The sequence below is a fragment of the Mirounga leonina genome, unplaced genomic scaffold (genome assembly GCF_011800145.1).
Source record: "Mirounga leonina isolate KUSES-001 unplaced genomic scaffold, KU_Mleo_1.0 Mir_98, whole genome shotgun sequence".
NCBI classification, from domain to species: Eukaryota; Metazoa; Chordata; class Mammalia; order Carnivora; family Phocidae; genus Mirounga; species Mirounga leonina.
The window spans coordinates 4206920-4279008 of NW_023270921.1; the positions used below are offsets into that span (position 1 = coordinate 4206920).

Here is a 72089-nt window from a genome sequence, read left to right on the forward strand (position 1 = left end):
TCCCTTAAGAATTTCTACTTTGAGGGTGCCTGGGTGGCTCAGTCGTTGAGCGTCTGCCTTCGGCTCAGGTCATGATCCCAGGGTCCTGGGATCGAGTCCCACATCGGGCTCCCTGCTCGGCGGGAAGCCTGCTTCTCCCTCTCCCATTCCCCCTGCCTGTGTTCCTGCTCTCGCTATGTCTCTCTCTGTCAAATAAATAAATAAAATCTTTAAAAAAAAAAAAAAAAAAGAATTTCTACTTTGAGTATATGTTTTATAATGAACATAGTGCATTAATCCTATGCTATTTATACAGTTTAAAATTGCATGCTCAAAGATACTGCAATCAAAAAGTGCAAAATCCAAAGATTTTGGATTTGCTGCTTTGAAGAATAGAGTCAGAAGGCTACAGAGCAATTGGGGATAGACAGGGACTAGCATTTGCTGTGAAAGGCACAAGGAGGTCCCAGTACCAGGAAGCTGGACGGCTCGAAAACATGCCCACACCTGAGAGCAGATGAGCCCACCTTTGTTCGATTGTATTGCCCATGGTCTCCCATGCTGTAGAGCATGCGCAGAGGCAAGTCCTGCCCTGGTCCAGTTCATGTTCCACTGTCCACTCTTCCCCCCCAGGGACATTTGGGCTGCGGCCTATGCTTTAGGCCAAATCAGGGGATCTTTAAGTAACCTTACTCTCTGACGGCATGTCCTGAACCACACTGCACGCTGGTAGAAGTAAAGATTTTTCAGTGCGTTGTTTTAATTCAGTAGTAATAGGAGTATCTTACATTGATATAAATTTTTATCTCATTCGCATCCAGTTTCTTCCATCTTAAAAAAGGAAAAAGATTAAATCAGGCAAATTGAAGTTTTTACTAATACAATTTTTTTTTAGCATTGTGTCAGTTCATGTAAATGTTTTCCTAATCTGCCCATCACAAGGCTGAATGAACCCATCCTGTTCTTGGATTTGATGCTGTCAAGCTGTGAAACTGAATGCTACTCTCTTATTTTATAGGCACCGAAGAGTTTGTCTTTGCCTATGTCTTGTAAAGCGTAAGCACCTTCCAACAGGAACAGAAGGGTTCTTTTGTTTTTGCCTCTATAGAATGGGTTAATATATAGGAAACTACTTTTCTGGAAGCTGTAAGGCATGAGGAGACCAAAAATGTGAGGCAAAGAAATAAATATTCTAGCCTCATGTTTTAACAGAAAATGCTTACCTGTGGCAGCAAAGTCAGTTGAGAAGCCTGCCTTTAATATGCATACAAGAGTTCTTGTTCATTGGATGAATCTTTTGAATAACTTAATGATTTAACAAAGTCATGAACGGACTCGAAGCAGCGGTCTTATTTTTTTAATTGAACAATCATAAACTTTGCCTTTTAAAACATATCCTGACAGCTTATTCAGCTTACATTCAAAGACCCTCCCCCACACACATTCACAACTCTGTTGGCAAACTTTGAGAATAAAATATAGGTAAATAGTGAAATAATTCTTAAATAATCTTCGCTCCAAATAAAATACTTCTGCAAATATTTCCTAACAAAATCTAGTACAACAGTCCTGTTTGTGCTAAGGTCCTCCCAAGTGTACTCATAATTCCACTTATCAACCAACTTTAAAGGAAAGAAAAATAAGAAAATGAACAATATTTTAAAGTTGACGTTTCCTACTGAAAATTGACTCTTTTCCAAACCTCCTAAAAAAGTATTTTCTACTTTAAATCTGAAACTCATCTAAGTCACTGCACTTACTTTTAAATAAATTTCTTCTGTTGCTCATTTTCTGACACTTTATAAATCCGTAATGACTAATTTTTTTCTAGTTTTTTCTTATGCTTATTATTATTAATATTGCTATAATTATTAATAATAAATTTACCATGCCTCAGGTGTTTGGAAACCTTATAGAGTTACACTTTTATTCTACCCATTTTAACAAACAGTATTTTGTTCATCTTCTCAAGGTGATAAGTATGGGTATGGAGGATGACTGATACTAACATAATTGTTTACAAAATTATATAAATATTTACCTTCACACCTCCTCCAAGTGGACAAAATACTTCCTAGCTCTCTCAGTCTGGGGTGGCATTCTTTAAAACCATTTATGAGAGTGTACGTTTGCCCTCTGTCCCAGAATCATCCTTCAGATAAGGTAACCTGGGCATGACGAGTAGCAGCCCTTTGAAACCTGCCTCGGTTCAAGGCCGCTACTCAACCTCCCACAAGCTTGAAACATCCCACTTCCTTCAGGGATTGTTTTGTTTTGACTTTTCCCAAGTAAATAAAAAGCACAACTAAATTCTATTGATGCTACCACAAGGAAGACCTAAACGTCATACTTCCCCACCCTGCCCCCACCTTCTCTCACTCCTAACTCTCCCTCCATCCTGTATCCCAACGTCAATGTACATCCGAGTCACGGACGTGTGGACTCACTCTGGTCTTCAGCTTTGGCTAGTTCTCTCTTTGGCTGATCTGCATCCACATTAAGATTATCTAAATTGCTTTTTCAGTTCTTCAGTATTACTATAAACACATATTTAACAAATCTATATGCATTCAAATACTTAACAAATATCTAAGAGTGTTCAGTCATATGCATTTTATGGATTGTTAGTAGCCTACTTGTTTTTTTCCGGACCCACACACTTGGCCTCCCAATATCACATGTCCATATGCTATAATCTAGACAGTTCCTAAAATGTTGGCTGTGTGTTGAATGATCATTAAAATAAGAGTCTTCTCTCAGAAATCCCACCCAGGATCAGCGAGGATTTAACCATTTCATTACAGGAGAGCGGGCATTCTCTTTTACAAGTTCTTCTCTCACAGAATTGCCGTCTCCAGATGCCATGTCATGCTCTGAAATTAGAAGGAATACAAATCATGTCCAGATGTTTATAACTCTAAGATGAAGAACAGTTTTATCTTACTTTTATATGACAAGGGATGTACAATAAAATCTTTAATAGATTCAAAGAGTCTGTGCTCACTGTATTCACCCATTCTCTGTCGATCGGCACCTCCCATCCACGTCAGCACCCCCTGAATGATTTCTCTTCATATACCTATCATCACTGGACATTATCTTATACATGCATTTGTCTTTGTGTGTGTGTGTGTGTGTGTATGTGTTTATTATCTCACTCCACCACTAGAATATCAGCTCCAAAAAGGCAGGGGCTTTGTTTTGTTCACTGCTACTACAGTACCTGGAACATAGCAGGTGACTAATAAATACTTATGGAATAAGCAAATGTAAAAATAGATCTCTAAGTAAGATTTTCATACTATCTGGTATGGAAGAGGAATTAGCTTATTGTGTGGCTCCAGAAAGCAGATGGCAGATCAAAGGACAGAACTTTTATAAGGATAGCTCTTATTCTGCATAAAAGTTTATAATATTTAGAATTTTCCAAAGTGAAATTTGTCTGCTTCTAAGAGCAGTGAGGTATGTTTGCGTCAACAGTGCATGTCCTAATATGGAATGCTGTATGGTTAGTGCAGCCTGGCGGATGAATGTGCGCAAAGTAATCAAATAGTCCAGATCTTACTGTCCCCACCCCCCTTAAAAAAAGTCACTTGCAAATTCCCAGGCCTAGAAAATTGGAAATCTCACAATAACAACAACAACAACAACAACAACAAAGGGAAACAGGAAGACAGGAAGCCCACTTGCCAAGAATATAGTAGCCAATAGGAAGAAAACTAAAGAAGATAAGCTCGTGTAATCAAGGTATGGAAGGGACCTCAAGAAGTCCCTGTGCGGATGAACCTTGGAATCACTAACAAAGGCTTTGTAAATAGATGTGAAATCCATTGCAGGACTGAGCCCCAAGCCCCCTCCTATAACAGTAGCACATGCGCCCTGGCAAGTCCAGCAGAGACAGGGCACCACTGAGCAGAGGAGTTCCTGCACAGCCTCTCAGAGGCCTTTAGGACATTCTGCTCTCCAGCCTGAACCGGACTAAGGTTTACCAACATTACACTAGTAATCATCTTTTGCTCCCCTTTAGTTAATGAAAGCAAACACCTTAGGTCAGAAAATGCTTTCCCCATCAATTTCTACTAAGAATCTTGATACCTAATTTGGGTATAGAAATATTTTTTTTGTGTAACCCCTAATGTAACTTCCAGCCAGCAAAATATCTGTGTCCAAGGCATCTATATAGTAGTCAAGATATCTGCAAAATCTGCATGCAAATGACAGAGGGTGACAGGCTCAAGGGAAAGAGACGGCACAAAAGTCCAGTGAAGAAGAGGACGTGTGGCTGGGTATGCAGTGGGAGGGATGGGCGTTCCCTTCCTGAGGATTATTCCAAAGGAGCTCTTATGGCCTCCCGAACGTTCATCCCAAACACCAGATTCACAAGGGATTCAATTCTCTCTCGGTGGGAAAGGCTTATGTGCAACCATAAACGAATGAAGAGGAATACAAAAGTGGCTCTTCAAGGTGCTCTGTAGCCCGCAGTTTTAAGAAAGCAAAATAAGACAAAAGAAGATGCAAGTGTTTGAGACAGCTACCTGTACTAAGACAATAGGTTTCAAACTTGTACTGAAGTAATCAAAACATTCCAAAAATGTGTAGGTCTCAGAAAGTAGATTGATGGTTACCAGGGGCTGCGGGGTGGGTTATGAAGAATGGGGGCAACTGCTTAATGGATAGTAGGGTTTTATTTTGAGCCGGTGAGAATGTTCTAGAACTGGACTGAAATGGCAGCTATGCAGCTTTGTTAATGTACTAACTACCACTGCGCTGTTCACTTCAAAATGGCTAATTTTATGTTATGTAAATTTCACCTCACTACGAATTTTTTTTTTTAGGACTTAAAACTCAATCTGTTTCCATGTCGCTTTTCAAGGACTATAGGACAAGTCAAAAGTACTTAAAATATTAATGATGATCTCAATTTCCAGATCAAATATTCACAAAGATATTTACCTAATAGCTTTAAAAGGGGGGGAGGTTCATTTTAAATTACTGTTTAAGGGCATAGCCACACTTCAACATAAAAATTCACTTAAAAGTACAGTATTTCCTCTTCCTCTTAAAGTACTTAATTGTATCCATGTGTAAGAAGGAGGTAAAGCTGGGTAATAAGTACATTTGCCAAATATTTCAAATCTTAGTTAACTCGAAGAGCAAAAACCCAGAAACACAAACTAAATAAAATGGACTTGGATTGTCAACTATTTATATCTAAGGTGGGGGGACTGGACAGTTTGTTGATATTAGCGGTTTCTATGGCTACATGTTGTTTTAAATGAGCTACTTTCAATTTAGTGAAGCTTTACTATACTGGTCATTTATTCCACAAGATAACCAAATATGTCCATAACACTCTCTTATATGTTGTATTTCTCACATTTTAACAACCTGGATACGAAATACACATGCGTGAACAAGCATCATGTGACTATTACTACAGTTTCATTCAAAGGCTTAGAGATAATTCCCAAATTTCAATCACAGTTACTATCTCTTATCCTCTCCAAAATCCATAAAAATGCATGTTTGGAAATATTCCATTTAAGTACTCCCATTTTGTTAAAAAAAAAGAAGAAGAAATGTTCTATATTTTCTATCTTGGCTCTTAAGCCTTATCCGATAAATTTCTGAGTGTATTTTTTCTACATGAACTTGAGAGAGAAGTAGCTTAGTCTAGTATGTGTATAAAACAGATCACTGAAGAATTTGAAGAACTTTGTATATCTTGGTTATTTTCTTATTACAGGTGTTTTGGTAATCAATCATATTTATTCTCCATAAAACTGGGTGAACTTTATGGAAAAATGTATAATCTCCCAAATTATTACTGAGATCTTAAAAAAAAAAAAAAGCAACAGCAACCCAAACTCAACCACCACCCCTTTCCCCTGAGTAAAATAAAGAACAAAATCACTCGAACCAATGCTTTATTCTTGTTCATCTATATCTCTTAAGTTATTCAAATTGAAAATGAGGTTATTTTTCCAGTGTTTACACTGAAATCAATTCTTACCTGTGTGAGAAACAAATCTCCTGTTGGAAGACTTGGCTACTGAATATTGGAAGAAGGGAAATTTCAGACACTTGCCAGTCACTCTGTCACATATGCCCGACTGACAGGTGCAGGTCTCCCGGCATTCCATCCCGAAGGTGCCGTAGGGGCAGTCTGAGGACAAAGGGAAGGTTTAGAGAGGGAGCCGCTCCTTGGGCACAAGCCCCCGGTCTCACAGCCCCTGTGCACAAAGCCTCCAGATTCTGAACAAGCCTCACGAATCTTGACTGTCAGATAAAAATCCAGTTCTTAAAAAACCCCAAGCTTTGGAAGTTGAAACTTTCAGTCACACATGTGAAATCGCACAGTAAGACCAGATCCTGGACACCTCCGCTGTCGTGGCCTGCCGTGAAGTTAGTTGAAGGCAGCTACACATAACCAACATCTTTGACCAGCCTTAATTCTGTTCCCTTTCTGCTTAGATACCAATAGACAGGTAGGTTCTCATAGTTTCCTTAGACGGCTCCTGTGACAGCTCAGTGAGGTGGGCAATTGAACAGACACATGCATCAGCTTCTCAAAGAGCTTAAAGGATGTGATGCTGCCTTTGAATCCACTGTGTTCACAAACAATGTACTATTTTAAATGTATAGGAAAGGGCTTCATCCACACTAGCCAGGGGCTGAGAAGGGTGTCATGCCTGCTCTCCATGAAGTGATCCATCCTCAGTCCGCTCCAGCTCTGATCAACTACCTTCGCTATTGAAATGGCAGCACAATTTACCTAACTCCCCGGATGTCAGGAGGATTTACTAGTAAGACCTTCTGCAAATCTGACATGCAACATGCTAAGAAGAACAAGAGAGCTGAGAATTTACCTGTATACCTCCGCAAATCTGGAAGCGTTTAGAGCTTCAGTGTGTTCATGCTTAGACTAAAACATGCAATACTGAGAAGAGGACAAACCCATTTATTACAAATGCAAGGTCTTTATGACATAAACAGCATCTCCATTGATGACCCAGTCTTTTTTTTTTTTTTTTTGATGACCCAGTCTTTACCAACCAAGCAAATAGATGCAGAATATTTATTCTCTTGGCATGAGAATATTCTCATAAGTGTACAATCACACATGGGGAAAGAAACAAGCAGTGAAGCAGCTGAGCCCTTGGCAATCTAATATTCCACAGAATGATCAAGGTAGATGTTAATGAAATTTATTTTTTGGAAGAGATTTAGGATTCTTCTTACCATTACTCTTCAGATTACAGAGGCATCTGGTTTTATTTTTTGTAATTGTTTTTAAAGATTTTATTTATTTATTTGACAGAGAGAGACACAGCGAGAGAGGGAACACAAGCAGGGGGAGTGGGAGAGAGAGAAGCAGGCTTCCCGTGGAGCAGGGAGCCCGACGACGGGAGCTTGATCCCAGGACCCTGGGACCATGACCTGAGCCGAAGGCAGACGCCTAACGACTGAGCCACCCAGGCGCCCCAGAGCCTGGTTTTAAACATTAGCCTCTCGCTGGGAAAGACCGTCCTTAAAAAGGATCCTAAAAAGCCTCTTGCAGAAAAGCGCACAGGATTGGGATTTGACTGTGTGTCTAGTGATACTGAAAACTAAAACTTGAGCCAAGTTCTTAGTTACACTTCTACTGCAACCCCCAGTGTATTGAATAGCGCTGGGTGGATAGCAGGTGTTCCGTAAATACGTGTTGGCTGGCTGTTAACTCGGCAGCGTAATGCCAAACATCTGAATATTTAGAAAACATCTGGATGTGCAGCTAAAGTATACAGTTTTCCTATGAGTGCTCTGTGAAAAAGCTGAAGGAGGGAGTTTGCCTACAGCAAAATTCAATGTCTCTGTGTAGAGATGGTGAGGTTCACACAGGGTCACTATTTCCAGCAGAGAGAAAAATGTTCGAAGCTAGACTCGCTTGTAATATGAAGCGTGCCAAAAAGAACAATTTTAAATACATTTTAAAAATCTATCCCATTAACAGCTACCTCAGTCATTCAGTAGAATGTTGAACTGCTAAAGATCCCAGATGCCTTGGAATGTTTCTTTACCCATATATGACAGTGCATTTACAATCACATTTACAGAGGCGATTTTTATGCCAAGAGAAAAAGCAATCCACTGCGTATACTTGCTATATCATAAGTATGATTGTATTAACCACTTCCTCCCTAATTTCCTTATGTGAAATCCTGTAATTTACAGAAAATATAGATCCTAGTCAGCTTAAATGTTTGTGAATGTTCACCAAAAAAAGGTTCCTCAATATTCTACCTTTCATTGGTTATAAACAAAAATAAACTGAGCAAAAAATAAGATTCTCCTAATAGTCCAAGCATTTATTTCCTAATCTTTAGTATATGTTGTAGATTAAAAGGTAAATTAATTTATAAAATATTTGTCTAAAAGGTAGGTGAATTAATGAGGCTGTCTCAGTGGTGGCTGATTATCATTCCTAAAAGCATACAACTGTATTAAATACATAGAAGATAAGAATGAAATAAGAAAGAAAATATAAGAAATAAATTTCCCAGTCCCTTTAATCATTCTAAAAGCTTCTTTTTATTACAAAACTGATGAATGGGGCTAGAGCATATGTGTTTCATCTTGATAATAGCTTTTAATGATGAGATCATGAGGTATCCATTTATAGAGTATCTTTAAATCACCTTTCTTTTGATTCTAAACATTTTAAACTACAGTCACTAAGTCTGAAATAAATTCTACAACTGTGCAACTACATTGTTTAGCTATGATTTCAAACTACTGACATTTTTCTTTAAGTCTGTAAACTCTCATTCTTTACAGACTTCCAATTTTTATTTTTCTTTAGTGTTATTCTTACTTGTCTTACTGCTATTTTTCTAGTTGACCAAACACCTTTATAAAGTGGAATGGGGTTTGTTTTATACTTCAAGGTACCCTCTTTCAAGAATGTGAGTCATTCTGTTAGATGGTTTAAGCCCACCCTATTTCACAAAGTGCATTAGTGTTCATCAGAAATATTTGATCTTGAGAGATGCCCTCCAACCCGTGGACCCTTTCAAGATCAAAGAATCACTAAGCCCGGGGCTAGACACCCCTAGAGGTTATCTAGTGCAGACCGCTGTAATCACTGTGTTGTAGAAGAGAGAGCACCTAAACCATCCAAACAGATTACCTGTCAAGTTCCTAAAGTTTTCCAGAAAGGGAGGTCCCACAATTTTTCATTGCAACTTTTTTCTTAAATCTCCTACACATAAGGAGTGAAATGCAGTACTGCTTTCTGTGCTTTCCTGCACACTGGCTTCAGCTGCTGTTTTGCAGAGTTCTCCTTCTCTCTCCCTCTCCCGGTGACAACACCTGTGCGGGGCCTTGTCCCTAAGCCACCTGCATTTTCCCTCTTGTCCTTCGCAGCAAAGCCTCCGCACCTCCCACGCTGGCTAAAAGCCCTCAGTGTGCTTCCACCCCCACCCCCTCGGGTGGGGGGGGGGGAGAAGCAAGGGGTCACCCTTTACCTTTGCAGATACCGAACTCGTCACCAAAGTCATCCTCCTCACTGTAAAACTGACACCTGAGCCCCGGGCCGCACTTGACGCCGTCCATGGCCGACACGGTGCGGTAGCAGGTCTCGCCCAGCCCCGCGGCGCACACCCGGCAGCAGCCGCAGTCGTCCAGCACTGTCCGCTTGCAGCGCAGGCTGCTTTTGCACTGGGCGCTGTCGCAGCGCTCGGGGCAGTCCACCGCATACTTGGCGCTCCAGGCGACCGCCAGGTGCGCAGGGACCAGGAGCGTGGCCAGCAGCAAGAGGCTCTTCATGTTTCCCCGAGGGCTCTGGCTCGGCTTCCCGCGGGCGGCGTGGTCTTTGCTGGCGGGAAGCAGCTGTCCAAAGTGGTAGCTGAGCCTCTGCCTACACGTTTATGAGTTTTATACACTGGGTTGCCCGCATGCTTCCCCGTCATCAATTTCCTCAACCCAGCAGCAGCGCTGTCCTCTTGCCAGGCTCTCTTGTTTTAGTTTATGAAATCCAGGATGAAGGCTGGATTAACACGCCGCTGCCATCCAGGAATTGAAAAGCCCAAGCTGATGTCATCTGTTATGTTTAGATGGTTGTTTTGCATGAGCACTGAGAAACTCGCTCACATCCGTCTCAAGGGCTCAAGGACGTCTGTGAAGGGGGAATAAAGAAGGTTGCATACCCTCCTTCAGGACAGGAATTGGTCTGACACAGGCATATCACTTGGGCTGTGGCTTTGTCTCAGAGCCTCTGTAGTGGGGAGGAAAATGATATCCACGTGAATCATCAGGACGAAAGAAGCTCCTTTAAACAAAATAAATAAACATTTGGTATTTCCCCTCAATAAATAGCTATGAGATCATTTGGAAGAAGAAAGGGTTATATTGTGCCTTTTCAATACTTAGAAGAAAGAAAATATTTTGAAAGGGATTTTTTAAGGACCCCTCTCTTCCTTCCTCCCACCCCTCCCCTCAAATGTTATCTCTAAAACAATTCATAGCACATGTATCTAAGTTTATCGTGGATGGAGCTGTATTTCTAGATAGACGTGGAACTGAGAATTTTCTTTAAAATCAATACGAAAGCCACAAAAGAGGTAAGAAGCTGCTGGCACTGTTTCTGGGTTACTCAGTTCTGGAAAAACTTATCAGTTGGACTTCTTCTGATCCAAAACTCCCTGGGGAGAGGGCTCATCCATCACCGGGTCTGCCTGTCCAATGACTGAGCCCATTCGGAGCTCTTCCCCTCACTCCTGGCATCTATCAGAGCCCTCACTAAAAACCGCCAAACAAGGCAGCCAGCCCAAGGAAACAAGTGAGCCAGCAGGGAAATCGGAACATGGCCCAGAGAGGCAAGTCACAGGGAAGGGAAAACATTACCCATCGGGAAAAGGGTCTTCAAGCTATGGAGGGTCATGGGGCCTAGGTCCCACTGGGGAAGACAGAGCAGTCCTCTTACAGTATCAGCTGGACCAGCGCCTCACAGAGCAAGGATCATGGGGCAGAAAGAACAAGGTGAAAGAGGAGAGAGCAGAGCTCCTACACCAGCTGCGTGTAGGGTCCCCAGTCCCACCCCTGACTTATCAAATCAAAATCAACGTAAACCCACTGTCATCTAGCAACTACTCAAGCAATGAAGTTGATGGATAACTCTTGGTCTGTCACAAATGAGCTATGGACAAGCCACAGGACTTCTCTCAGCCTCAACGTCCTCTTCTGAGAATTGACAGTGTTAGGCTAGTTGATCTCTGAAATTCTTACCCCCACTAGAAGATGAGGCTGAGGCCTTTGGCGGGACTTGATGAGCCTTCAAAAACGCAATTTTAGGAAGATGGAAGGAACAGAATCTGGAATGCAGGGAATCGAGGGGGCAGGAAATGAAGGCAAGAGTCTTAGCTTCCAATTTACCCAATTTTCCATGCAATCCAATTCAAAATAGTCTATCTGCATCTCCCCAGAAGCAAACACATGCTTAGCAAATGCACGCTCTGATTTATTGTTTTCAGTAGGGGGTATCATCCGTTGAGTGCACATTATGTGCCAATCACCATTCGGAAACATTTCACATGCATTAATTCACTTGCTCTTCACCACAATCTCACAAAGTAGGTACTATTATCATGCCTATTTTATGAATGAGGAAACTGAGTCAGAACGAGTTTAAATAATTAGCTCAGGTCCCCATAATGTCAGGGATGGAACTTGAGCCAAGTCAGTCTAATGTCAAAACCACACACTCTGTTGCCTATTACAACACAGCAGTGTTTCCATGGCTAATGGTTCTGATGGCTTACTTTACAATTTAGGTTGACCTTGGAAAAGGCTACTGAACACCACTTTCTGAGGAAGGAGTGGTTAACTGGAATAATGGTTAACAGTAATACCTAACTATTATAGAAATCTCACTGTGTGCCAGACACCATGCAGAGCACTTTATATGGATTACCTTATGCAACTTTCCAAACAGCCTCAAAAGGTAGGTACTATTCTTATCCCCACTGTAGAGGTGAGAAATCTGAGGACTTGAAGGGTTAAGTAACTTGTCCAAGGACACAAAGTTAGCAGATGGGGAAGCCAGGACTCAAGTCCTGAAACAGATTGTTCCTGGAGACTGGAATAAGGATTGCAAAATCAAACATATACAGGTACCAATCTGGTGGCCCAGGTGGGTAAAGTGATAAGATAAACCAGATGCAGGTGGGAATGAATGGAGCTATTCACCTTAGAACACGTGCCTCCACTAAGGGAAGTGGCCCTCCTTAGGAGTGGCTGGCTACCGCTTGGAGGAATATGAGCCCAGTGGGCCCAATCTTCTATTTTTTTTTTTTTTAAGAGAAGGTGGAATCCAGACTTTCAAATGTAATACCCAAATTTTTAAATGTTGGCCAGTATTTCATTCAAATTATAAACCATTATATGCACCCTTATTTCATATGGGCAGGATCCAGTCTGTACAACACGTTGGTCTTGCTATAAATTTTGGATTCTGTCAGTGCTGGATTCGAATTGCTACTCCACGACTTCCTACCTAAGAGGCTCAGAAACTTATGTGGTGCCTGGGTGGCCCAGTCGTTAAGCGTCTGCCTTCGGCTCAGGTCATGTTCCCAGGGTCCTGGGATCGAGCCCCGCATCAGACTCCCTGCTCAGCGGGAAGCCTGCTTCTCCCTCTCCCACTCCCCCTGCTTGTGTTCCCTCTCTCGCTGTGTCTCTCTCTGTCAAATAAATAAATAAAATCTTAAAAAAAAAAAAAGAAACTTAGTTTAACATCTCTAAACCTCCATTTTGTCATTGTGTACAGTGGGATTAACGCCCTCTTCATAAGGCCATTGTGAGGATTGATAAGAAGGGATGGAAAGTGTCTCTCATAGTATGCATTCACTAAATGATGGCTATTCTGCATTTTTAAAAGATTGTCATCATAAGGTTGGCAGTGAATAAAGAGAAATAATAAAAGCATAAGAACCTTCTGATCTTTTATAGGAGTTTAAGGAAGAAACAATAAAGGCCTTGCAGATCAATATCATAAGTGGTGAGGCAAGAAGGAGAAGAGGAGCTCATGGACAACCATCGTCTACATTTCTAAAAATCGATAATACTTTTAGTAAAGGACAAGTAAATGGAGAGAAGATGTAATTTGAGGGTACCAAATCCACCATAATAGTAAGCCAAAACACATGCCCAGAGGAGTGGAGGAAATATGCTCAACAGAGGTCATAAGTGGTGGAACTCTCTCAACATGTAGTTCCCAACGACTCATTTTTGGGGAACGTTCCATTCCTTCCAAGACCCAGCAAAAACTCTTTGTCCCAGCACGATCCCTATGGGATTTATATCTATTTATTTCTATCTTTCCCAACCAGGAATCCAGCTCAACCACTCTTATGAGGGAAGTTAGCAATGGCCACACAGGGTTAGGAAATCGGAACATGAGGAAACAAAAAATCTACAGCTGGAATCTGCAACAAAAGAAATTAAGGTGAAAGCAAAGCGGTTGGTGATGAGGGCATGAGGCCCACCTTGGTTGGCTTTCCTTTGTCCTGCGGCTGGCAAATCTCTAACCTCGCTCTGCCTGTGTATCAGGTGTCAAACCAAGGAGTAAGAAAGGCCAAAGGGAAGCACATAAGCTTTTCACAACTCTGAAAACACCAGTTCAAGTTATAGTGGGTCAAACCATATCATCTTGGGATCCAAAGCATGTGGCTTTCTGCAATGGGAGCCGGAGAAACAATAAAACTGAATAACTATTCAACCCAGTACACCTTTTTCATTTAAATTGCCATCGTGACTTTTTTCCCTTAAACTTGGTATTATACCGAGAAGGAAAATAAGCCTAGGTAATGTGCTCTGGCAATTTGTGTTTAATTTTGCACATTCTGATTGCTTGTAACCAAATACCCAGCATTTTCTTCTGGATAGGCAAAGTGGGAAAGGCTCTGAAAGGATTCCAAACCCTCATGGTCAAGTCAAATTGTCCCATGTTTACTGTGCCTTCCTTCCAAACCTCTTTACCAGATAGGTTTGTGGTTTTTTTTTAGTTTTAATTGTTATTTTTTAAAAAGTAATCTCTATATCCAACATGAGGCTCGAACTCACAACCCTGAGATCAAGCATCCCATGCTCTACTGACTGAGCCAGCCAGGTACCCCCAGATAGGTTTAATTTAAATTGAATTATGAAGGCAGCCTTGAAGGCAAACATTTCCAAGGGGCAAGTGGAGAAATTTAGATGCATGAGACTGTGTTTAGTTCAGTTTTTGTTTTGGGTACCACCTGAAGTCTTTCTGCTTTGACACCAGCTGATGGCAATTTTGCATGTGCCTAGGGAAAGGTCTAGCACATAACAAGAGCTCAGTACTTAGTAAACATGTAAACGTGACCAAGTTGTCTCCCAGAATCATTTTCAGAGCGTAGTAAGTTAAAATGTGCACCAATGTGTTTCCCAGGGGAAGCGAAGTGAGGCCCTGGTTCTTGAACAGACTGAACTGAGCTGCGAACTGAGTGCTTCTTTTGGGGAATGAGGTAGAGGTTTCCAGAGAGAGCAGAAGCAGCTGGGGATGGAATGGGGTCTGAGCAGAGTCCCATCATGTCAGCTCTTGCACAACTGACCAACTTTGTCCCCTTGACCTTCCAGCCTTGGGTCTGGCAGCACCACACCCACCCCAAGAAGAAGTTCGTAGGAGCTCCTCATTGCCGATGGACCCTGATGAAACATCTGCCAAACTGACTTTTAAAGTAGGGACAGGTCAGCTGTCACAGGCTCTGGGGACTCCTCCCAGAGCCTCCTGCCCTGGGAACAACTTGCAGGAATTCTAGAAACAGCACTGCCGCTACAAAGCTCTGTCATCCTAGGCAAGTCACATGATGCACACCTTAGGCCCCTCTTCTCTCCTCTCTACCTCAGTAATGAGTTAAGAAGACCAAAAGGGTCATCGTCACTATTATTATCAAGAATCTAAATTTCTAAAGATTTGCTTCATTCTTTAAAAATAATCTTAGGTCTTGGAGCAAATATTATCCCCAAAGAAATATCTTTCCAGTTCTCTAAGTTTTCATTTCTAATAAAGACAACTTTAATAGTAAACAGGGATTGGATGTTACAGGCAATTTTTAAAAACTACATCTGCTCAGGGGTGCCTGGCTGGCTCAGTTGGTAGAGCATGCAACTCTTGGTCTCAGGGTCATGAGTTCAAGCCTCACGTTGGGCGCAGAGCTTACTTAAAAATAAAAAAAAAAATAAAAAAAAACCCAAACTACACCTGCCCAGAAAAGTAAAGTGAAGTGCACATGTTCTTGCCAGCATGGGGCTCTCTGATGTATCTTAATCAGCAGGTCGAGGCTCCAGGCAGCTGGGAGGCAGTCGCAGTTGCTTATAGCAAATAGCTCTGTAAGAATAGTGAGTGTGGGCCAGTTTAAGAAGATAAAAACAGGACACCCACCATGTCTGCTGAAAACCTGGATCTCCGGGCACCCCTCAGAGAGCTTTACCACCATATCTGGCGCTCTGGATCCCGTGGAGTCCTCTGAGGAAGCAGGCATGGACCCGGTTGTTTTTTAACCTTGACCAAATCTAGAAACTTCACCTTTGCATTCACTTTTGCAGGAATTTTTTAAGAGAGAAAGTTTAGACATGGGAACATGTGAGGAGCTCTTACTACCTATCTGCCCACTTCTCTCCACCCCCGATTCTGGCGGGTCTTAATGTGGAGTCAGGCATGTTTTTCTAACAGCTAGCTCTTTCTCAAATCAGGGCTCTGAATCTATGAATTCATCTGCAAGAGATTCTAGTCATAGCGTGTCCTTACACCTCCAAATATAAAGCCACATCCAGAAGCACCGGGTGCCGCCCTGATACAAGACCAAAGACAGTATGAGTGGCAAAAATAGCACCACTTAGAACCAGAAGACCCGAGTTTGAGTCTCAGTTCCACCATTGGTCCTGTGTGAGACACCAGCCAGCTTTCCTGAGTAATGTGAAGTCATTCGTCTCAGTAAAATCTAAAGGATTTACTGTCCCTGTCTCAAAGAGACATTGGGAAGATCACAGGGTAAGGTAGGTGTGAAAACAGGCTGTCCACTCTAAACTACCACACAAGCGTAAAACGGTAAGACTTGCTCTAGAAGACAAATTATATACCATGAAAGGAAATGAGCCTGTGGCGATCTAATCTCAGGTCTCACCTGTTCCTCCATTCCCCTCACCTTCTGCAAGATGGCATAACTTTTTCTTTCACTTCATTCACAGAATGAGGGCCAGGCATCCACATTCCCCTAAGGAAGACCCCACTTCCTCTCCCTTACAGCCTTCTTTGCCCCAACCTGGTATGTCATGACCAGAAGCTCATAAATTGTTCTTGTGGGCCAAAAGAGGCTTTTGTTTTGTTTTGTTCTGCGTTTTTTTTTTTTTTTTTTTTTTTTTAATCACCAGTTTCCTAAATGACTAAAGAATTAGTTAGGCGTTGGAAGTCATTTAGACGTTAGAACTATTGACATAAGAGAACTTAGGTTTAAAAAGTCACATTAGAAGTTATTGTTAAGACATTTGGAACTTCCATTAGGAATATTGGAAAGGCTGGGGTTTCTGATTAATACACGAATCATAGGAAATGATTCTGCTGCTTTGCTTCTCTAGTAACATGGCACTTCCTTGGCCTAACCTTAAGCTGACCCCTTTTATGGTGTAATAAAATATTAATCAGGACCACCCTCACCAGACTCATCATCAGAGTTTGTCTAGTGATGAAGAAGCCTTAGTCTTTACATGATACGTGGGTTGAATAAAATAACTGAACGTTTTAAAAAAAAAGTTCAAGGTAAGCACCAGAAGAAGATAAACAAGAAGTGTAACTTCCAAACCCCGTATTTATAATTTTATAAAGAATGGGCAGTTTCTGACTCACTTTCTAATCTGGCGTCAAAATATCTTGCCTCTTTTCTTCCTGGGATCCTCCCAGTGAAGGACCACATTATGACTTTCTTTTTTTTTTTTTTAGTGCCTTGCTTTCTTTTGGCTGCCACAAAGTCACAAAGTCTCCAAGCCTACAGTCTGAGAGCTTAATGCATACCAAGGGTGTCTCGGACAGGGCTCAGGGCAGCGTGCATCAAAGCACACTTGCCCTGGGGCGCCTGGGTGGTTCAGTCAGTGAGGTGGAGGGCTCTTGATTTCAGCTCAGGTCATGATCTCAGGGTCATGAGATCAAGCCCTGAGTCGGGCTTTGTCCTGTGTGTGAGCCTGCTTAAGATTCCCTCCCTCGGGGCGCCTGGGTGGCTCAGATGGTTAAGCGCCTGCCTTCGGCTCAGGTCATGATCCCAGGGTCCTGGATCAAGTCCCACATCGGGCTCCCTGCTCCGCGGGAAGCCTGCTTCTCCCTCTGCCTCTGCCTCTCTCTCTCTCTCTCTGATTCTCATGAATAAATAAATAAAACATTAAAAAAAAAAAAAGATTCCCTCCCTCTCCCTCCATCACCCCCATCCCCTGCATGTGCATGCTCTCTCTCTCTCTCTCTCTCTCTCAAAAAAAAAAGCAGAGTTGCCCAGACCACCTGTGTCAGTGTCCTGATGTCAAAATGACACAACCATGGATTCCAGTTTGGTGGGTTGGGGATGGACGAAGGAATCAACATTTTTTACAAGACACTTGATTCTGACACACTCAAAAATTTGAGAAACCTCCAGACTACTGATTTCTCCCAGTCACATGTTGGCAGAATTAGTACTTATCTTTACTCTGGAGATTTCAGATAGACAAAGCCTATCTTTGAGGGGTTGCCCTAGAATTTTTAACTATAGGATACACTTCAAAGGTTTTTTAGCATACTTCCCTGATTCTAAGATATGCATCGTCACATGGTAACGAGTTGGAATTTGGCCATCGTGATGGAAGTCATTGCTTACACGTACACACCAAAACTTGCAGGATGACGTGCCAGTTACTTGGAAGAGAATCTCAGACAGTAGTGGGGTTAGTTTTTAAAACATGCTGCATTACTGATGATCTTAATGGCCCAGGGCCTGTACTCTGTGAAAAAGATGTGATATTGACATGTGATTCAGAAGGACCAGATATGAATTTGAAGTCATTTAAAACTATTTTAACTAATTTATTGAATTTATATTTTTCTTCCTATGAATGTTCAAAAGTTCTAAATGATAGAAATCTACGTCCACATAAACCTAAAAGAGTGCTTTCAATAAGTCAAACACTAAACTTCAATAATAAAAATTTCTTTAAAGTATAAATAAAATTCAAGACCTATAGAAGCTTTATGCCAGAGTTTAATTTGAAGAATTTTTTTCACTTCATGGCATATATTATACTGATAACATCTTAGATTCAATGAAATACAATTGTTGTCCAAATAGACCTCCTTTTATTTTTGTTGACCCACCATCAACAGTTTGCTTAGCAAATGTTTTTACCAACCTTTAATCCATTACAACTTTATGTGATGGAATCAAAGACCTGATAAACATCATCCTAACTTGGTCAAACTAGAGGTATTTTAGGGTAAGATATATGTGCCATCAATATGTGTGTGTGTGTGTGTACATATATGTCTATATTTACACATTTGTATATATATGTGCCCATATATGAGATATATGTGACCACTTTCAGTTCCAAAGTGCACACCCACACACCCACGTGCACACACACCCAGCTTACATTTCTAACAGCAGATCATGAGCCCATGTATACACCACCACTTCCAGACAACATGCTGAGCCTGGCTCCTTTATAAATATATCTAGGAAGTACTCATTGAATGAAACACCAAACAGTGTCTCCAAGAATGAAAGGAATCCAACATAATTTTGGTTTTCTGTATTCAAAGAGTTCTCAAGATGGCAAATCACAATTTTAACCTTTATGTGGTCTAGTTCACAAGGCTGCTTTATAAGGGATCAGCACTTATTATAATAGATAATTTGATGAGCACTGACCCGTGCTAACTTTTTAGTATTAATGCCTTCATTATGAACTTAAAATAATGGAACTTCAAATAAGGCCATGAATGATCACCTTCCAAGCACCCCACATCCAAACAAGAGTTTATACTGAAAACAAGATTTGTAGGGTATCTGATCATCCCAGAGAATAGTTGGCAGGCACTTTGGAAGGGACTTGTGAGGAAGCCACTTAGCAAAGCTGTTTGAAAAGGAGATAACAAGTATGGCACGCTTGCTGCGATAACCTCTTCCTAACTGGCTGAAACACACACACACACACACACACACACACCCCATACAAGCAAAAAACGGTGAGGCACCCACTCTGTTGAACAGTCCTACGTGGTGAGCCTTCAAAATTGTGTACTTGCAGTTGCAAAGCTACACAAACCTGCTGCAGGAAGACATGCTTCTCCTCCGAGGGGCAAGAGACATCATCAGAGCACTTGACATTCAATTAGGAGAGTCCGAGTCTTCAAAATGCAAAGTAATGCTTTCCCCCACATATAGTCCCACTGCTAGGGCAATTAGCATGGACATGTAATCAAAGACCTTTAGTATCTGAAAAGAGGAGAAGCAGGTCAGAGCAATAAATGTCGACCCCAAAAGCCTCTCGAGCCCTAAATACACCAGAACTCTGAGCTTAGAGTCAGGAAAAAGTCTGACTGAAGAAGTGGTTCAGGGTAAGTTGCTGACTCAACTGCTAAAGAAACCAGAGTTAAGAAACATGTGATACCTTGGAATTTTACTTAATTTATTTTTTAACTAAATACATTTTTTAAACTTTTCAGTTTTTTAAAATCTTGCCCGATAGTAGTAATACAACATTAGTATTTATAGGTTAGTAAGTGACTAAATGTGCTCTTCATAGAAAACAAAAACGACCAGATTGTAGGCAAATGTGTCCACAGTCAATGACCAGTGTAGCCTGGGCCTGCCCCTCCATCCACCCACTTACTTTCCTTTCTCCATCCATCGAAAGACTTCGCCCCTTGAGGCTGAGATGCCAGGCACTGTGTGATGCCTTCACTGATCTCCTCGTTGATTCCCACCCATCTAGGCATTTCTACACCTTCTAGCACTGTCTTTTACGTCCAGGGGACCATCTGGTTCCTATGAGCAGAAATCATTTTATGTTTATTGTCCTGGTCTTCACAGTGCTTGCCTCAGGTCCTGCACATCTGAGGGGGACAAGATATGGCATAGCCTCTGAGAAGAAATAAGCAAACCAGAGACAGCCTCATGAACCCCAGCTCCTCAAGTGATAGTGAAGGGGATGCCCCTCCCCACCCCCAGCATCCTCCTGCGCTGCACATGCTTTAGGAGTGTGTCCTCATGTCACCCTCTTCTAAAATTAAAATTAAAATGGTGGAGGCATTGCCAGCATTACATCACTCACACGTGATGTAATCGGATTGCTTTCCTTTCTGCCCAGCACCAAGCCCACTACTCTCTGTGACCCCTAGCTCCTCTGTCAGAAAGGAAAGGAGGGTGGAAGCAACAAATTGACCTCACCATATAGAGCAGTGGCTAAGAATGGCTGATTTGGGGGGTCAGGTCACTTGAGTTCCAATCCTGGGTATACAACTTATTAATACTACAAACTGAGCACAGCATTTACGTTGGTAAGCCTTGATTTCCCCAGGTGCAGAAACACACGAGAATTCGGACTTCAAAGGGTTGAACTGACGCACGGGGCCCAGCTCCTGGCAAGCGGTGAGCACTCAAATGTGTTAATAACAACGTGGGGTTGGGCTGGGCCTCCACCAGATGCCTCCTCCTGCCATGGCTCCCCATGACCCTGTGATTCCTGGTCTCAGAGCACCCAAGTGGATGCACCTAATGGAAAAAGAGGGGAGAGAGAAGGTCCCCAGGAGGTGACAGAAGCTCCAGCTGTGTCACCACCCACTAACCCCGCGGACGCCATTTACTTATGGCGGGGGGCAGGTATGGATGAAGCTTAATTTATACAATAAAAAGTCAGTTTAGCCCCAAACCGTTAAAATAGTTTATTTTTGTAGGCATGGTCTTGCACATGTGGAAAGAGCCCTCAGCACTGGTCCAGGGTTTTGGGGGCTCTGGGGCCTGCAGAATCCAGCTGCAAGGCTGAAGTTCAAGGCGGCCAGGAGTGGGCCTTATTTATAACAGTCTGAAGTTTCCAAGTGAGCAGAACAACAAGACCTTGCATGAGATGAGTCATACCGACTCCCAGGATCAGAGAAGTCACAGAGGATCAAAGAACAGATGAGCCTTCCAGCTCCCTGCCCCTCTCAAACCAAAAGACGACTTTCGGAGGGCTCACTCTAATCTGTTCCAGCTAATTTTCAAGGATTGAGTTGAGAGGAAGAGTTAACAGGAGATTTAGTTGCTATAGCCCCTTGGATCCCTGACAAAGTGGGCTTCAGGGGAATAATAAAAAGCAACATTTTTCCCACCTCAAAATGTATGGAAGTCAAAACCTTACTCGTGATGAAGAGATTAAAGACATAACTTAGTAGCGTGTCAAGCAATCAAAAATAAATGGGGATGGCATTGAGCAACTTGCAAGGCACCACAAATAAATGTTACTTATTTATTCAAGGACACTTATGTAACTGTTTTCAAAGGGCGCATGTATTTTGCTTTTCCTGTTTAATTCTTTGTCCCATTATGCTGTCTGCCCACCAGCCACAGGGCAGGTGGCAGAGTAACATCATACATGCTGGATCACAACGTTCGGTATTCATCCCACTGATCACCTCACTCTGTGAAGCAATGTAGATGAGTTTTGCACAGTCATCTTGGCTTCATGAGTGGACATGCAGTTGATTAAAAAAGATTTTGGCCAAAGGACCAGGGAGCAAGGGGACTCTCCATGTTGGCTGTGGGAGCCTTGCTCCCACCCACACTCCCCTGTTGGTTCCTGCCTGGGGTTCTTGTAAACAAGGGCAACTGGCGAAGCAGTACACCTGCCCTCGATCTGCCAGAGCAGAGTTCACAGGGGAGATGAGACCACTTTCCCCATGGCCAATCCTAGAGCAGTGCACCAGAAGCCAAACAGAGCTATACTTTGGGCTGCACGATGACGGAACGCCAGCTTCTTACCTGGTGTCATCAGAAACTGCACACAAGACTAACATGACATGTCAGTACTCAACTCCAGCCCTATTCCACCAGCTCAGCACTCATGCTTACAGAGAGACTGGTCTTGCCTGGCTGAGGACCGAGATGCCATAAGCCAGCTACAGAATATCCCTCTGAGCACTGGTGGTTAGAGAAGCATCAGCCCCTCTTCTGGCATGATCACAGGCTGACCAGGACTAACTGCTCTAGGCACTGGGGAATCCAGGTATCCATGGAGAGGCCAGACTCACCTTTAACAAGTGAACTCTTACCTCTACCAGGTATAAGCTGCTTCATATAGTCACATACCTGCTACCCACTCTGCCCACCAAGGACCTGTCTATGGACCATCTGAGCTCAAAGGACAGATTTCTAAGGTACTTTCCCACCGTTTGTCCCACCCACCCTAAATCCAGTCTTTGCCCTTTCCTGCCATGCTCCATGCCCTCCATGGGCTACATCACCTAGGCTCCCTTGCCTTCCAGCTTGGGTTGGATACCAATGGGGATCAGAGGAGGAGAGAGAGTTTTGGCATTTCTTCCCTACTCCTTCCCTGCTCTAGCCTATGTTTATGGCAGGGGCTGAGTCTTTCCATGCTCACGGCTCCTGTTGGGCACCCTCCTCCACAGCTGAGCTCTCCTGGGCTATCAGGAGTAGCAGTGGCTCCCTGTTGTTTCATGTCCCTGGGCGCTCAAGTCCCTTTGCCTTGCCCACACCTCTTGTGAGTAGTTCCTTAATTAAAGTCTCTTCATTTGAGCGGCCTGAGTCAGATTCTGTTTCCTGCCAAGATCTGATTGAAACTGTATCTTTCAGCAATAATATCCTGTGATTTTCACACTTGTGGTCCGAGCAGACATATAAATGCTTTGTTCAGGAAACAACATCCTGAAAGAGGTACATTACGGGCACTAGAATTATGACTTCTGATTCAGGTGGGTAAGTAACTGTACATGGGCTATTTTTTTAACTCAGGACTTCGGACTCTAAAAGGATCTGTTGATAATGATTAAGTCCAATTATGTCAAGTTTACTAAACAGTTACCTGGAAAATCACATATATAAACATATACATGTATCTCAACTAAATAGTATCACTGGTAAGACTTCAGGTATAAACTTTGTGTTTACTAATGAATTGGAGAAAACACTAATCCCTGTTGTAGACTCGTCTGAATTGTCCCTTGTCTTCTACTTGCATTGTCCATATTCAGATGATTCTTCTATGTATGTTCCATGTTGATCTTGTTCTGTGTCCAGGACTTGATTTGCCATCTAGAAAATGAATGTCATCAGGGACTAAGCCTTCACTGCTAAAATATCATAAAGTCTTGGCTTCGTTCTGATGCATTTGGCAAAATGCTGGCTGCCTACTGCTTTTATTCCTTGTTTTCCCATTGGAACAGTAATCTTTTATTTAATCAGTTAAAAATATAGTTCAGGAGGCCAGTTTTTGCCAATGGTAATTACTAGTACTTTAAAACTTGAGAAGGAAGAGATTTTCCCCAGAAAACTATTTTTTTTAGATAAAATAATAGATTTACCGTATGTTGGTTTTGACCAAGGGATTTCTTTTATCAATTTTTTCTGACCCTTTTCTCCAAGAGGATTGGTCATTTGGATGCATGTGACCTTCCCCGTCACCAGTCTCTTCTCTATATGGATCTCTTGACACCTTCACAAAAGTAAAAGCCTAAAGAACAAACAAGACTATTCTAGATGTCTGGGATGGAAAGTTGATAGGTCTTCTAGGAGAGTTTTTTTCTCCCCTGGACTATGAATTATTAAAAGCCTCCTCATCTTTTAGACTACTGAGCACCATGATTTAGATCCCACACCAAGCATCCTTGGGTTTGGCTGAGTTGGTCTCTTTGAATACTGTCAGCTGGTGTAGCAACCTGCTGGCCTCAATCCTATCAAGTGAGTCACAAAGACAATTTTTTGACTTCTGACTGCATGAGACTTTGTTCTTACAACAGGTGTCTGGCAGTTAGTACCATAAGCCCAGTACCACTCAGAGAAGGGCCATCTTCCTTATCATCATGCTATCTCACTGCCCGGCTTCCTATATTCTTGCTACATGTTACATGGAAATGGCTTCTCTGTGTGTGTGAATGCAGTCTGTGAACTGGAAGCACATAGTTCCTAGGGCCCTCACTCTTCTTCTTCTTTGCTTTTTCAGAGACAGGTTTGAAACTCATTCTAGTTAGAAGAGTACTCTCTGATTGAAATCCAAACTTTAAAACATTTCTCTGGCCACCTACCACACAATCTACACACATTGGGCCTTAGCACTTCTAGTGTAACAGTTTTAAACATCTCAGCATTGGCAGCTCAGGGGCTTCTGGCTTATCAATTACCCAATAATATGTAAAAATAAAATATGTCTAGAACCGGCCTATTACTTAGCCAGAATAGATGATGCCGATGTGGTGTGACTTGATCAAAACAAGGAATATTCTCTACCCAACCGTCTTCATCCCTGCCGCCATACCTGACAGCCCATTATTAAAGATCTGTAGAGTTGTTATTATTATTATTTAAGAAACATTAAATAAAATGAGAATACATGATAAAGAGGCAACACCTTAAAATATTTTTGAGCTATGAGATGTTGGCTGGTATTTGCTGACAATAAATCTTTGCAGATGAGGATTGTTAAGAGAAATCAAGATACTGAGAATAGAGATGAAAGTGTCCCCATGGTCAATTTTACCTTCTTAGGAATTTGGTCTTGACCAGTTCTGATAGTTCTGGGTTTTTGTTTTGTTTTATTTTGTTTTATTTGTTTATTTGTTTTTTGGCAAATTTCAGAAAGCACAGAGAGAACTAAAAGAAACATTCAAACTTTATTAAGGGAGAAATGATTAGAAGTGGATTTTGAAACATGTTCTTTCCTGTTGACACATGTTCAAAGAATGTCTGGAGGAAATACTAAATTAAAATACAGACTGATTCAACTGTTGGCATCAAATCACTTACAGTGTGATATGGTTGCTATCTTGAATATGAGGGAAAAGAAAAAGAAGCTTCCCAAAGTTATAATTTTGTTGATGAAAACAATGAAAATCTTAATTTAGAATCTATTTTGTTATTTTGATTTTATCACTGTGAATTCCCTTGGAGACATTTACTCAAAATGGCTCTACTATATTCCTGGTTCCTGATATTACTGGTATAAAAGAGTATAGGGAGGACAAAGGCTTTACTATTTCAAATATAGAGTTAGTAACTATAAATATTCACCTATGAATATTCCTTCTCAGGTAAATTTTGAGTCTTCCTCCTGAAAAGTCAGGAAATGTAGTAGACAGGTAGCAAGTTATAAAATCTTGACGAAACACATAGTTTGGCACAACCACCTACCTGTCCTTTTGCTCACTTAGCAAGTCCATAGAATGTTCATTTTACTCTGTGGGGAGCAGAGGTAAGTATATAAGTATATATAGTAAGATATAAATATACTTCTGTCCATTCCCACCTTGCTAACAGAATCCCTATTTTGCTCAGGTTTATTCCTCCTCAAAGATGATCCAAACCCCAGCTCCATAGATGTACCCAAGGCAGTCCAGTGGGAAATGGGAAACCTCATTCTGCTTGCTAGTGACTGCTTTCAGGAAGGAACGTGATCTTACTCTGTCCAACAAAATGTGGGAGGGAGAGATGCCAATGTGCTTCTGGGAAAGGTGTGGCATCCTAAAATACACCTGCAGGAATTGCTGTGGATTTTTAGTTCCCTCTAACCTTGTACCCAAATGTGACACCTGGGGTCATGAGGTTAGTGAACACAAGGACTGAGGATGAACCCCTGAGTCTTGATAGTAACATTGAGCCCTGAATTAATCAACCCTGGTGTCCTACCCCTGAGTTTCTTGTTACATGAGAAAGCGAATTTCCTTGTTGTTTAAGTCCCTCTGGGTTGGATTTTTTGCTGCTTGCAGCTGAAATCATTCCTTGCTGGTGCGAAGTGCACAGACACAGTTCTCGAGAAGCTAACAATCTCAGATGAATAGGCTGAATATGATAAATATCATAATAATATCAAGCAAGATGTTAACATGACTTCTAAGGCTTCCTCTTGCTTTTGGAAGAGGGAAAAGTTACTTCCACTCAGAATGATTAGGAAGCGCAACATGTGGAAGGTAGCAGGAGAGGCTACAGGAGAATAGTTGGTGGAGCAATATTATGAAAAGAGGTCATGATGGAAAATTGAAGATATTCACTGTTTTCCATCATGAGTTGAATGGAATTCAGGTGTCCGGACACGTTCTATAAAAAGAACTGTTCTGTGGTAAAATAAAGTTGAGAAAGTGAGCATACTCTAGCTCCACAGAGCCCCTTGGATATTAACAATGCATATTAGCATTTAAAGGCTTGAAGAAGTCTTGAAGACCAAAACTACACTTATCTTCATTGAATTGCCTATTTGTTCCTGAAACTTCTTGGACAACAGAATGCTTCTTGCTTCAGGACAACTGCTATCATCACACCTATGGGTACACAATTTGGGAAAGGTTGGGCTGAAGAGAGTAGAGAGACTTCTGGAGAGAATTTGGAGAACAGGAAGAGGAAGTGGCAGTAAAGAGACAAATAGTGACGAAAGGGGTGAAGAATATACATATAGCATATCAGGAGTCAGGGACAAAGGATTCTTCCAGGAAAAGCTGGTCAGCAGAGTAAAAGGATGCAAAAAAGTAAAAAAAAAAAAAAAAAAATGAGGACTGAGAAAAGCCATGACAAGAGTCACTGAAAATGTATTTCACTAGTAAAGCGAGAAATGAAAACAATTTGTCAGGATGACAAAAGATAGTAAGAAATTGATTATGAAAAAAGGAAAAGGAATGATAAACTGAGGATCAAACATATTCAAGTGAATATCTTTCATGAATAGATAGGTCTGTTGCTTGCATACAAAATTAATGTAGGGATAGATGGATGGATGATGGATGGATGGATGAATATTGAAGGAATGAGCTAGTGAACATGTAGAAATTCAAGTTGCTATTTAAAGAAATAATTAAAAGTTAAAGTCCCCAGGAGATGAGGAAAAGAATAAAGGTGTCCCTCTTTAGAGGTGTTCCCACTTGACCAGGAAGAAAAGATGAGTAGTTTGATAAAGAGACAGATTCTCCTTCAACTTCTGAAGTAGAAGGCGACATGATGGTATCTAGTAAAGTGGGAAACAGGATCCTGGGGAAGATGAAGAAAGTCTGGGAAGGGTATTGTGGCCCATGATCTAGAGAATGAAAAAGACATGAGTGAAAGAATTTCTAGAGCACAGTGAACACCCTACTTTTGAGCTGGTGGGGTGGCCCACTAGGCTCTGTGATTTCTGCAGGAGTACTCTTTAAGCTAGAATCTGAGAAAGCAAATGGCAAGGGTGTTGTGTAGTTGGGCCGTTCTGTAGTAGAAGGTTATGAAGGTAGACAAGCCTGGAGTTGATATGTGGACCTTGTTACTATGACTGTCTTGTTCAGACTGAAAAGAGGTCAGACGTGTGCAGAAGAGAGCTAGTGGACATGGCTACGTTGCAAGAAGGTCGGTGATCTGAAATTCTGGCGAGAATAGAAAGTGTGTATTTTGGACTTCGGAGAGAAAAAGAGGTGAATTAAGGAACTGAAAGAAGGAAAGATGATTTAAACAGTTCATGATCTAAAAGAAATATCACTTTTCCCAGCACCATTTATGGAAGAGACTGTCTTTTTCCCATTGCATATTTTTTCCTGCTTTGTCAAAGATTATTTGACCAGAGTTGAGGGTCCATATCTGGGCTCTCTATTCTGTTCCTTTGGTCTATATGTCTGTTTTTGTGCCAGTACCATACTGTCTTGGTGATCACTGCTTTGTAATATAGCTTGAAATCAGGCAGCGTGATGCCCCCAGGTTTGTTTTTCTTTTTCAACATTTCCTTGGTGATTCGGGGTCTTTTCTGATTCCATACAAATTTTAGGATTGTTTGTTCCAGCACTTTGAAATTGGAATTTTGATTGGGATGGCATTGAAGGTATAGATTGCTTTGGGTAGCATAGACATTTTAACAATGTTTATTCTTCTGATCCATGAGCATGGAATGTTTTTTCATCTTTTTGTGTCTCCTTCAATTTCGTTCATGAGTGTTCTATTGTTCCTAGAGTATAGATCCTTTACCTCTTTGGTTAGGTTTATTCCGGTGTCTTATGGTTTTTGGTGCTATTGTAAATGGAATCATTTCTCTAATTTCCCTTTCTACAGTTGCATTATTAGTGTATAAGAAAGCAACTGATTTCTGTGCATTGATTTTGTATCCTGCCACATTACTGAATTGCTGTATGAGTTCTAGTAATTTGGGGGTGGAGTCTTTTGGGTTTTCCACATAAAGTATCATGTCATCTGCAAAAAGAGAGAGTTTGACTTCTTCTTTGCCAATTTGAATACTTTTATTTCTTTTTGTTGTCTGATTGCTGTTGCTAGGACTTCTAGTACTATGTTGAACAATAGTGGCGAGAGTGGGCATCTTTGACGTGTTCCTGATCTTAAAGGAAAGGCTCTCAGCTTTTCCCCATTGAGGATGATGTTCTCTGTGTGTTTTTCGTAGATGGATTTTATGAACTTGAGGAATGTTTCCTCTATCCCTATACTCTGAAAAGTTTTAATCAGGAAAGGATGCTGTATTTTGTCAAATGCTTTTTCTGCATCAATTGAGAGGACCATATGGTTCTTCTCTCTCTTATTTTTTTTTTTTTAAAGATTTTATTTATTTATTTGACAGAGAGAGACATAGCGAGAGAGGGAACACAAGCAGGGGGAGTGGGAGAGGGAGAAGCAGGCTCCCCGCAGAGCAGGGAGTCCGATGCGGGACTCGATCCCAGGACCCTGGGATCATGACCTGAGCTGAAGGCAGTCGCTTAACCAACTGAGCCACCTAGGCGCCCCATTTTCTCTCTTCTTATTAATGTGTTCTATCACATTGATTGATTTGCGAATGTTGAACCACCCTTGTATCCCGGGGATAAATCCCACTTGGTTGTGGTGGATGATCCGTTTAATGTATTGTTGGATCCTATTAACTAGGATTTTGCCGAGGATTTTGGAATCCATATTCATCAGGCGTATCGGTCTGAAGTTCTCCTTTTTCATGGGGCCTTTGCCTGGTTTGGGGATTAAGGTAATGCTGGCCTCATAGAATGAGTCTGGAAGATTTCCTTCTGTTTCTATTTTTTGGGGAAAATTGGACAGCCACATGCAGAAGAATGAAACTCGGCCATTCTCTAACACCATACACAAAGATAAACTCAAAATGGATGAAAGACCTCAATGTGAGATATCCATCAAATTCTAGAGGAGAACATAGGCAATAACTTCTTTGACATTGGCCACAGCAACTTCTTTCAAGATACACCTCCAAAAGCTAGTGAAACAAATGCAAAAATGAACTTTTGGGACTTCATCAAGATAAAAGCTTCTGCACAGCAAAGGAAACAGTCAACAAAACAAAGAGGCAACCCACAGAATGGGAGAAGATTTTTGCAAATGACACTATAGATAAAGGGCTGATATCGAAGATCTATAAAGAACTTCTCAAACTCAACACCCAAAAAACAAATAATCGAGTCAAAAAATGGGCAGAAGACATGAAAAAACACTTCTCTGAAGAAGACATACAAATGGCTAACAGACACATGAAAAAATGTTCATCATCATTAGCCATCAGGGAAATTCAAATCAAAACCACATTGAGACACCACCTTACACCAGTTAGAATGGCAAAAATTGACAGGGCAAGAAACAACACATTTTGGAGAGGTTGTGGAGAAAGGGGAACCCTCTTACACTGTTGGTGGGAACGCAAGTTGGTACAGCCACTTTGGAAAACAGTGTGGAAGTGCCTCAAAAAATTAAAAAGAGAGCTACCCTATGACCCGGCAATTGCACTCCTGTGTATTTACCCCAAAGACAAGGATGTAGTGAAAAGAAAGGCCATATGCACCCCAATGTTCATAGCAACAATGTCCGCAATAACCAAACTGTGGAAAGAGCCGAGATGCCCTTCAACAGATGAATGGATCAAGAAGATGTGGTCCATATATACAATGGAATATTACTCGGCCATCAGAAAGGATGAATACCCAACTTTTACGTCAACATGGATGGGACTGGAGGAGATTATGCTAAATGAAATAAGTCAAGCAGAGAAAGTCAATTATCATATGGTTTCACTTATTTGTGGAACATAAGGAATAGCATGGAGGATATTAGGAGAAGAAAGGGAAAAATGAAGGGGGGGAATCGGAGAGAGAGACGAACCATGAGAGACTATGGACTCTGATAAACAAACTGCGGGTTTTAGAGGGGAAGGGGGTGGAGGGATGGGTTAACCCAGTGATGGGTATTAAAGAGGGCACGTATTGAATGAAGCACTGGGTGTTATACGCAAACAATGAATCATGAAACACTACATCAAAAACTAATGATATAATGTATGGTGATTAACATAACATAATAAAATTAAATTAAAAAAAGAAAAAACTAACGATGTATTGTATGGTGACTAACATAACATAATAAAATAAAATTTAAAAAAATTAAAAAAATAAAAGAAATATCACAATTCCAGGGGCGCCTGGGTGGCTCAGTCGGTTAAGTGTCTGGCTTTGGCTCAGGTCATGATCCCAGAATCCTGGGATCGAGCCCCATGTCGGGCTCCCTGCTCAGCAGGGAGTCTGCTTCTCCCTCTCCCTCTGTCCCTCCACCCTGCTCATGCTTTCTCTCTCTCTCTCTCTCAAATAAATAAATTAAAAAAAAAATCTTTAAAAAAAAAGAGAAATATCACAATTCCATTGTTGCTAAAAATCCATCAACTGACCCGTCAACCATGAGAATTTAGTAGATTATGCCTTTGTTGACTTCTATCTTCTTAGTCTGGTAGTCTTTTTACCAGTACTTACTATCATTGTTATGCTCTTATATATATATCAAACCTATACCTCCTAAACTTTGCAAAAAAATGTGCAATGTGCTTTATTTTTTATCCTATAATTACCAAGATTTTAAAATATTATTTTAAATAATTATTCAAAATATTATTTATAGGTCCCTATTGAGGAAAATTGACTAAAATATTATTTTATTTGTATTTATATTGATTTGCTCAGCAGTTGAGCCCACTTATTATGACTCTTATCTTTTTTGATCAATCTGTAAGACCACTTCATATATTAAAGATATTCTCTTCCAGGGGGAATGTTTTTCAATACAAATGACAAACATTTTGTCATAAGTCTTGGATGTATCTATAGTGTTGTTTGCCTTACATTAAGTCATAAAATTTTATATGCTCTAATACTGATGGTTCCTTTCTGCCTTCCCCTCTCCAACAGTATTTTAGATTTACCATTTCAGGGATACCTGGGTGGCTCTGTCAGTTAAGTGTCTGACCCTTGATTTCAACTCAGGTCATGATCTCAGGGTCTGTGAGATTAAGCAACCACTTCGAGCTCAGCAGGGAATCTGCTTGAGATTCTCTCCCTCTATCCCCACCAGGCACCCTCATGCTCTCTCTCGGAAATAAATAAATAAATAAATAAATCCTTTTTTTTTTTTTAAAGATTTTATTTATTTATTTGACAGAGAGAGACACAGCGAGAGAGGGAACACAAGCAGGGGGAGTGGGAGAGGGAGAAGCAGGCTCCCCGCAGAGCAGGGAGTCCGATGCGGGACTCCATCCCAGGACCCTGGGACCATGACCTGAGCTGAAGGCAGACGCTTAACAACTGAGCCACCCAGGTGCCCCATAAATAAATCCTTTTTAAAAATTACGATTTCACTTAGATTTATAATTATTTCATTTTTCATAGACAGTCTTTGATCCACCTGCAATTTGTGATAAAAAGTAGGATAGGGATTCAGGGATAGTGGCGGAGAGGGGATGGAGATGTGCTAGAATGTGTATGCCTATGCATGTGTGTTGTTTGGTCAATCATCAGCCTTTGGTAAGATGATTTCTATCATGCTTAGAACTACATGATAAGGGCGCCTGGGTGGCTCAGTTGGTTAAGCGACTGCCTTCGGCTCAGGTCATGATCCTGGAGTCCCGGGATCGAGTCCCGCATCGGGCTCCCTGCTTGGCAGAGAGTCTGCTTCTCCCTCTGCCCCTCCCCCCTCTCATGTGCTCTCTCTCATTCTCTCTCTCTCTGAAATAAATAAATAAAATCTTTAAAAAAAAAAAAAAAGAACTACATGATAATTTCTACTTGATCTCATCTAAATGAAACATTGATTTTTTGAGTTTCAGCTGGGCCATAGCCTCATTAACAAATCTGCATGTGTGTTGTTTGGTCAATCATCAGCCTTTGGTAAGATGATTTCTATCATGCTTAGAACTACATGATAATTTCTACTTGATCTCATCTAAATGAAACATTGATTTTTTGAGTTTCAGCTGGGCCATAGCCTCATTAACAAATCTGACCATCCCCTTTGAAATACTTACTATTTTGCCTCCTGTGACTTTATTTATTTTATGAAACCCTTCTGATTAGTTCAAACAACGGACTTGCTTTCAATAGAATAAGATGATTCCTTTTTAAAGACCTGTTTCTATTGTAGAAAGCTGATATATTTGGCTTGGGACACATCTGAGATGTTTAAATATAAATGGATGTGTTCTCTCATCTTCAACTGATCGTTTCCTTCTTTCTCTACAATATTTATTTCCTTCCCTTTGCCTTCCCTTCCTGCTTCTTCTTTTCTTCTGGTCATTATCATCTGGCTCTTTCCTTGACTTGACCTACATATTGATCCCAGTTTTCTCCCTAAAACCCTACCAGGCTCAAAAGTCCTCAATTCCTCTGTGCAAGGCCAGTGTCCCCACAGGCCTGGAGCTGGGAAGAGAGGTCAGGGCTACAAACCTTCCTTTGGCAGTCATCCCTGGTGAAAGGATTTTCACATGCGTAAATCGTTTAGGACAGAGACTGGAGACAGCGTGAGTGCAAGATTTTCTGGATCTGCCTCAGGTCCAGGACATCGCAGGGACCACCCCATGTGGGACTCTCCTCATCACTCCCAAAACATTTCAGCTCAGTGAAAATGAACATCAAAAGCCACCCTGAAGAAGAAAAGAAAATGAAGAGATGTCAGCTTGCAGCCTAGAGAACCAGCTGAGAGGACAGTGTCTGACGAGGCAGCCAGCTCGGGGAGCACTAGGAGCCCCCTTCACCATAAATTCCTATTTAAGAAAGGAAGGTGGTGATTCACATGCAAAATATGTTCTGATGAAAAAAGTTAAGATGGAGGAAGATACAACAAATTTCCTTCCAATCCACTCTCATCCCCACCACCATTCCAGCACGGGGAGGTCCTGGAACAGTTCTTGGAAGTATTTATGGGGCTTAGGAAAAAGCAGAGCTGCATATGCTGCAACCCAGCTCCCCCAGTTTCTCTGCCCAAGAGAAACCATTGACTATGGAGACCACTGAGAAACCTCTGCCCTTGAGGTTCAGGCCAAATCCCCAGCCCAGGTCCCCGTCAAGGGATACTTTGCATTCCTTATAGCGATTGTTCTCAAGCTCATCCGTTTTAAAAAATCTCGTGGGAGGCATGGATGTAATGTGAAGCTGGGTTGGTATATTTTCTTGGGACCTCTGGACACAATGTCCTCATACAGCACCCCAATAGCCTTTCCCAGCCAATTTTCTTTTCTTTTTTTTAAAAAAGATTTTATTATTTGACAGAGAGCTAGAGAGAGAGAACAAGCAGGCAGAGAGGCAGGCAGAGGGAGAGGGAGAAGCAGGCTCCCTGCAGAGTAGGGAGCCCAATGCGGGGCTCGATCCCAGGACCCTGGGATCATGATCTGAGCCGAAGGCAGCCGCTTAACCGACTGAGCCACCCAGGCGCTTTCCCCAGCCAATTTTCAAAACTGCCATAGTTTCACCATATTTGTTAGCAGATTCATTGATCAAATGAGTGAAACCATTATTGGACAGAAGTCAAGGCTCGTAGGGTGGAAGGCCATAAAGGAAGGACCCAGGGGAATTCTGCCAAATCCTGATCTCACATGCCTGGGGCTGAGGAGGATGGGACAGCCAGGGGAGTCTTGGAAATCTTGGTGTTGGGAAATTTTTTCAAAGGAGGCTAAAAGGGAAGAGAAGGAAAGAGCTTGAAACAGATCTACTTTGCAGCTGTGTGTACAGAGCCGTGGTCAAACTACCTCCGGGGAAGACCAGGTGTGTTTGGGGTTTTCGTTGTTGTTGTTCATTTGTTTGGTTTCAGTTTTAGTCCATTGTGGACCAATACTTTCATACCATGCAACACAAGTAAATAGAAAACTTAAATTTTGGGCGCCTGGGTGGTTCAGTTGTTAAGCGTCTGCCTTCGGCTCAGGTCATGATCCCAGGGTCCTGGGATCGAGTCCCACATCGGGCTCCCTGCTCGGCGGGAAGCCTGCTTCTCGCTCTCCCACTCCCCCTGCTTGTGTTCCTGCTCTCGCTGTCTCTCTCTCTGTCAAATAAATAAATAAAATCTTTAAAAAAAAAATAAAAGAAAAAAAAAGAAAACTTAAATTTTATAAAAGGCATAAAGAATATATGCCCTATTTTTTGATTAGACTGAACAGATAATAAATAGCATTTTATTAACTAAAATAAATTAGTATGGAGCCCTGACAAATGGCTGTAACTGCTTCTAAACTGACACTCAGTTTCTGTCCTTAGCTTGCCCTAGGTGGGTAATGAACAGGTCACGGACGGAGACAGTTCTGGGGACACGTTTTGAACGGCATGGCTTTAGAGGGCAAGGCTAATGAAAGTGATGAAGCAGGTGTCTAGTCTGGGAAAGAAAGCAACCCAACGGAGGGAACCACACGTGGTCTTTGGGCAGACAGCTGTTCCATAAGGGTCTCCCAAAACACTGGAGGATCAAAAGAGAGAGGAGGGATGAAGGAAAACAAAAGCACTGTTTTTGCTCTCTCCAAGAGCAGCTCATGAGGACCGCTGAGCACCACGCAGCACAGGCGGACCGCAAGGTCCCTGATTTGTGAAGCCGGTCCAGTGCTGAGCACCGCCACACACTCGCTCAGCCCAGCACAGCTGCTGCAAAAGCCATCCAAAGCAAACACGGCTCTCCCCACAGCAGACTCAACAGAACAAAACCAACACCCAGAAATAAATTGGATCGCCGAGCTCATCATGTTACACAGCTCACTGTTCTCAAATCCAGGATCCTGAATATAATAACAAATGATACTATTAACTGGCGCATCGGTCTGAAGCCAAAAGCAAATAACTCATTACTATAAACCAAATTGATTCTCAGAATTTTCCGGGTCAGCTACAAGAAAGAGTTATGAGACTGTCCTCCCAATTGAACTAAATCTCACCCATGTCTCATTGCAGTGTATATGGCTAACTCCTTTTTCCCCTCTGCAGAGCCAGCTTGCCTCTTAGCACATCTAAACTTCAGGGACTTCTCAAAGCGGGGGAGACATGTGGTCAGGTTGAAAGCAACGTGGAGCCTGGAGCCAGCACCTAAGGGCTGAAGAACCGACCCTGCCACCTGCTAGCTTGGTAATCTTTAGCAACTCTTTATCCACAAAACAAGACTGACGGCCACCTCCCTGGAAATTCAGTTGAAGATGCTTAGCAATTTGTAAAAAGCTACGTGGGTATGAGTCCTCACTACATAGAAATAAGCAGCTGAGAGATGTTTTAACCATGCCTCCCGACCCCTCCAGAAATGAAGCTTTGTCTCTTACACAGTTCATTTCCTCCTCAGAGTTCAAACCACTTCTGCACACCACACATGATTTTCCTTATGTCCCCAGCATCACTGGGATATAGGAGGGAATTGGCATCACTAGATCCACTTCGCAGCTTGGAAAAGTGGCTTATGTGCGATCTACCTAAGGCACATTAGCAGTGACAAAGATGACTTGAAAATTCATAGGGACGTTTGGCTGCAACTAACAAGTTTGGTTTATGAAGTTTGTGGCTTTTCTTAATCCACTCCCCCTTGTCTCACCCGCTGGGACTCTGCAACAGGAAGTCACCACTCTGCATTCATTTTGCTGTTAATTCTGCTTATGTAACACCCAGAAGAGCTTTACTTTACTTTGCTGCATCCTTGTAAAGTGAAAACAGGATATTTTTCAACTTCTATGCCCTGGCAGCACATTTATTAACATACAAGTTATTTCAGGTCAGGCAAATAATTTGGTCCCCGTTACATGCTGTGGAACCTTAGGTAAATTAAGAAAACATGAAAGTATATAAATGATCATGTAAAGAGAATTTGGAAATAATAACAATTTAAGACACTTACATAATTAAATTATAATATATCCTATATAATTATAATATTGTTTATTATTATTCCTACTGTCTTATGCTAAAAAACAATTTGGTAGGATTCTCTTGCAATCTGCCAAGCATAATAGCTCTGGATTTCAATTCTCCTTTATAAAAAAAAAAATAAGGGATAGGATGCCTATATCTTAGAAAAAAGAAAATAATTTCTGTGAATTCAAGGTAAATTTTGGTCAGTATTTCTGGATTGGGGTTCCAGTGCCAGATTTATCTATTTGTACTCATAAAATTTGCACCATTGATCAGCAAGAAGCACAAACAGAATCTTGTGGAATCTTAAGTTTAATAGCTTTGGTAGTGAAAGAGAAAGTACCATAGAAAGCGAGGCTATATATTTATCATCTGTTCCCGAGGAGAATGACGAAATGCGGTCTTTGATTTTTAAAAGATATTATTATCAAGGCCCTGGATAATCACATGATTACTTTCAATTAAAAATGAGTAAAGGAGAGACCCGGAATTAAAAATGTGTTACCAATGTTCCTCTCTAATACATTATGAAATTTCCCAAAAATGTAACTAAAATTAACCCAAATTTGGTCAGATTTAGAGTAAATGGCATGACTAGGAATAAGTTTGCTACAAAACATATGGGTTTTTCTGGATGATGTTCAGGCTTTAGCTAAACCTACTGCAATGCAACAACGATCTGTGCAAGGTTCCATGTCTCTCCACATAATAAATCTATGTCCAGATGAAAAATAGAGAGAAACTAAATATGATAGGCACCACTTTCTGCCAGGAAAAATAAAAAGTATTACTATAGAGCAATGAACATCTTTGGATCCTGTCTGCAGCTTCATTAAGTTCTTATGGCTTGGATGTTTTTTATTCTTTCCCCATTTATAACATGAGTACTCATATAGATATTGAAGAGGGTTCACTCCTGAAATGAGTTCTTTATTGCATATACACCAAAAAGTGCTAAAAGCATAGATCTGATCTCCTCAAACTGATAAACACTTTCAAACATAGGTGTGAAAAACCAAGATTCGAGTTCCACCACTGCTGTCTGAAACACTTGTGGTGAGAAAGATAAAACTTTCAAGGTCAAAGCTCAGTCTTCAGAATCTTCTTCCTTCACCAATGCCATCAGAATATTTCATCTAGGCTTCTTCAATCAAAGCCATTAAAATGGTGAAGTTTTCTTTTTTTCCTCTATTTTTCCTAACAGCTGGGGCTTATATGACTTCAGAGTGTAAGTACCTCCTAGACCCACCACATTTACGCATCAAATGAATTTCTAGTGATTGTGTTGTTATTTAGAAATGAAAATTTTTCCCAACCATGTCTATCCCTTGAAACTGCATTATCAATTATTAAATTTATTATACTATTTTATATTATTATTTAATTATATATTATATATGTTATATATAATATTATATATTATTAAGTGTACATGTGTTTATCGGTAAAATTATTATAGCCATTAGGAGATTGTAGGGTGTTTTTTTTTATCTTGGAAATGATATAATGACTATTGGAAGAAGAATTACATGAAATAATCCGCTTGGATCTTTCATATTAAATCTTTGGGTTTTCTTCTGTAGGTTTCGGCATGGAGATTATTGGAGGGCGAGAAGTGTCGCCACATTCCCGGCCATTCATGGCCTCCATCCAGTACCACGGCCACCACCTCTGTGGAGGCGTGCTGATCCACCCACAGTGGGTGCTGTCCGCGGCCCACTGCCGCACCCGGTGAGTACCTGCTCTGACCTTGTGCGTTCTACCTCCACCGGCTAGAAGAGAAGCTCGCCTCTCCTGGAGAGAAGTTTGTTTTTTAACATTCTAAGTTTAATGAGCACTGTAATGTTTGAAGAACACAGATGTAATATCAAGGGGTATAAATAACAGTTCAATCATATATATGTATATTCTTTTAATTGAAATAGAGTTGACGTATAATATCAGTTTCAGGGGTACAACAGTGATTCAACAATTATGTACATTATGATAGGTTCACCACGATTAAAGTATTATATTATTGACTATATTCCCTGTGCTGTAGTTTCATCCCTGTGACTTATTTATTTTAAAACTGGGAAGTTTGTACCTCTTACTCATTCGTCCATTTTGCCTATCCCTCCACCCCTCCCCTCTGGCAACTACCAGTTTGTTCTCCGTATCTGTGAGTCTGTTTCTCTTTTTTGCTGTTACTGTTTGTTTGTTTCTTTGTTATTTTGTGGATTCCACATGTAAGTGGAATCATATGGTATTTGTCTTTCTCTGGCTTATTTCTCCTAGCATACTATCCTCTAAGTCTGTCCATGCTGTAGTAAATGGCAAGACTTTCATCTACCCTTAGCTTCCGTGATCACTGACCAACTGGTGGAGTTGACTTACCCTCTTGCCCATCCAAGTTTTCCGCCCTGAGTTTTCCTTTTCAGGGAGAACTGGGCCACCTTTCCCAGGCAGGCCATGGGACAGATCCAAGTCCTCCGTGGAAGGCCAGGGAAGGCAACAACCGTGGTAATTGGGGCAGCGGCCTTCCTGACCTTGCTAGACAGCCTGTGTTTGTATCTCTGCTTTCCCATTTTACAAAAGGGGAATAATAATAGTAGTACCTGTTTCATGGGGTTTGGAGGATTAAATAGTACCTATTTAAATATTTTAGTATGCTTAGCACATATAGTAAGCAGAAATAAGTTGCAGTCATTATTGTTATAGGTACGAGAAGCCTGCGTGGTTAATGGATTTTTAGACCCCTCATGTTAACTTCTCTGCCCTGCCTCCCACCCCAGAAGCCTGAGGCCCACAGTTTGGGAATGACAGCCATAAGGGGGCAACAAACTTCCCAGCAGAAAAAGAGGGAAAAAAAGTTATAGATGATTTCTACAAGGAAAAAAGAGCTATTTTTCTGGGATACTTAGAACAAAAGCTTTTCTCAAAGTACATTTCAGTCTGTGATTCTCTTACTTCAGCTAAAAAGTCCCAAGCTCTTCTTGGGATGCTGCAACCTTTGCAAAAGGAAAAGCCATAGAAAACCAATTTGGTGTTTGTTGCTTTGTTTACTTGTTGGTTTGGGGGGATTTGGTTTTTGTTGTTTTTGTCTCTATGTTTCTTTCTTCTGTCTCTTGCCTGAATAAGCCAAGGAGAGATGGGGCTTTCTTTCCTTACAAACATTATAGCACTTCACTTAAGAATCTCTTGGCCATAATGGTTTGCTAACCAGACTATGGAGCAACTGAATTGACTTGCTTCTCCATGTCGATTGCCCACATTTTAATAAGACTAGACACAAATTTAGAAATTTTGAAGCCTGCAGAAAGTGAGAACTTCTGTTTTATTTCTAAATAGCAAGCTACTAATCTCCAGTTTAATATGACTACGTCATTCATATGGGGTTTCTGCTGTCATAGAAACCACCCTTACATCCCTATCACTTCTATCCTGTTCAGAACACTTGTCTCCGAAGGACCAGCGAGGCAGAGGGTGACTATCAAGAAATGTTCATTCAATTCAGGATATGCACATCTTCAAATATCCTTATGGCACACATTCAAGTGGATTCTAACCTCCCCAGACATAGACCTTGACTTATAAATGCTCAAGAAATTCTGGGTAGAAAGAAGGAAATAAATTGGAAGACTTTCTTTTTTTTTTTTTTTTCCAAGCCAAAAACACAGTGTGTGAAGTCCTTCACAAGCCATAAAGTGCTTTCCAAAAGTAAATAATACTATTAATTTGAATTTAAAATTTTGTCAAGTGAACTTGACTTGATAGGAGTGGGTCCTCAAACTGACAAATTGGGGAAAAGAGATCTTGGAATTAAAAAAAGAAAAAAGAAAAAAAGAAAAGAAAAACCAACTCTTGCTAAATACCATTTTAAATGGCCAGAGTTTAAAGAACTCCAGAATATATGGATCAAATTTCCTCTCCAGGACACTTGGGTGTAAAAATGTAGGTGGATTGGTGCTTAGAAAAATATTAAGCTTTATGAAATCCAAAATATTTATGAAATAGTTTAATGGTGGCTTCCCACAAATGTACTCCCAAGTATCCTGGGGGAATACTTACTAACTTGAGCCTCTGCTTTCAGCAAAACGGTGAAGGAGGCCAGATCTGGGGTGCCCCCTTCTCACTCCCCATCCACGCAGCTCCTTACTGCGCCTCTTGGCCCCTCTTAGTTGCCTTGCCAACTAGAAAAGGAAACCAGTAAAAAAGCTTCTTGTCTAATTTTATTTACAGCATTTCAATTTATCAGAAGCAAAACTCTCACCAACTCTTTTCCATTGTTTTTCTGAATCTCACCCCTCACTGAGCATCCCCTCCTCTCACCTGCCTGGGCTATAATTAGATGAACACCCCCCTACCCACCCCCCCCCCCCCCCGCCCCCGCCGCAGCCCCTTCCACTTGGCCTCCCCACCATCTCAGACCGCCCCAGGGCATCCAGAGTAGAATGGTGTAGATTCAGGCCCCGGGGGCTTAAACCAGTTGAGCTTCAATCCCGCCTGCATTTGCATCCTGGAGCCTCCCCTTAATATCTGTGGGACTTTCTCAAGTTTGTTCATTCACCTGATCCTCAATCTTCTCATCTGCAAAGTGGGGATAATCCTAATACCTCCCTCACAGGACTGTTGTGAGGTGTAAATGAGGGACAATATGTAAAATGCTTCGCACAAAACCTGGCACAGCACAATAACGTAGTAAGTGTTATATCATGTCATCAAGTTATTTTCTGTACCTTCCGTGGTAGTCACTGAGGCACAAGTCTGATGATCCAGGCGTGCTGAGGATGGGACTGTAATAGCCCCTCTCCAACAGCCAGGTAATTCCCTCGTGTCTTAGACTAAAGAGCCGCCAGGGGGTCAGGACCCAGTCTGTGTCAGCCCTGGAGGAGTGGATCTAAGTAGAAACAAGGCTCAGTGCTGAGGCAAACTGGCAGAGGAAATAAGGGGCTTGAAGGGGCTTGACATGGGGCTTCCAGAGTGTCATGGAAAGGAGCCCTGGACTTGGAATCACAAAAGGTGCGTTTGAGTCCCGATTTCCCTACTTATCATGTGTGTCACCTTTGGCCAAAGAACCCTTCCACCAATGAGGACTATACCGCACATCAGCTTGAACAACACTGAGAAAGGGTTCTTTTTAAGCCCAGTGGAAATAATGTTTCAGTAGACAGAAAAGGATTACTGTGAGCAACACTCTGGTTCCTGCTCTGCATGTAGTTCTGTTCCAGGTAAGTCCAGGGTGGGACTCAGAAAACTGCATTTTAAACACACATCTCCAGAGAATTCTGAAGCAAAGACCACCTGTGGAGAAACCCTACAATAAACAAATGAAAAACACTGGTATTATTACATTTCTGTGTGAATTCAGACCTGGGTTTAGCTAAGGAGGTGGCATCCTAAAACTCAGGTAATTCCAGGTATCCTGTGGGCAGAAAAAATGACCTTTCAGATTCCAGTTGGAGTGTATCAGGAAACAGAAAGTCAGAAAGCATTCATAGTCTGCTTGCGTTGTATTGGGTATTAACATGTCCTAGTGGAGACAAAAATAACCAAAATATTTCAAAGGCATTAACTAATCAAGTACGTTGGTAAAAGATGAGGAAAACCAGAAATTTTCTCAGCAAACATCCCCTAATCAAAATTCATCTTCCACACCCGCATTTGTACCCCACAGCCTTCCTTGTGTTTTTTATACATGTTTCCATCTTTTCTGTTAAAGCAGTAGTCCTGGGGATTTGGTATCATTCTCCACCCTCCCCCCCACCCCTCCACAGTTTGGTTTTAATGAGTATGTTGAATTTGAATTTGAATCAATCCTAGGAAATCTGATCCACATCCTTTGAGAAATTTCATCCCCATCCTGATTTTGCAATAGGCAAACTTTTCAACAAATAGAGCTGAAATTCCCAAAATAAACCAAAATAAACTATTTTGGTAGAAACTGAAGAGTGGTCATTCCTGGCAGTCACAGTCCTGCCATAGGCAAACCCACCCCACTGTAGTCCTGAGCTCCTTCTTCGAACCTGAAACAACACTTTCTTCCGTTTTCTGTATGTTTCTGTGCCTTTTAATTCTTATTAATCTTTATGAATCCATATGTGGGAGTATGTGTGTGTTTTTATTTTTAATTGAAGTATAGTTGACATACAATATTTTGAGTTTCAGACGTACAACATAGTGATTTGGCAATTATGCACATAATGGGATGCTCAGCATAAGTGTATTTACCATCTATTACAAAAGTTATTGCAATATTATTGACTATATTCCCTGTGCTGTATTTTTTATCCCCGAGTTTTTTTTTTTTTTTTTTTTAAGATTTTCTTTATCTATTTGACAGAGAGAGACACAGTGAGAGAGGAAACACAAGCAGGGGCAGTGGGAGAGGGAGAAGCAGGCTTCCCACTGAGCAGGGACCCCGATGCGGGGCTTGATCCCAGGACCCTGGGATCATACCTGAGCCGAAGGCAGATGCTTAACAACTGAGCCACCCAGGCACGCCCCACCCCCCACCGAGTTATTTTATGACTGAAAGTTTGTACCTCTTAATTAATTCCCTTCACCTATTTTGCCCATCCGCCCACCACCCCCCTTTGGTAACAACCACTTTGTTCTATGTGTCTGTGAATCTGTTTCTGTTTCTGTTTGTTTGTTTGTTCATTTGTTTTGTTTTTTAGATTCCACACATAAGCAAAATCCTATGGTATTTGTCTTTCCCCATCTGACTTATGTGGGTGTGGATGTTTTTATTATAATCTGTCTTAATCCCTCTTTCAAGTGACAATGAAATAGTTACATGTAAACAAGTGTAAGTCTTTCTAGAATCTTCCTTGTTCCCTAAAGGATTTGAAGGAGCTTCCTAAAGGCACACATTAAAGTGGGATTTTTTTTAATAGAATGCTGAATGCCCCAAGGTGTTGTCAAGATCTCAAAAAAAGAAAACATTTCTATTTCCATAACTAGATGTAAATGTAATTTGGTCGACATGCAGTAAATCAAATCAATTGTCGCACTATCAAAACACTGGTACTGGAGCTGTATATGACCAGGGATAAGACAAAACAAAGCAAAACAACTCTTGTTTCTTTATCTAACTCACCTGTTTCTATCCTCTAAATCTCCACAATGGAGTTATCAATGGCTACTAACCCTACAGTGTCTTTATTTCAAACTAGCAATGATTTTTCACATTGAGGCAAGTCTTCCTTTCTTGTCCAAATTATCTTTCTAATTGACAGGACAGAACATAGCTTATCTGACAGCCATGTAATGGATCTTATTTTCCATATGGCCCTGAGATGAGGTCTAGATATACCAGATTAGTGAATGCAGAGTTGAGTCTTTACTTTTTAGTTATTAAAACACTTAATGTTGGGAAGATGTAAGAATTTTGGAGATTGATGGTAGTGATTAAAGAACAACAATGTAAATGTATTCAATGCCACAGAACTGTACATTTAAAAATGGTTTAAATTATAAATTTTATGTAATGTATATTGTACCTTAATTTAAAAAATTAACAATGGTGGGTATAAATCTCAACCCACAACTCGAGAAATATAATTTCTTTTTACATAAATTAACAATTTTGTTGTAAACTTGATCTCAATTAGAATTTCATTCCTTTTCCCCACAGTAGGGTATAAGTTCTGATATTCTTTTGAAATACTAGGGAATTGAGGTGGGGTGGGTCTGAGAGCAGGTCTTTTGGCCCTTTATATCATCCTTTCATGCTTGGGTTCACTAAGACCTCTGTCACTCCACCTAATCCAAACAAGTTACTTTAAAGATGGCCTTTGTTCCTCTATGTTCTCCACCATTTCTACTCCCCACTGGGGTATTTGGGACTCGTTCTCTTCCTTCTATTCTCTTTGCTTTTTTTTTAGGCATGCAAAAGTCCAGTTTTTCAAAGTGATTTTAGGAGCACACTCTCTCTCAAAGAAAGAGGACTCCAAACAAACATTTAAGATTGAAAAATTCATACCATTCTCAAGACTTACATCATATCGTAAATCAAATGATATTATGCTGATTAAGGTATGTAGTGTTGCCTTCCTTCAATTTCTCCAGCATTCTTATACAACATAGTTCAGCTGTTATATCATCTACAGAAAAGGATTTTGTTAGCACTGTCCCCATGTTTGAGGTAAATGTGACATATTCTATAAGGGCCCCTTTTACTTTATATACTGCCTTGAAAGAAACAAGAATTTATCACAAATGCATCAGGTCTGTGTTTAAACAAAGAAAAGCAACCCTGATGCTCACATATGTGGGAGGGGAACATCCCAACAAGCCCAAAGATCCCCACTGGAAGCTTTTTTCTCCAAATGCTTTTATCATTAGCAAATGAAAATTGCAAGTCCTTTATACAACCGAGCCAACCAAGTGAATTCAGGGACACGTAAGTGAGTTATAACTTAGTCTAGACCATACTTAGTCTAGTCCAGACTTAGTCTAGACCATACTCAAGGGTCTTATCCAGCAGGAAACAGCCCAGCCCTCAAAGTCATGACCTATGGATGTTATTCCACAGAAAACCATCCAATGCAGAGCAAAGGCCAGTTTGCTTAAGACTGGGCAAAATTCCTGCTCTGTCTAAGCTCCCTCCCTGAGCATCATTGAGCTCTACAGGGATTGGAGAGCATTTCAGAAAAGTAACAACCACAAATACAGCTGCAGGCTACCACCAAAGTAGATTCAAGAAGAGGGATGCCTTCCTAGACCAGAGGGACCACACATACATTGCTCAGACTAATAGCAGAATACTACTGGGGACAAATGATAATTTATGTTCTTTTCAATCTGTCAGCTTCACACGGCTGCAACACTTGACAAACATGTCCAGCTGCTCCACCCAAGCTCCAAAAATGATATCAGAGCTGGAACAAAATGCCAGGTTACTGGCTGGGGAGCCACCAACCCACAATTTTTAAGGACCTCTGATACCCTGCATGAAGTTACTGTTACGGTTGTAAACCGAAAACTTTGCAACAGCCCAAGTTATTATAACCACAACCCTATTATAACTGAAGACATGATATGTGCAGGAGACACCAGGGGCCAGAAGGATTCCTGCCAGGTAAGAGCCCATCCATCAAATAGACAACTCAGAATGCTGTGCATGCAGTCGAACCTCCATGTGCTCCTAGCCCAGAGGAGAGGTATGGAGAACAGAAAATCACAACTCCAGAGAGTTCCTCTCCATTCCTGCACTGAGTTCTCTATTCTTTCTCATCTACCAATGTGAATGAGTCATAAGAACTTCCCCAACACATAAGAACTCTTTAAATGTCCGTGAATCAGGATGATAGACTGCATCTGATAACTTTTACAGGCTTCTTCCAAGGGATCTTACCATCCTTAGAAAGCCTACCAACTCTGAGGTCACTAGTGGTGTAAAATATAACTCCCTTCCCCCCCAAAAAAACCCACCATTGTAGGCAATCAATAGAGAGGTGTTGGAAAGCCCAGATGCAAAAAGCTCAAGTATATGGTATGTGTTTCTTAAATGATGTTGACAGATTGACTGAAAGGAAAGGAGGCATACTTTTCAGAATCTCTTGTTTTCCAAGGCAGTAAAAAAACATAGGTGTTCATGTTTGCAGGTGACACGTAGCACAGATGGATTACTAATTTTTAAGAAATTAGAATGCACTATTGACATCATACTGTATTAAGCCTTGTTGAGGGGAGGACATGATGCTTTCAAAGATCACCTGTATCTGCCGTGCCCCAAGATTGTCATCCCCCTCAGCCTCTCTTTCCATGGCAACCAGAGCACAAAGTGCTACAGTTCCCCATGGGAGTGGCAGCAGAGGCAAAGGCTGCTCTTCAGATTTGAAAGCCCCCTCTTGTCACGCTGTCACTTTCCTTGACAGAATTGTAGTTACATGTTTAGGTCTGAGTCCTCAAGAATCCGTTCACGGAGCAAGTATTTACAAAGTGTTGTATTTGTGCCGAGCATTATATTCAATTACAGGAGAATGCAAAAACGGGAAAAAAAAAAAAAAGACAGAGTCCCTGCCACCAATGTATTTAGTACGATACATTTCTCCTCTCTGCCCATCTCAGTAGCAACTTGATTTCAGATCCGTGAGCACCAAGATGAAATCCACAATTTAAACATTTCTTTCATTTCAGTGGATTCCTTTAAACTTTATATCTACTCATTCCTTAATGAATAAAGTTCTATAGTCACTGATTATCAAAGGTTGTATATATAAGTAGTCCTAGACGGAGACAGGGATATGGACAGAGAGACAGACAGACAGACAGACAGATGGACAGAAACATGGTCCCAGACAGAGATAGGGACACAGAGACAGACAATGGACAGAATCATTGCCCTGGCCAGAGACAGAGACAACCCACACTGAGTAAGGGGCTATATCAGGAACTCTTGAGGACACAGAGAAACCAAGGACCCACATAATAATCATTTGAGTAACAGGTAATTAATGGTAGAAAAAGTTCAATAGCTTCTCACCAAGTATCTGTCTATTTTCTTCTTTCTAGGGTGACTCAGGTGGCCCCTTGGTTTGCAAAGGTGCCTTCTATGCCTTAGTCTCTGCAGGTCATAAATGTGGTGATGCCAAGAAGCCTGGAATCTACACCCTAATAACCCGGAAATACCAGGCTTGGATTAAAAACAAGCTTGCTCCATCTCAGACAAACTATGACCACAAATGATTTTCTTGGGTCTACCAGTTGCTTGTTTTATTTTCATAAGATGTCCTAGAGTCCACGTTTGTCTTTATATGTAGTTGGATGTAAAGTGGAGCACAGCTAGGGTCCACTCCTGCTTCCGTAGGACTGATTTTGTCAAGGAATCAAGTTCTTTTTTACATCTGTAACTGCTGTGTTTTTACTGTGCTGATTTCATTCTGAATAAAACTTAGAAGACTATGTCCTTATCTTTCATGCAAATGAGAAAAAAGCAAATGATATACTTCCCACTCTATTCACACTCCCCCAAAGGGCAAAAAAAACCCAAGCCTTCAGCCAGGCACCAACTTCAACCAGGTTTATGCTGTGATTTCTGCTGTGGTTTTACCCTAAACTGTGCTTTTAAAATAAGAAACAGTAAATTCAAACACCCCAATTCAAGTGAAAAAGGAATCATCAAGGCTAATACAAATATTTAGGATAGTACTTATTATTGATTTCTGTCATACTTCATTCCACACAGGATTTAAGGCAATGTACAAAAATATGTGCCATAAAACTAAATATGAAGTTAAAAATAATTTTTCCTCAAAAAATTAAAAATAGAAAATGTTATATGATCCAGAAATTCCACTGCCAGGTATTTATCTGAAGAAAATGAACACACTAACTTGAGAAATTATCTGTACCACCCCATGCTCACTGCAGCATCACTTACAATGGCCCAGATGTGGAAGCAAGTTAAGTGCTCATCAATGGAAGAATAAAGAAACTGTGAGATATATATATAGATATATAGATATATATATATATAAAATATTCAGTAATACATATAATATATATTATACATATATATGTATATGTTTATAATGTGTATGTATATAATATATAATTATATGTAATATATATATAATATTCAGCCATAAAAAGGATGAAATCTTGCCATTTGTGACAACATGGATGGGCCTCGAGGGCATTATTCTGAGTGAAATAAGTCAAAGACAAATATCCTATGGTCTCTCTTATATGTGGTATCATCTACAGAGAACGGATTGGTGACTGCCAGATGTGGGCAGTCGGGAGATGGGAGAAATGGGTGAAGGGGGTAAAAAGGTAAAAAAAAAAAAAAAAAAAAAAAATTTAAATCATAAATAAATAAATAATTTGGTGAAGAAACTGAAGCAAGGGGGAAATGAGACCTTTGAAGAAGAAGATGAAGACAGGAGTGTTACTACCCAAAGGGCCACCCTTTTCTTCCCATACTGTTGCTAGAAGGAGTTGTGTTTGCCTCGTATGCTTCACAGGAATCAATACAAAAAGAGCAACACAGTCAGTTATATGAATTACAGTATCCAGGAAATAAAAATCAACTTATCTGCCCAGACATAGGACAACTGGTGCTGATACAGGGCCTGGAGAGGACTTTTTTGGGGGGATCTGTGTCAAGGATGCTGTTCCAGGGCTCCCACATCCCTACCAACTGTATCAGATCACTTGAGAAGATCCTTCTGTAACACACGTTGCCCCAACTCCTTGCTCAGACATTCAGACTGAATGGGCTTGAGGTGGGCCTGGAAGTCTGCACGGTTTACAAACAATTCAACTGATTCCTATAAATGGGCAAATCTAAAAAGCCGCTAATAGCGAACATCCTTAAAAACATCTTACAAGAAAGAACAATTGTTCTTTTATAAGCCCTTCGGTGTGAACCGAGGACTGCAGACCAGAGTGCAATTCAGTCAGTGTCCTGGAGGGTCTCACTGTCCTTGACTATGGCCGCCCCGTAATGAGAATCTGACAATTTCTAATCTGGTGGCGGAGGACAGGGGAGTCATTCAGGCTTCTCCTTCAACAGTCGGAAACCAAAAGGTTATTCTCAGTCTCTATATTTCATTTGGGTTTCAGAGGATGCATAGTGCTCATTTCTAGGTGCCACCATCGGGTTTCTTACATTCATATAAAAATGGATGCTTTTATTTGTTTGTTTGTTGTCATGGTCCTCAGGAACCACCCACCAGGACTACTCTACTAGAAATACTTTGACAAGTGGAAGCACTGGGTTTAAAAGGAACCTAATTAAAATTATAGAACTGCTTTGAAAGTAAGTAGTAAAAAAAAAAAATAGTAGTTAAAAAAAAAGGTTCTTTCAGTATTCCATTTTGTATCATTTTGATTCATTAAAAATATGCTGATTTTGACCGATAAATCCCAGACTATATTTCCTAAGAAAAGAAAGGGGAAATTGCAGAGACTCTGAACTCACCATTAAAAAAGTATTATATATTTCATCTAAATTCCAAATCCAATGGAATATATAGTTACAAGTCTCTTTAATCTAGCAAAAGGGTGGTTGAGATTCCTTCTGATTGCAGTTGGGGAGTATCCTGAAAAGTTTCACTAAAACCTGACATTTGTTTTGATTTTAGACTCCATGCTGTTCCCATCCAATGGTCAAACTAGATAAGATTGCCAGAGAGGAAACTTCTGTCAACAGCTATGGCAGATCTGTTGACTCTTAAATTGGAAGATAAACAGTTTATTTTGACAAGTAGCTGATGATGGAGCCCACAATTGAAAAGTATCCCTCATCCTCCTAGGGAAGCAATATTTTATTAAACATATCAAAATCTTCCCAACATAACCTAAAAGAATATGGTGTCTTAGTTTGGGGAAGTTTGTCTTGGAGACAGTATTTGATTCCATCTATGACCTCAAAGAAAAGCTGAGAGTAAAAATGAGGTAAATATCTTGATTGTGAAAACTGCTCAAAAACTTTAGGGGAACATGAATGGCTGTTGTCATTCTAAATTATCCCACTTTTTCCTTTCTTCGTGATGTGGACAGAGCATATTTGCCTTCCCCCCAGACACTGAAAAAAGCTTCATGCTTTCTTTTATGTCCAACCAGCTTTAATAGAAAGTGACAGCCCTAGAAATAGGACCAGTATCATGCATGAAATAAATCAATATAAATTCAGGTGGGTGACTAAACCAGTCTAGAACCAGGTAGCAGAATTAGTCCTACTGTATGACCCTCATAGTTTTTGCACATAATAAATCTCCACTGATCCTGCGATGATAGGAAAAGCAGTGCTTCCCACTTGATTGCTTCAGAAGGGTATCTCAATAAAGGCGAGAACTGCTCTGAGTCTGTCAGAGACCCTCTTCCTCTTTGACTAAGCTCTTGGTTTATGACGGGGCACACACGTGATGGAGAAAGACACTGTTCCACCTGTCTAAGGGCGATGCACCCAGATCTCTCCAAAGCTTACAATTTCACAAGATTACCGAGGCAACCCTGCACAGCTACTCATATATTCTCTTAAGAGATATTTGAGTATCAAATGCATGCTGGCTGAACAGATGGGCTCCTTGTATCTGGAATGATTCAGCCCGGCTTTTAAGGTTTCACACATTGACTTCCTGTTTACTAATGTTAACTTGTTCAGCCCTTTTGCTGAGTCACATCAGTCAACTCCAGATTAGCATGAAGAGATTGTGTTCATTTTCTTGTTTTGACCGTAAATGTCGATGTAACAGCCTATTAGAAGCCGCCGATGGGGTCTACACTGAGGTTTCTCTTGAGAACTTAGGAGTAAGTAGAATGAAATTGTCCTCTGAAAGTTAAAATTTAAACTCCATAGATACTGGCTCAGAGCAGAGATCCACAAGAGTACTCTGAAGAGATGTTGAGGTTCACAAGCTTACAAGACAGCCTGCAATCTGCTTGAACGTTAACGATGGCAAGATGAGTGACCCAGTCTGAAGGGGAGGAGGACAGCCATGCGTACAGGGAAAAGCAGGCAACACAGGCAGTGGACCAACCAGAATTGATGAGGAAGGGAGGGGGGTGAGCCCCTAGTAAGCCCATTCTCACTTTAGCCTGACTTCACTAAGCATTCAGCTGCCTTACTTGGTCTGTTTCTAATCCCATGCTCACCAAGCAAACTTCTGTGAGCATTTTGCTCCCTGTGACAGTTATTTCTTATTGCAAATTAATAAACATTTTGCTTTTCCGTATCTATGATAATTTTTTTAACCTCTAAATTAGGGTTATTTGAATTTCTCTTTAAGAGTCAAATCACTCTGTGTGCTGATAAAAATCAAGTTTCAGTCCCCGCAGTAATGAAGGTCAAACCCTGAACTTTGGTAAATTCACCAACGTAATGAATATTAACTACCCCATGAGAATTTCCAACACATCAACAGCCTGCCTCTCCCCTGGAGAGTACTCTTGGCATACCTGCTCTGGCCACAGGCATGAAATGTGCTCACACTTGGAGCATCTATACATACATTATCCCATTAGTCCCCTGATTATCCAATAACTCCAAGAAAAATGAGGGTTTTTCAGCTGTGTTCTGTCTGGTTCACCTAGTAGCAGAGACTGCTGGTTTGCTACACATCAGCCATCTCCTCTCTTCTCTGGTAACAAAACTCAAATTTTACTGGGAGCCACAAATCTATACAGCTTAAAAATGGTGTTTTCTAGCCTCTTTCGCTGCTAGAAGTGGTAAAGGAGATGTAAGTGAAAAATCATTGGCTGGGAGCTTCCAGGAAGTTCCTTTAAAGAGAGTTGTTTCAGTAGGAAAGAGTGTCCTTTCCCCCTTCCTTCCTCCTACTACTTGGATGATAGATGTGGTGGCAAGATCACTAGCAACAATGCTGGAACCATGAGGCAAGCTTGAATAGAAACTAAGTGTTTATGGCAGTGAAGCAAAAAGAAGGAGTCTTTATGTCAATCCTGTACTCTTTACCTGAGGACTTCTTTTACATGAAAGAAAATAAACACTTGTGTTTAATCCACTATTATGTGGAGCTTTCTGTCAAATACGTCCTCACTCAATCCTACTAGATGAAATCAGAAACCTAAAATTTCTATCCCTGATGTATGCTCCAATGACGAGCATATGTCTTTATGCCCTTATGTCCAGATCCTCCAAAATCCCAAACTCCCAAATGGCTTTAGCTTTCCACCTTGTCCTATTTAAACAAGAATTGATTCAGAAAAGTCACTTTTAAATGCTATAATCAATAAACACTTCTCCCTCACTGTTCCATCCTGTGGCTTAACATGAAGAAAATGCCCTGGCTTACTTGAGAAGATATTTTTATCTTAACCACACATTGCTGCATGGCAAACATTCTTGTTCCTATTGTCAAAATAATGCGTGACACTCAGTAATCTGTAACCTTATTTTCTCCTTTTGTGTATATTTTGTAAGGGGATCTTGTGGAGTTGTTTTTTGTGAAGTTCCATGAAAATAATGTTTTCTGGCATCTGAGGTTTTCATTTGCTTTATTATTTCACAATCATTTGAAATAATACAGTAGTTTTTTTCATCCAGACTATAAAAGCAACTCCATTGGAAGATAGTGGGATATAATAATACCCTGAATATTAGTAATGTTGTAGAAAAACAAAACAGGCCCACATGTGGTCAGACCAACCAACTGTGCAGAGTGACTGTGTTAACAACCAATTCAGACACACTCCCTAATGGAGCATTCAGAGAGATTCCTTCATTCATTCATTCACTCAACAAACACTTACTGAGCTCCTCTATGTACATGGTACTGGGCTGGTTGCTGGAGATACCAAGGGGAAAGGACACAACTCCTGCCCTGCAGAAACTCACAGTCCAGTGAACAAACATGAACCTGCAAATAAACAAATATACCATGCTCCAAAAACTATTACAAAGGTGACGCATAGAGAATAGTAATAATGGAGATACATACAAAACAACTATATTATGATCCAACAATTGTTATAATGGAGACATGAACATGAGAACAGAAAGCTTAGTCAAATGTGAGTTGTTCAGAATTTGTGCAGGACAAACAATTTGCTCTACCATTCTGGGCCTATACATTTAAAGCCTGGTTCTCTTGTAGTTTGTCAACAATTTCCCAAGGTAGAGGGAGGGAAAGATCTCGATCACCGGATTTGTACAACTCACCTTTGACCCAGATAAAAGAAGACAAGAGCTCTAGCAATTGCAGTAGTGAAACCCCTGTCAATAAAGGTAAACACATATACTCTTCTTGAGAAGTAGGCTCTCTGTGTGAGCTAACTCCACCATAGACACATCCAAGGCTAATCAATATGTGCAGCTATTTCTCAGGAGAAAATGTTCCATTTCTCTCAGCATGATGATTCAGTTTATTCCGTGAATCAGAAATAATTATTAATCTGCCCTTTTAGAAGCTTCAGGGACCAGGGAACAGAAGAAGAATTTGTGAGCCTTAACTTGACATGGGAATCTGGGATATACTCATCTCAAACTTTGCCTTGCCTGCAGCCTCTGTTCACGTACTGAAAAAAAAAAAAAAAAAACCAACTCAACAGAACATTCACACAGAAGTTGACTAAAATATTGGTTCCAATGGGCCACCACCCTGTTTTGCCAAGTGGGGGATGGGCACACCTCACAGTGCGATCTAGTCACTTTAGCCTGCACAGGCTTGGGTGTGTTGAACTCTGCTTTATATACACAAGGCCTCTATTCTCTTTTTGAGTGTTCTTACCTTTATATCTGTGTAGTTTAAATGTATTATATTATATCTCAGATTAACTGCCTAAGTCTTAGGAAAAATCTATTTCAAAAAATATTTTAATTTAATTTAATTTAATTTTTTATTCTTATGTTAATCCCCATACATTACATCATTAGTTTTAGATGAAGTGTTCCATGATTCATTGTTTGTGCATAACACCCAGTGCTCCATGCAGAATGTGCCCTCCTCAATACCCACCACCAGGCTAACCCATCCTCCCACCCCCCTCCCCTCTAGAACCCTCAGTTTGTTTTTCAGAGTCCATCGTCTCTCATGGTTCGTCTACCCCTCCGATTTCCCCTGCTTCATTCTTCCCCTCCCGCTACCTTCTTCTTCTTCTTTTTTTTTTTTCTTAACATATATTGCATTATTTGTTTCAGAGGTACAGATCTGAGATTCAACAGTCTTGCACAATTCACAGCGCTTACCAGAGCACACACCCTCCCCAGTGTCTATCACCCAGTCACCCCATCCCTCCCACCCCACCCCCCACTCCAGCAACCCTTAGTTTGTTTCCTGCAACTAAGAATTCCTCATATCAGTGAGATCATATGATACATGTCTTTCTCTGTCAAAAAATATTTTAGATGGAAATAATAGAATTATAGAAATCTTATTAGAATTTATGCTGTAGGTGCACTTGGGTGGCTCACTCAGTTAAGCATTTGACTCTTGATTTCAGCTCAGCTCTTGATCTCATGGTTGTGAGATTGAGCCCTGCGTTGGGCTCCCCACTCAGTGGGGAGTCTGCTTGGGATTCTCTCTCTCCTTCTTCCTCTGCCCCTCCCCCTGCTCTCTCTCTCTCTCTAAAATAAATAAATAAATCTTAAAAAAAAAAAAAAATTTATGCTATAGAATTCACCATACCATTGGCTCCATGAAAGCTGGGACCCATATCTGTGTTGATCACTACTGTATAGCGAGAACTTAGCATAAGACCTCACATGTGGTGACTGCTTAATAAACACTTGGAAGTAGATGGATGAGTGGGTAGATGGAATGGATGAATGAATGGAAAATTTATTATACTGATGAATAATTGAAAAAAATAAATGATGAATTAATAAATCTCTATTTCTGGAACCATTTAAGAATATAGTGAAAATAAGACGAAACCATTGAGGGAAACAAACCATAAGAGACTCTTAACTCTAGGGAACAAACTGAGGGTTGCTGGGGGGAGGTGGGTGAGGGGATGAAGTAACTGGGTGATGGGCATTAAGTAGGGAATTTGCTGTGATGAGCACTGGGTGTTATATGCAACTGATGAATCACTAAATTCTACCTCTGAAACTAATAATACACTGTATGTTACTTAAATTGAATTTATAACTGGGTGTTTTACACAACTGATAAATTATTGAGCACTACATCTGAAACTAATGATGTTCTATATGTTGGCTAATTAAAAAAAGAAAAAGAAAAAAATTTTTTAAAAGAATATAGTGATTATATGCTTGAAATCACCTTCAAAAATTGTTCATAAAGGCAAGGGATAAGATGGTGTTCGGTGTGAAGTGGGTGACCTAGCAGGTCCCATGATTATATGATAATTCTTGGAGCTCCACAGTGAAGAAAACACTATATAAACATGGAGTACTATTATTTACTTGAAGGTTTCAATGAGCCATCCTTTATTTAAGTCTTGATAAGCATTTTCATTGATTTGTAAGAAGGGGAAAAAAGGTTAAAGAATCGTATGCCTGGTCTGAAAAGATTGCTTTGAACATTACTTGTTTTTGCCTTGTCATCATTGTCTAAATACTACAGTAGTTTAGTCACATTTTAGCAATATTGAATTTAAGTGGTTATTATGTTTATTTTAATAAAGTACTTGATCCCTTCACTTCATTGTATGCCTTAAAAGATTTAGAAATGTTAATATTTTCCAATTCTGTGTTGTTAGGGAGCAAGAACTTCCTGTCCCCTCCAAGATCCTTCCAACCAAAGAATCAAATTGATATGAGATAGATTAAGAGGAGAAAATCATATTTAATAGCAAAAGTACAGGGAATCCACTCAGACATGGAAATTCCAAAAACATTCAAGCAAAATAAGGTATATATGCCATTCTGAATTAAGGAGTTGGGGGTAGGGGTCTGGGACTTCAAAGGGAAGGAATGCAATTCATAAGAAGAAGAAAAAGAGTAAATGTTTGGTAAACAAATATTTGCTGAGCTCCTTAGAAACAATAGGACATAGAAGACTTGGATCAGACAGGTCTTTCCAAGTTCTTCCATGTCTATCATACCTAGTTCATATCATAATGTAGTTACCGATGGTGAGAGCTCTCTTCTTGGAATAGTTTCTCCATCTAAACTCTTTTTCAGCAGCTGAGGGAGTAGAGGGGAGTGTAAAGAGCTTTTCTTTTCTTTTTTTTTTATTTGCGAGAGAGAGAATGAGAGACAGCATGAGAGGGAGGAGGGTCAGAGAGAGAAGCAGACTCCCTGCTGAGCAGGGAGCCTGATGTGGGACTCGATCCTGGGACTCCAGGATCATGACCTGAACTGAAGGCAGTCGCTTAACCAACTGAGCCACCCAGGCGCCTATTGTAAAGAGCTTTTCTTAAATCTACTGGGCTTCCATTGTTTTTTAAATCAAAATAGTCTTCATGTCAAAGTGGCCATCTTGGGGTGGCCTGCCCTTGGTCCCTACAGTATAAAAACTACACTTTCCAAGGGGCCTGATGAATTTGATGTGATCACTATTATACCATCTGGGTAAGCAAGTCTGAGGATAGACATAACCAGCAAATCTTGTTGATGGTGGTATTGATGCAAGAGATGTCAGATAACTTGCAGCTAACCCAAACTTGACTACGTGATTTCATTTAGAAATTGTCAAAGGGGTTGAGGTCTTGAGCTCTGCAGAGAAAACTTTTTTTTTGACATTTTTTCCTTCCCAAATGTCATTCTATGTGCCTTGTTTGTCTCAGGAGGGTCCTGTGGTACTATTAATTCTGAATATCTACTCCTTACCCCAGAAAGATTGCCATAGAAATATTACTCCCACACTGTAGTAATAGCTATGTCAGGAAAAACAGCCCTGAAATTCTGGGGTTGGAATTGCAGTTGGAAATGTGGGGAATAGCGAGGGGCAGAAAGAACAAGAGTCATGGGGGAACCCAACCAAATACTTGAAGGCTGCCATCTTGGTTTGAGTTTCCGTAAAGGAGGATCCTGAGTCACAGGTTTGAGTGTGTGATATTGTGATTTATAAGGAGTATATATTTGGTCACTCAGATGACCAAAATATATTTCTCATATATATATGGTCATTGCCACAGTTCCTGGTTCACAGTTCCCAAAACCCTTGGAATTTCCTGAGCAATAAGAGCAATGGAACCATCTTTGTCATTGTATTTGTTCTCTTGTCCTCAGTTCCTGAAAATACTTCAGAACCAATAAAGGTAAAATGGGTGTCTTTTTTTTCATAACAAGCCCCTTTCCACCACAATGGGATTATGTTAATGAGATGAGTTTTAGAAGGCACCTAAGGACGGAGGCTGGTTTCCAGGGCAGGAATAAAGGGCTAGAACTTTCAGTCCCATCCCCTGATGTCTAGGGAAGTGAGAGAGACTGGAATTTGAATCAGTTACCAATGGCGAATGATTTAATCAATCATGCCTTGGTAATGAAGCCTCCAAAAAAACCCAGAAAGAGGGGGTTCAGAGAGCTTCTAGGCTGGTGAACCAGAATGCTTCCACATGCCATTATGCTAGACCCCAAACTCCATGAAGACAGAAGCTCCTTTGTTTGGGACCTCAACACATGTATCTCTTTACGTGGATGTTGATTCACATTCTTTAATATCTTTTGTAATAAATCAGTAATCTAGTGAGTAAACAGGTTTCCTGAGTTCTGTGAGCCACGCTAGCAAATTAATTGAGTGGGTCATGGAAATCTCAGATTTATAACCAGATGGTCAGAAGCATCTATAAGAACCTGACTTTTTGATTGGCATCTGAAGTGGGGACAGTCTTGTTGGACTGTGCCTTTAACCTGTACAACCTGATGTTATCTCCAGGTAAATAGTGTCAGAATTGAGTCAAGTTGTAGGACATCCAGCTGGTGTCAGAGCATTGCTTAGTGGTACAAGGGAAACACTGACCCTTCTACACACATTGGAATTGGTACCAGAATTTAGTGTGTGAGTAGTGTAGTTATGAGACACACCAGGAAACAAATAAGAGAGTAGTGGAGTGAGAAGGGAAAGAATAAAAAATCCAACAAAGAGTACACACTTTCATGCCGGTTACCAATATGGGCAATGGGATCTCAATCCCATGGGGAACTCTGGGTGACAGTATAGAACACACCTCCCAGTTGTTCCAGCTAAGGGTCTAGGAAGCTGGGATATTAGCCACAGACATCCCTACCATCATTGTTGAAGGGTCATCCCAGGGTCATTAATTTTCTTGCACTTCCACCTTGCATAGGTTTTCGAGTAAGCAACCTTCTGGTGTGTAGAGGTGAATGCCAAGGGTATCCCACCAACAGTGTCTGCTATGACTGCTTTGCTGGTACTCATCATACCCTCTTAATATCATTCTTTATGGTGTTTCCTACCACAAAGTCTTGGTTAAAATGACTAGCTGTCTCAGATGATAAGTGAATCGGTGATGAGGTTGTAATGACCTATATGATTACATGTACTAATAAATAACACATTTGATTGTAATATAGTCTTTAATGTCATTATATAGAGCTGAGATTTTCAGACACTGTATCAGGTCTGGATTGAAGGAGATTTTTAATACCCTAAAACCACACCCCAAAGTAGTTTCAACAAGCAGATCCTATTGGAAATTTCTAAGATACCTAATGGCCTCATAGGAAAGCCCTATTGGTCATGTCCAGTGACTGCTACTTACATCCAATTTCCCCTCTTAGATCAAAGCTAACATTGGCTGAATGGTGTCAGACATTCATCTAAGAATTTTACTTGTATCAACTCATTCAGTCTCACAGTAATGCCATGCTGTAGGTGCTATAATTATCTTCATTACAGAGGATATAGAGTACAGAGATTGGTAACTTGTGCAAGGTCCCATAGCTAGTAAGTGATAGAGCATGGATTCAAGCTCAGATCATCTGACTCCAGAGCCCACTCACAAACTCATGGTCGATATGCAGCTTTCTTCACTATTGAACATGAGTCACCACTCCCACTATGGTGTTTCCTTCAGCCAATTATGCTGACTATTTTAAAGTCACACCACTCGCCCCCCCAACACAGTCTTCACTAGTCCCTTTCTCCTTGCACAGGAAGGACTGAAAATTTCACATGAGAGTACCATGTTGCTCCATAGAATTAGTGGTATTGATTACAGGGAGTTTAGACTAAGACCAAAGAAACAAAGCAAGATCCTACCCACTTCAGATACATGTGGAGGAAAGTGCTGGAACTCTGGAAATTGGTGAAATATGGGCTCTGATCCCAACTCTTCCATGAACTGTGCAACCTTGACTAAGTCACATCAACAGTGTGGGCTTCCATTTCTTCATCTGCCACAAAGGGTTTGGACTACACATATGTAAGTTATATATATATATTTTTTTATTATATAAATATATATATTTTATTATATAAAATAAATTATATGAATATTTATATAATAAATTATATATACTATTGATTTATTTAACCTAATTTTTCTAGCTGTTTTCAAAGAAAGGATTATTTTGAGACAAACTAGTCTGTTATAGCTGAATGCTAAGATCTCTAACTTGCCTTAGAGAAAGTGGAGGGTCTATTTAGATTTGCTTATTATACTGATTGCTGATGTTGTGTTGTGGCTGTGTAATCACATGTGTAATCACATGGCTCCTCTTGCCATCCCATTACAGTTACACATGAACTTCACAACTAAACCCTAGAAATACCTACTGGTTAGGAGACACCTTATTTCTAGGAAAAATGGGACTTGAGGCCCTTTCATGTTTCATCCAATTATAAGATTTGGTGAAAATATGTTTCTAAAATCCTAATTGTATCAAGTTTTTTATTGAACTTCTAAAATGTATTACTCTTATTTGTTTGAGACTTATAAGATATAAAACAGTTCTGTCATTAGACATTGTTTTAAATAAAAAGGTTATAAGATACGTATTTACTATATTATTTATCATTCTTTAATGGAAGCCTAGGGAAACGTTTATCACATAATAGGATGTCATGTATGGAAGTGCATTCCAAATACACACAATGATGAGAATGATCTGAGTGCCTTTACATAATAGATTCCTGAGATCACACCATTCATATGCATTAAAATTTCCAGGATAGGGTCATTGGGTTACAGTGGATTAACAACTGCATCACGTAAATCTTATGATCAGGGAACTTGAGAACACAGTATGTGTTTTTGACTGAATGAAATGCTGCATCTAAATAGAAATCCTGTGAGACTTCTGGTGTTTAGGAAACATTTACCAGACAAGAGGAATTGAAGTTGCTCAGTGAATATGTAAGTAAATTGAACCATATGATCCTCTCAATAAATGCAGAAAAAGCATTTGACAAAATACAGTATCCTTTCTTGATAAAAACCCTCCACCATGTAGGAATAAAGGGAACATACCTCAACATCATAAAAACCATATACAAAAGACCCACAACAAATATAAAAAACTGAGAGCTTTTCCGCTAAGGTCAGGAACATGACAGGGATGTCCATTCTCACCACTGTTGTTCAAAATAGTACTGGAAGTCTTAACCTCAGCAATCAGATAACAAAAAGAAATAAAAGGCATCCAAACCAGCAAAGAAGTGAAACTTTCACTCTTCACAGAGAACATGATACTCTATGTAGAAAACCCAAAAGCCTCCACCAAAAAATTGCCAGAACTGATACAGAAATTCAGCAAAGTCGCAGGATATAAAATCAACACACAAAAGTCAGCTGCATTTCTATACACTAAAAATGAAGCAGCAGAAAGAGAAATCAAGGAATAGATACCATTTACAATCGCACCAAAAACCATAAGCTGGAATAAACTTAACCAATGAGGTAAAAGATCTGTACTCTGAAAACTATAGAACACTTATGAAAGAAATTGAAGAAGACACCAAGAAATGGAAAAACAATCCATTTTAATGGATTTGAAGAACAAATATTGTTAAAATGTCTATACTACCCAAAGCAATCTACCCATTCAAAGCAATCCCTATCAAAATACCATCGACATTTTTCACAGAGCTGGAACAAACAATCCTAAAATATGTATGGAACCCCAAAAGATCCCGAATAGCCAAAGTAATGTTGAAAAAGAAAACCAAAGCTGGAGGTATCACAATTCCATACTTCAAGCTCTATTACAAAACTGTAATCATCAAGACAGTATGGTACTAACACAAAAACAGACATACAGATCAATGGAATAGAACAGAGAACCTAGAAATGGACCCTTAACTCTATGGTCAACTAATCTTTGACAAAGGAGGAAAGAATATCCAGTGGAAAAGAGACAGTCTCTTCAACAAATGGTTGGGAAAATTGGGCATGCAGAAGCATGAAACTGGACCATTTTCTTATATCATACACAAAAATAAATTCAAAATGGATGAAAGACCTAAATGTGAGACAGGAATCCATCAAAATCCTAGAGGAGAACACAGGCAGTGGTAACCTCTTCAACCTCAGCTGCAGCAACTTCTTGCTAGACACTCTCCAAAGGCAAGGGAAACAAAAGCAAAAATGAACTATTGGGACTTCATCAAGATAAAAAGCTTTTGCACAGCAAAGGAAACAATCAACAAAACCAAAAGGCAGCCTAGAGAATGGGAGAAGATATTTGCAAATGTCTTATCAGTTAAAGGGCTAGTATCTGAAATCTATAAAGAACTTATCAAACTCAATCCCCAAAATCAAAGAATCCAGTCAAGAAATGGGCAGAAGACATGAACAGACATTTCTCCAAAGAAGACATACAAGTGACCAACAGACACATGAAAAAATGTTCAACATCACTCAGTGTCAGGGAAATACAAATCAAAACCATAATGAGATACGACCTCACACCAGTCAGAATGGCTAAAATTAACAAGTCAGGAAATGACAGATGTTGGCGAGGATGTGGAGGAAGGGGAACCTTTTTACACTGTTGGTGGGAATGCAAGCTGGTGCAGCCACTCTGGAAAATAGTATGGAGGTTCCTCAAAAAGTTAAAAATAGAACTACCTAGGACCCAGCAATTGCACCTCTAGGTATTTACCCAAAGGATACAAAAATAGTGATTCAAAGGGGCACATGCACCCCAGTGTTTATAGCAGCAATGTCCACAATAGCCAAACTATGGAAAGAGCCCAGATATCCATTGGCAGATGAATGAATAAAGAAGATGTGTATACACACACACACACACACACACACACAGGGGAATATTACTCAGTCATCAAAAAGAATGAAATCTTGCCATTTGCAATGATGTGGTTGGAACTAGAGGGTATTATGCTAAGTGAAATAAGTCAGTCAGAGAAAAATAAACACTATAATTTCACTCATATGTGGAATTTAAGAAACAAAATAGATGAATAGAGGAGAAGGGAGGGAAAAATAAAATAAGATAAAAACAGAGGGGGAGGCAAACTATAAGAGACTTAACTATAAGAAACAAACTGAGGGTTGCTGGAGGGGAGGTTGGTGAGGGGATGGGGTAATTGGATGATGGGCATTAAGGAGGGCACTTGATGTAATGAGCACTGGGTGTTATATGCAACTGATGAGTCACTAAATTCTACCCATGAAACTAAGAATATACTATGTGTTAACTAAATGGAATTTTAAAAAAATTAAAAAAAAAAAAACAAGTGAATAGTAGACTTTTATTCATCCATTCCATCCTTAAGTTAGTGTAGGCACCTAGAGAACTGTGTGACCAAATTGTTACAAGCTCTTGCAGAAATTTTTCCAATAGGCTATGCAATATCCTTTGCTCTAGGTAATAGATGCACAAGAACTAATATTTGTTAATATCTGCATTAAAACTTTTTAAAAATTCAACATACATTATTAAATGTCTACTCTATGCCAGCTGTGGTGAGAGACAGTAGGGATAGAACGGTAAACAAACAGATAAGATCATTTACCTCAAGCAACTTATACTAAATTTGTTAATCATATTCCAAAAAGTTAATTTGAACTCATGTTGTTCATTTGAACAGTCTCTACCCTGAAATATATGCTTATCCTCATAAGCACACATTTTACCAAAGCATACTTCTTTCCAGTTTGGGTCATTGGGATCTGTGTCTCTTTGTGTCCACCACCATTGTTTTGTTATTTCACTTCCTTATTTTCTGGCACTGCAAGATGCCTCAGGCTCAACTTGTTTATCTCATGCCTCAGTCCTAAAATCAGCCATTTCTCCAAAGACTCTGACTTCCTTTCATTGGAGACTAGGATTTAGAAATCACAATCTAGGTGTTAGGTATGCTATTTGCTGTTCCCAGGTGCTTTCAGTTGGCAGAGCAAAGAGATACATGTGTATATTCTATACATTTCCAATGGACAAACAGAATCTGGATCCACTTTTCCAAAATTTTACTACTTGCAAAGGAACTTTTCTAACATCTAGAATCCAAATTAAAGTCAACTAGTCCCTTTTTCTTACCCCAACCCCAAAGATTAACAAGACACAACATGTGAACAGAAGACCTCCTAACTATGTAGTTAGCAAAAGAAAAAATGTAGGAATAAAGTCCTCTTTTCATAAATAAGAAAGAGCAACTTACTCTCCCAGTCCTTTGGTTAGCCTACAAGAATGTTTGTTCCATTTAAAGAAAACATTTACTTTTGAATCTCAGTATTTTCCTCAGGAAAATAGGAGCTATATTGTTTCTGGAAGGAAAGTTATACACCATGGCTACATCTCATGACCCCCCACATGACCTACCTCCCACAGAGAAGGTAGTGAAGATGGAGGTTAACAGCTCTGGAGATTGGTTATCTTGTGTGACTTTTTCCCTCATTTGCACAGATCCAGTTGAGGAGTTCTTTGATCTATCTGTGTGTGAGGAACTTGATGGGTAAAACAAATGGCCCAAGGTGGATAAGACTTAGGGGTAGTCTTATGTTCTGCCTAGAAGCTCTACAGTAGCTCATGCAAGATTAGAGAGAATTTGAAGACAATCTGATGTGATAAATATGGGGAAGGAAATATGGGGAAGGAAAAAGTAACAAGAACAGTTACAGATTCTAAGATATAGAAGAGATGTGCAACTTTTCCAAACAAGTGGCCTAGAAAGGGGCAAGAGAATCAGAGCAAGAAAAAGAGTTTGAGAAAGTATAATTAGACATAGGCATGACCTCTTAAAAGTTTTCTACACTACAAACATATTAGACTCAGTAGAGCTATTTAATTTTTTATTTTACCTTTTATTATCAGATAATTATAGATTTAAATAAGGTTTATAAGTATTTATAGATCTATACTCTATAATAAATATTGTAATACCTATATAGAATTATGCTATTTCTACTATCAAAATTATCTAGGAAATTATATTTTTTTATCTTAAAGCCATTGTGTTCAATTATAAGATTTATCCATTAAAAGTCAAAATAAAATTGTCCAAACAAGTTAATAGAGTCACAATTTTTGTCTTTTATACTTTCAAGATTTTTCATCTAAAAACATGATATATCTTCCTATTTTTAAAGTCCTCTATGTGTGAAGAAATCTCTCTGATTAAATTGATTCATAGGTATTTTGTCTTCTGTAAAATGACAACTTTGGAGTACAAAGATGATTTACAAAATGTCTTAACATTAACTTTATCTCTTGAAATTTGATATTTGTGGAATCCATATCAATATAGAGAGAGGAAAATAAAAGATCTTGTTTGAAGTGGTGATGAGTGAATCTTTCACATCCAGCCTGTCATATCAATTTAGAAGTTCCCAAAATAATGCTGGTTTGAGAATGGGGAACTAGATGATCATTACGTTCCCCTTTCCAATATCCTGAAATCTATGATGCTTAGGAGAGTGTTTTAGAAATTGAAGACAAAGAGTCAAATTTATGGAGAACGATAAAAACAGAAAACTGACATGTTTTCCTGAATTCCTACATGGAATTCCATGTAGGCAGATAATTTCAATTATCGGGGAAATCAAAGAAGCTGAACTTTAAAACTGGAGGCAGGCTTGTAATCCTCTTCTAACTGTATATAAGTGGAAGAATGTGGCCAACAAATGGATCTTATCCCTAAAGAAGTCCAAAACAGACATGCTCAGAACATCTCATGTTGGAAGATATATAACTTCAAAGTATATAGTAAATAAATTATAAAGGAATGAAAATGCTATTCCAGAAAACAAAAGTTTATCAAAATAAAGTAGCAATAGAGGAACAGAGAGGAGATTAGATATTTGGAAAATACCTAGTAAAACAACAGAACAGAGATAAGCCTTAACTTACCACTTATTGCATGAAATGTAAATGGAACTAAACACTCCAATCAGAAGGCAGAGATTTGCAGAATAGATAAAAGAAAAATGAACCAACTGAATGCTGTCTACAACAGATAGACTTTAGATTTAAAGACACAAATAATGTGAGAGTAAAATAATGAAAAAAGATATGCCATGCAAATAATAAGAAAAGAGCTGAGGGGTACCTGGGAGGTGAAGATGGTTAAGCGTCCAACTCTTGCTTTCAGCTCAGGTTGTGATCTCAGGGTCATGAGATCGAGCTCTGTTTGGGCTCCACATTCAGCACAGAGTCTGCTTAAGTTTCGCTCTCCCTCTCCCTCAAACAAATAAATAAATCTTTTTTTTTTTTTTTAAAAGAAGAGAGCTAAAGTAGCTACACCAACATCAGATGAAATATAAGACAAAAATTATTGATTGATAAAAAGAAAATTTTATGAGAAAAGTGTCAATCCATCAGAAAGACATAAAATTAAAACATATATCCACTTAATAATTGAGCCTTAAACACATGAAGGAAAACCTGACAGAATTGAGAAAAGAAATAGACAATCTGACAGTGATACTTAGAGACTTCAATATTCCATGTTCAATGAGATAGAAGAAGTAGGCAGAAGCTCACAAGGAAATTAAAGACTTGAAGATCACTATAAACCAATAGATCTAACAGATATCTTCAAAAAATTTCACCCACAAAGAGCAGGATATTATTTCTTCTCTAGCACACATAACATTCTATATGACATAACAAATGTTAGATTATGAAACAAACTTGACTCAATTTCAGACAATTGAAATTACAGAAAGTATGTTCAATAATCTTCTGAATTTCTGTCCAAAAAAGGCATCTGAAATCTTGAATGTGTTGAATCTGTAGATCATTTTGGGAAGTATGACCATTTAGACATGTTAAGTCTAAAACTATTTCCAGTTATGTGTCTGGGATGTATTTCTAGTTATGTAGGTCTTCTTTAATTTCCTCAACAATATTTTGTATTTTTCAGTATATAAATCATACACTTCTTTGTTTAATTTGTTCCTAAGCAATTTATAATTTTAAAGTGCTGATACAATTGGATGTCTGCATGCAAAATAATATAGTTGGACACCTTCTTACACCATACACAAATATTAACTCATAATGGATTATAGACTAAATGTAAACAAGACAAGAGTTAAAACTATAAGACCCCTAGAAGAAAATGTAGGAGAAAATCTTCCTGATATTGGATAAGGCAGTCATTTCTTTTATTTGACACCAAGAGCGCAAGCAACAAAGCAAAAAATAGATAAATTGGACTTCACCAAAACTAAAAGTTTTATGCTTTGAAGGACACCATAAAAAGAAAATGCAGCACTCACCATAGCACATAGAGCTGTGAATTGTGTAAGACTGTTGAATCACAGACCTGTACCTCTGAAACAAATAATACATTATATGTTAAAAGAAGAAGAAGAAGAAGAAGATAGCAGGAGGGGAAGAATGAAGGGGGGAAATCAGAGGGGGAGAAGAACCATGAGAGACTATGGACTCTGAAAAACAAACTGAGGGTTCTAGAGGGGAGGGGGAATGGGGGGATGGGTTAGCCTGGTGATGGGTGTTAAAGAGGGCACGTTTTGCATGGAGCACTGGGTGTTATATGCAAACAATGAATCATGGAACACTACATCAAAAACTAATGATGTAATGTATGGTGATTAACATAATAAAAAGAAAAAGCAACCCACAGAATGGGAAAAAGTATTTACAAACCATATATCTAATAAGAGACTTGTATCTGGAATACATAAGAACTCTTACAACTCAACAATTTAAAAAATAGTGTTTTTCTCAACAATAAAAAGTTACATTTAAAAATGGGCAAAGTATGCCATCAATAACATAAAAGTAAAAGTAAAAGTGTAGAGTTTTTGTATGTGATTGGAGTTAAATTATTAGCAGCATAAAATAGATTGCTATAACCATAAGATATTTTATGTAAGCCCATGGTAATCAAAAAGATAATATCTCTTAAAGATATAAAAGAAATAAAGAATGAAATCAAAGCATATCATAGCAACAAATAATAGCAGGGAAATTTAATTACCCCATTTTCAATAATAGAACATCCAGACAGATCAATAAGAAAACAACAGATGTGAACAACACTGCAGCCTGAAGGGACCTAACAGATATATACCAACATTGTACCCACAGAATCAGAATTTTACTCAAGCACCCATGGAACATTCTCCAAGATAGGTCACATTTTAGATCACAAAACAACTCATAACAATTTGAGAGTATTGAGATCATACCAAGTATGCAACCACCCATATTCATCCAGCTGAGTCTCTTTTATTGATATATGAGTGAGGAGCTTTATGGGGTAAGACAGATGGCCTGGGGCAAACAAAACACAGAGGTAGTCTGTGTCCTCCCTGGAGGTTGTAAAGTAGGTCATGAGAGATGCCTCACAAATACTTCACAATACATCTTTCCTCAGCAGGAAGCTTGGAGACAATTTAATCTGATGAACCGTGAAGTATGAGAAGAGAGGAGGGTAGTAAGTGTGGTTATGGATTGTAAGATAGGTCAGATATGTGAAAACTCCAGGCATGTGAGCAAGGAAAGGAACAAGGGCATCAAACAGGAAAAAAAAGAGTTTGTAAATGTTAATTCAACAAGTGTTTAAATCCTTTGTGGTTTTAAAAAATCCATGAATGTTAGAATCACCTGGAAACTTCTTAAAGCCTAAGGATACACCAACTCGCCATCAAGACTGTGAATCAATGATTAATACATGAATCCTTGGTATTGGTGTGTTTTGAAATTTAAGTGCAGGCAGGTGTGAGAACCCCTGGGATAAATACAGAATGTGAATTCTGGGATAGGAGAGAAGAAAGGCTGGGGACAGAAATTGAGACCAGATGGGACACTGGCCTATATTATATGTTAAATAAATATATCTTTACTTCAGAGGTACATGGGAGCTACCGAAAGCTTTTAAAGTAAAGGAGAGATTTTTTAGTTATTTTCTTTGTAACTAATCAATCAGCTGTACAGACTGACTCAGTGGAATGATCTTTGGGAGTTCAGTTCAAATCCCATCTACGTCTAAACTTTCTAATGCATATTATGTATTTTAAGGTTTTTAAAAATATTTATTTATTTGAGGGAGAGAAAGTGTGTGAGTGCAGGGGGAGGGGCAGAGGGAGAGAGTCCTCAAGCAGACTTCCCACAGAATGCAGAGCCCCACACAAGGTTCGATCCCAGGACCCTGAGATCACAATCTGAGCTGAAACCAAGTCAGACACTTAACTGACTGAGCAACCCAGGCGCCCCACATTTACATATTTTAAATATGAGAGCAATAATTTCTGTCCCATAGATTTGTCACAAATACTAAAGATAATATATTCAAACTGTCCACAGTTAAGTTGTGTATAACCCTATTTGTTACTTATTTGTCCGGTGATTTTTTAACACTGAAGAAATCTAGGATTTAGAAAAAAACTTTGAAACTGGTAATATTCATAGCCAATTCAGTACAAGAACCTAAATTCTTTCAAGTCTAGAAAATGTTCCTTTAATATTTTAAAGTGAAATTATGCATACTTAATTTTTTATGTAGACACCATCAGAGAAATGTTCAGCAGACTAATTGTTCTGACGTAAGATGTTTGTGGGAAAAGTGAATGCAAGTCTAGAATTGAAAATTGTAGGACGTGCTTATGTATATTTAACTGGACTTCTTTTATATGTATTAATCAGCAGAGAGCAAGCAAGAAAAACTGCCTATTAGCACAGAAGGCTAAAAGGTTTTGATATCAACCAGGAAAGTTAACGTTAGACAATGGATTATATAATATAGGTTCATGAAGAACATAATGCACTTGCCACTGAAGTTGAGGAAAAGGTAGGAAGTACTATGACTTTGAGACCGAGATGATGAAAACAGGGCAAATGGGAACTGAGAGCAGGCTCCACTCTTCCCAATGTCACAGCTCCCCTTAAATGGAAAGTTTCATAGAAAGAGGCACCAAAAGGAAAAACAGAAGTAGAATTCCTTTTTAAAATGGTGAAGTCTTAGTATGGTCTTTAGTCAATACTAGTATACCATGTCAATTTGCTGGTTTTGTCATCATGTCTTGGTTATGTAAAGGGTTAGCACTGCATGAAGCTAGTTAAATACTGTCAGGAACTCACTTCTATTTATACAATTTCTGTGACTTTAAATTGAATTCAACACAAATATAGTTAATAAACACACAAATTAGGTAAGTGGTTTTCAGAGGTTAGGGTTGGTGGAAGGAATTTACAAGATGTCACAAGGTAATTTTTTAGGATGATGGAAAAATTCTATAACTTAATTGTGGAGTGGCTTACATAACTGTGTAAGTGTGTCTAATTTATAGCTATAAAAGTTGCATTTTACTGTGTGTGAATTTACTTCAATAAACCTAAAACAATGAAAATCAGTCAAACTTTATAATAGACATATCTCCTATACCTAATTCTGGTGGGGTTAACCTACATTTACTACTATTAGAAGAGCAATTTTTTTTTTTTTTTAGCTTAGAATAGTAAAATTAGTAAACTCTAGGCCTTGCTGGGGTTTATTGAATAATGTTATGTGGATATGGTAATCTAGAGTTATGGTCCTTCACAATGTTAAGTATCCCAAGCATTCCTGAATCCTCAGATGGAGAATATGTCACATTTTTAAAAGTGAATTATGCATAGAGTAAGGGAAGAAAAACTGAATGGGAAATCATCAAAGAGGGAGAAAAACCATTAGAGGCTCTTAACTATGGGAAACAAACTAAGGGTTGCTGGAGGGGAGGTCGGTGGGGGGGTGGTGAAATTGGGTGATGGGCATTAAGGAGTGCACGTGATGTGATGAGCACTGGGTGTTATATGCAACTGATAAATTGTTGAACACTACCTGAGACTAATGATATACTATATGTTGGCTAATTGAATTTAAATTAAAAAAAAAGAGAGAGGAAAAAATAAAAGTGGTCCTTTGATATTAATTAATTCACCCTTGGTGAATTGAATGACTTACTACTGAGTATAAATTATTTATCAAACAAACAAACACTGCAGACACCTGTATTTGCAAGTTTTGCTTTGTCATTTCGAATAATTCAACTATTATAGAACAATGGCATTTGACATATAGTATTTTAGTAAATGTTATTTTACACATCTTTTATTAAATATTATTACCTCAAAGGATGTATGAATTTTAAGTGCCATGTCATGGTATAGAATAAATAAAACTCTGGTTAGTATACTTTGGATTTTTCATATTAGACAGTTTTGTTAAAGTATACTCTCTATCTGCATTTGGACTGTGGTTATCTGAAGCATTTGTTCAGTTCAGGATATCCAGACTTTGTATATGTATCTGGAGAGTAACTAGAGGCAAGAGGTGTCTTGGTGGTGACTATGAAGAAGGAGCAGGGCAAATTCATTTGAGTTGGACGCTAGGTGAAGGGAAACACAGGGGTCTTTCCTTGGTCTGGCCACAAAACACTTTTCTTAAGCCATTCTGTTCCTCCTAGACCTTTGGATTCTATATCCAACTCTTACTCTATAATCTCAGGTTTCACAATTAATATTTGTTGTATGAATTGAAAATATTATTTTGGATGAGCTTCCCAGTTAAGGTACCAACTGCCACTTACAATTGTGTCCAGTGAGGTGGCTTTTGCAATGATCAGCAAAACACAAAACTACTTGCAACCACGTGCCTTATACCGTGTAATAGCTCTAACACAGAGGAGTTGGAGGGCCACAGCACCAAGAAAGCCTTTTGTAGAAGAACAAGATGGGTCAGAAAAGCTAATTTCTGAGTGTCCACTTACTGGTTCAAAAAGCATTATGGAATGGATGGTGTCTTAGCTGCTATAACAAAAATACCACAAACTAGGTGTTTTATAAACACCAATATTTCTTTCTCATGGTTCCAGAGGCTGGGAAGTCCAAGGTCATGGTGCCAGCAGATTCAGTGTCCGGTGAGACCCAGCTTCCTCAATGGCCACCTTCTCACTGTAACCTCACATAGCAGAAGGGCAAGCTAGTGCTCTAGGGTCTCTTTCGTAAGAGCAGGAATCCTGATCAGGAGGATTCTGTCCTTATGCCATCTCCCCCAAAAGCCCCACCTCTCTGCACCATCACCTTGGGCATTAAGATTTCAACATATGAGTTTCGGAGGACACAATCATTCAGTCCATAGCGGATGGCAATAATGACTGTATCCTGACATCCTGCTGGTTTGAAAGAGTGCCCAGAATGCTTTTCATTTCTTCCCTGGAGCTTAATAAAAGCAATGATTACTTTGCATGTCGATCTGGGGACAGGTGGGGAAACTTTGGTCACTATTGGGGAATGTTAAATTGGGTAAAATTAGGTCAGATTAGCAATAAAATACGTTGACACTTTTTTTATTTATTGAAGTTAATTTTTCCATTATGATGGTAAATATATCTTCATTACAAAGAGTAACAACAATGCAAAAAAAGAAAAAAGAAAACCTTAACTCACCCAGATGCAACCAATTTTAATATTTTGATATATTATCTTTATTTAGATTTGATATTTTAAAAAATTATGATCATAAGGTATATACACTGATTTCATTTAATGATTTAAATGGTATTATGAAAATAATAAATGTCAAAATGGCTATAATCTAAAAAAGGACAATTAAAAAATGTGTTCATGAGGGTGTAGACAAAGTTTAGACAAAGTGTAACCTCATGCATTGCTAGAGAGAACATGAGAAGCCACTTTGGATAACAAGTTCTTAAGTTCAACATACACCTGTCATATGAACCATCCTTTCCACTCCTGTTATTCACCCAAGAGAAAAAGAAACAAAATCCATATGTCCATACAAATACTTGCATACTAATGTTCTTTTTAAAAATATTTTATTTCTATATTTGAGAGAGAGAGAGAGAGAGCACGCATGTGAGAGTGCACCAGCAGAGGGGAGGGGCAGAGGAAGAGAGAGACAAGCAGACTCCCTGCTGAGCAGGGAGCCCCACACAGAGCTTGATCTCAGGACCCTGGGGTCATGACCTGAGCGGAAGGCAGATGTTCAACAGACTGAGCCAC

General features: G+C 39.8%; 2 protein-coding genes across 2 annotated transcripts; one reads left to right on the forward strand and one right to left on the reverse strand.

Annotated features, from left to right (window-relative positions):
• Nucleotides 1–1101: 1101 nt before the first annotated feature.
• On the reverse strand, nucleotides 1102–9960 carry LOC118006606 (endothelial cell-specific molecule 1-like). Its single transcript, XM_034999317.1, has 3 exons — nucleotides 9486–9960; nucleotides 5993–6145; nucleotides 1102–2852 (listed from the first exon to the last, which is right to left on the reverse strand). The coding sequence occupies exons 1-3, from the start codon at nucleotides 9784–9786 to the stop codon at nucleotides 2755–2757; spliced, it is 552 nt and encodes a 183-aa protein (XP_034855208.1). The 5' UTR covers nucleotides 9787–9960; the 3' UTR covers nucleotides 1102–2754.
• A 27503-nt stretch (nucleotides 9961–37463) lies between these two features.
• LOC118006605 (granzyme K-like) lies at nucleotides 37464–47224 on the forward strand. The gene is made up of 5 exons (XM_034999315.1): nucleotides 37464–37562; nucleotides 37918–38065; nucleotides 44203–44353; nucleotides 45129–45398; nucleotides 46835–47224. Exons 1-5 carry the CDS (start codon nucleotides 37499–37501, stop codon nucleotides 47006–47008), a joined length of 807 nt encoding a protein of 268 aa, XP_034855206.1. The 5' UTR covers nucleotides 37464–37498; the 3' UTR covers nucleotides 47009–47224.
• Nucleotides 47225–72089: the final 24865 nt, after the last annotated feature.

What these genes read in the sequence shown, in the direction of transcription:
- LOC118006605 (XM_034999315.1), top strand. Translation starts at nt 37,499, where the DNA reads ATGGTGAAGTTTTCTTTTTTTCCTCTATTTTTCCTAACAGCTGGGGCT. An exon ending in GCGGCCCACTGCCGCACCCG is followed by an intron (nt 38,066 to 44,202) that starts GTGAGTACCTGC and finishes CTTTTTTTTTAG; the next exon opens with GCATGCAAAAGTCCAGTTTT. An exon ending in GCCAGAAGGATTCCTGCCAG is followed by an intron (nt 45,399 to 46,834) that starts GTAAGAGCCCAT and finishes TCTTCTTTCTAG; the next exon opens with GGTGACTCAGGTGGCCCCTT.
- LOC118006606 (XM_034999317.1), bottom strand. Translation starts at nt 9,786, where the DNA reads ATGAAGAGCCTCTTGCTGCTGGCCACGCTCCTGGTCCCTGCGCACCTG. An exon ending in CGAGTTCGGTATCTGCAAAG is followed by an intron (nt 6,146 to 9,485) that starts GTAAAGGGTGAC and finishes CTTTGTCCTCAG; the next exon opens with ACTGCCCCTACGGCACCTTC. An exon ending in GAGATTTGTTTCTCACACAG is followed by an intron (nt 2,853 to 5,992) that starts GTAAGAATTGAT and finishes TTCTAATTTCAG; the next exon opens with AGCATGACATGGCATCTGGA.